We start from the raw sequence: 64,286 nt of genomic DNA on the forward strand, positions 1-64,286 counted from the left end.
CCTCTATATTATACTTCATGTTTGTGTCTAACGGAAATATTAAATTATTTCTTTCTCAGTGAATATTATTATTATCTTAGTCTTTGAGAGGGGCGGCATACAAATCCAATAAATAATAATAATAATAATAATAATAATAATAATAATTATTATTATTATTATTATTATTATTATTTAAAATGTGTTGCTGTTGCAGAATGCAGGTTCTCGGTGACTTATAACAGTTCGCTTACAGACCATTAAACATTGCAACGGACGTGGAAAAAAAATGACTTATGTCTGTTATTCACACTTATGACCATGACAGCATCCCAATGGTCAAAATGGCCAACGGTGGCCAGAAAGGTCGTAAACTGAAGCAGAACTCACTTCACAGATGTCTTGCTTAGCAACATAAATTTTTGACTTCCTAAGTCAAGAACTACCTGTATATAATCAGAGTAAACAAACTCCACTCACCCCTAGCAATGATGACGTAACCTAGTTGGGTCATGAAAAGGCTGCAAGAAAACAACCCAGCTCAAGAGAGCAGCAAAGGCTTCACCTGAGCTGCAAATATTTTCATTTAATGGCATTTGTCCTTTGTTTCCCACCAGAACTCCGTTGCATAACCAAATGGGCACCATTTCTTGCCGTTTTCCTAGCAGCGGTGGCCTTGAGCTTGTTCTCCATGCTGATGATTTGTCTTAACATCTGTAAGTATCTCTGCTTCTCTCAGCCTTCTCACCACACACTCCGGGACCCCTTCTTCTCTCAAGTGGATCCTCTGATGGTAGAATGGCCCGAGAACCTGCAGAAGGGTTGAGTAATTGACTGCGAGAGAGATCTCAGAGTCTTGGTAGACAACCAACAAAATATGAGCCAGCAATGTGCAGCGGCAGCAGCCAGAAAGGCCTATACAATCCTAAACTGCATCAACAGAGGGATACACTCTAAGACTAGGGAGGTAATACTACCACTCTATAAAGCCTTAGTTAGACTACACCTAGAGGACTGCATCCAGTTTTGGTCACCATACTACAAAACATACATTGAAACTCTAGAATAAGTTCAGAGAAGAGCAACCAGGATGATCAGAGGACTGGAAACTAAAACATACCAAGAGCGATTGCAGGAACTGGGCATGGGTAGTCTAGCAAAGAGAAGGACCAGGGGTGACAAGATAGCAGTCTTCCAATACTTGAGGGTCTGCCTCAGAGAGGAGGGGGGTCAGGCTGTCTTCCAGAAAGCCAGACGAGGAATAACGGATGGAAGCTGACCAAGGAGAGATTCAACCTGGAAATAAGGAGGAACTTTCTGATGGTGAGAGTGATCAACTAGTGGAACAGAAGTTGCCTGTGGAGATTGTGAATGCTCCAACACTTGAGACTTTCGAGAGGAGATTGGGCTGCCATTTGTCTGGGGTGATATAGGGTCTCCTGCTCAAGTAGGGGGGTTAGACTAGATGACCTACAAGGTCCCTTCCAACTCTAATAAACAAACTAACAAACAAACAAATAATTCCTCCCATAATCCTTGACTGCTAGAACTGGATGGCTGGGAATGTGGCGGGAGTGGGGGGTGGGTAGTGCTGTCAAACATCTCTGAAGAACGTCAATGCTAAACTTGATCAAGAAAAGTCCAGCTATTCCTCCATCCATGGACATAATTGTCGCAGCAGACAAGCTGGCTTGGAATACTTTCCGTGACTCTCCGTACAATATTGTTGTGTAAGGATGATTCCCCTACACAGTGTTGGATACCTAATGGCCATGTCCAGGACTAAGGAAGCAATGGAGCTCAACCAAAGAAAAGGCTGGACCCACAGACCAATGGGTAGGATTCACAAGGCTGTTAGAAAGGAGAACATAAGAACCTAAGAAGAGCCATGCTGAATCAGGCCAAAGCCCATCGAGTCCAGCATTCTGTGTCCCACAGTGGCCCATCAATTGTCCATGGGGATCTTGAGCAGAAACAGAAGACAAGACCCTCCCTTTCCCTCAACCCCCAACAAATGGGACCCAAGGGAACCCTGCCTGCCTCAACCCACATAGAGGCGGCATATGGACATCCATTTCAATAACCACCTATGATACACTTGGCATCCATGAATCTGTCCAATCCTGCCTTGAAGCTCTCCAGGCTGACAGCTGTCATGACCTTTTCTGGAAGTAAATTCCATAAACCAAGGACCCTCCAGGTGAAGAAATATTTCCCTTTATTTGTCCTCACTTTCTTACCTTTAGGGAGGGCCCCCTCGTCCTAGTATTGTGTGATAGAGAAAATGGTTTTTCCCTATCCACCTTTTCTATCCCATGCATGGTTTTATACACTTCGATCAAGTCACCCCTTAAACGCCTCTTTCAAGGCTGAAGTGACTGAGGCAACCTGGTTTCATAAGGGAGGAGAAGGGGGAGGAGAAGTGTTAAGGAGTTTGCAGAGTGACCCCTGAGATCAAGGATGCACATAAGCAAAGGAAACATGGAATTCTAGCAGATATCCAGCAGATACAGTAGTCAGGAGATATGAGTAACAGTTCAGTCATACAAACCAGATACATTAAAGCGTATAGAATAGTATTTACTGTAGCAAATATCGTAGTCAAGTTAAAAAATTCAGTCATACACAGTCAAATCAGTCAATAACTCTCAATACATATAACAATACTACAAGTACATAAACTATCATCAAAAACACAGTTCTTACTACAGCAGTCACAATAAATCAGCACAAAAATGAGCAGAAGAACACACATATACACAGAGAATCAGGCTTCTGGCTCCCTCTTATGGTCATCTGCAATACTACCTCTTAAAGCCAGAGTGTTTCAATACATAGAAGCATCCAATGTTAGCTTGTTTATATATTGCCAAACCCACACTGTTAATGTGCGTATTACTAACAGGAAGAAGGAGGAGAAGAAGAAAATGGTGGTAGTAGTAGGAGTAGTAATAGTAGTAGTCGTCATCTGTACTAGAAGGATGAAATAGTAGCTAAATCAGAGGCGGTAACTTTAGAACAATATCTCTATTTAAAGGCTTCACATGGGTGGACTCTAATTCCCAGAATCCCTTCAGATTTGGCCTTCTGGACTGAGCTTCACAAGTTGGTGGAGTGCCCTCTGTCCACCACTGTCCTTCTGCACATAGTCTCCAGTTTCTTTCTCCTTCGTTTCAGACATCAAGAAGGCCGATACATTAAATGACCAAACTTTGCAGATGAGGATGCAGGAGAACAGGTTGAACGATGCTATCAAACTGTTAGCAGGAGATCAGGGTAAGTGCCTGCTCCGTGCTGGCTTCTCCTGGCCCCCAAAATAGAATAGAACAAGAGCTAGGGTCGTAAATTCCTCCTCCTCCTCCTCCTCCTCCTCCTCCTCCTCCTCCTCCTCCTCCACCATCACCTTTTCCTCCTCTTCCTCTTCCTACTTGTCTTCCTCCTCCTCCTGTTCTTCTTCTTCTTCTTCCTCGTCCTCTTCCTTGTCCTCCTCTTCCTCCTTATCCTCCTCCTTTTCTTCCTCCACCATCACCTTTTCCTCCTCCTCCTCCTCCCCTTCCTCCTCCTCCTTGTCTTCATCCTCCTCCTGTTCTTCTTCTTCCTCATCCTCTTCCTTGTCCTCCTCTTCCTCCTTATCCTCCTCCTCCTCCTTTCAGCAACCCCAGTCCTTTCTAGCATTGATGACGCTACCTAGTTAGGTAAAGAAAGGTCTGCAGCAAACAGCCAAGCTCAGGCTGCACCAAGGAGCCCAGAGTGAGGATCTTGACCCAAAGCCCCTCCTACAAGGTGGGTAATGGCTGCAGCATCAAGATTAGAAGAGAGATCTTAGGTTGAGTGGTGGAGAAATCGTCGTTTGAGGCAGACGTCTCCATCCTCCCCGTTGGAGACATCTCCACCTCCTCAGCCATTCCTTCTGGACATCAACTCAAGCCTTCCTCCACCCAGTTCTGAACAGGGGGGGCGCAAAGAGAGAAGAACTGGACGAGTGAGCCGGGGGGGAGGGGTTTGCTATGCTTTCTCTCCCTCCCCTCGACCTCCCAGATCCACCCCTCTGTCTAGGTCAGCACTGCAAAATCTGCAGCAACTACACCTGGCTGCAACGGGGAGAGAACTGCTACCGACTGACGGATTTGTTGATGCCCTGGGGAAGGTGCATGGGGAAGTGCCAGAAGCGGGGAGGCGGACTACTCAAGGCTGAGACGCAAGGGGAGATGGTGAGCATTCTTTCCCTGGCAGCCATTGGGGGGGGGAGTAGGTGGGGGGGGGTGGATGGGGAAGAGGCTGTTGGTTGGAATCCCATCTTCCTCTTCCTCCCCCAGCTCTTCTCCCATCTCCATCTATCCATTCATCCGTCCTTCCATCCATCCATCCATCATCCATCATCCATCTATTTTTATCTATCTATCATCCGTCATCTATCTCCATCCATCCATCCATCCATCCATCATCTATCCATCTCTGTCTCTCTATGGTATGTATTCTATTCTATTCCCTCCTCTGTCTATCTCTATATCTCTCTTTCTATATCTATAATCTCTCATCTATTTGTCCACCCATCCATTATCCATCCATCCATCTATCCACCCACCCATCCATCCATTCATTATCTATCCATCTATCCATCTATCCATCCCATCAACATTGCTGAAGTGACGTCTATCCTTGAGGGTCCAGGTGTTGGGGCTGCTTCCTCTGAATATCCCTGAGTAGCCGCCATTTCCTGCTCTTTGGCCAGAATCAAACCGGGCATTTTCCTCGTAGGAATTCCTGCTCCAGGAGTCGCGCAAATGGGTTCGTGTAATTGATCATGTCCACGTCCCACAGAAGGTCTGGATCGGTTTGCTCTTCAACTTGTCTCAGACAACCTGGTGTTGGGCAGACGGAGAAATCTTGCACATGCAGATGTGAGGGTCACCTTTTCCCCCAGGGCTGAGGGGCTGCAGGTTGTTAAGGAGTGTGCAGAGTGACCCCTGAGTTATCAAGGATGCCCATGCGCAAGGGAAAACATGGAAGTCTAGCAGATATCCAGCAGCTAGTCAGGAGATATGGGTAACGGTTCAGTCATGCAAACCAGATACATTAAAGCATATACAATAGTATTTGTTTTAGCAAATATTGTAGTGAAGTTAAACAATCGAGTCATGCACAATTAAATCAATCAATAACTATCAATACGTACACAATACTACAAGTACATAAACTATCATCGAACACAAAGTTCTTACTACAGCAGTCACAATGAATCAGCACAAGAATGAACAGAAAAACACGGACTGAGCAGAGAAAGAGAATCACGCTTCCGGCTCCCTCTAATGGCCATCTGCAACACTAACTCTTAAAGCTATAACGCATTCATTGTTAGCTTGTTTATCTATTGCCAAAGCCAACCGTTATGTACATGATACTAACACAGGAAACAAAAGGCAGAGTTGTCTGTCTGAGGAACTCTGAGATTTGAAGTCCACTGGTCTTAAAGTTGCCAGGGTTGGAGACCCCTGCTTTAAAACATCTTTTTAAATGTTACTGAATCTTTTTTAAAACTTGGAGAAGTGCTGCTCCACCCTCACCCCAGAATGGACACAAAAGCCCTCCTTTAAACAACGACCCACGATAGGTGGTGGGAAAGCACCTGGGAGGGAGGCCCCTACTTACGACAGTTTGTTTAGTGACCCTTTGAAGTTAGAACAGGACTGAAAAAAGCAGTGGCTTTTATTCTGACCATTTTTCACAATTGCAACTGATGCAGCCGTTCCCTGCGATCTCGCAATTGAAATTTCGGACGCTCGGCCACGGACTCACATTTACAATGGTTGCAATATCCCAGGATCACGTGACGCCCTTCTGAGCAGCACAGTCAATAGGGAAACACAATTTGCTTTACAACCGGGTTACTAACTTATCATCTGTGGTGATTCGCTTAACAACGGTGGCAAGCAAGGTCCTAAAACGGGGTAAAACTCAGTTAAGTCAAAAGGTCACAAAAAGAGTTCATGTCTCTCTCTCTCTCTTACACACACACATACACACACAGAGGGATGCTGAGGCAGTCATAAATACAAACCGCTTATCAAGCGTTTGAATTTGAACCATATGACCATGCGGGAGGCTGCTGTTATCTCTTGGCAGATCCATCCATGTAAGCGCGCCATGTCCCGGAGAATGCTGCGTGGCGATTCACAACGGAAAGGCCATCACCAACCCCTGCAGTGAGGAGAACAGATGTCTGTGCAAGAAAGTTGTGCTTTGAGACCACCCACGGACGCCCCAAACTGTCCTTCCCCCACCTCTTTTTTTGCAATAAAGGTTCCCCTCATCCAGTAACTCATTGTGGCCTCGGGAAATACTTCCGTGGATGGAACTGCCCAAAGATATCTCTTCTCCTTCTTCAGAGGAGATTCATCAAATGTTTCCATTACTTTCATTTTCTTTTGTGTGTGTGTATTCAGTGAAGGGCCTGCTATCGGAACGCCTTGGGAGCACGCGTTCTGTTCTGTCGGGCTCTCTGGAAGAATCCTCCCAAAAATGTCCAGACACAATTTCAGACACACACACGTTTGAAAATTCAAAACAATGTTCTTTATACCGAAAAATGCAAATAAACCAAGCCCTCTTTTGGTATAGCCAAGAGCCCTCGTCTCCAAAAAAACTGGTAATTGGTACAAGTCCCTTATCAGTTCTGTGATACTTAGCTTGCAGCTGTGAGGCAATTCACAGTCCTTCTTTTTTCACAAAGTGAAACACACTTTGCTCTGGTTTAGTTTCAAAGCGGGGAAAAATCAGCACACAAAAAGTCAAAGTCAGTAAAGCAGGCACGAAACACAACGATCAGATAATCCTCCACAATGGCCAAACCCACAGGCTGCTCTTTATAGCAGCCTCACTAATGACCACAACCCCACCCAACCACAGGTGGCCTCATTTTCTTTGATAATAATCTTTCAGTTGTTGTTGCCTATGCATCGCTCTCCGCATGCGTGGCTGTATCATTAACTCTTGTTCTGAATCCAAGGAGGAGAGAGATAATTGATCTCCTTCTGAGCTGTCTGCCCCACTCTCCTCCTCCCTGTCACTCATGTCTTCTTGGTCAGAGGAGCCTTCATCATCAGATTCCACCGGGGGCAAAACAGGCCTGCAGCATGTGGATGTCTCCCCCACATCCACAGTCCTTGGGGCAGGAGCTGGGCCAGAGCTCACCACAACACATTCCTGGTGCGATTCTGTTTCTGCACATGCGCAGACACTGAATCTTGCGCGAGGATGAGATTTTTGCCTTTTTTGCTTCCGTGCATGTGAAAAAAAATGATGAAAATCAGTGGGAAAAAAGGTGAATCTAAACCTCCGTCATCCACCCGTTCTGAACTCCGCATCTCCGCTACTCGCAGCTTGCCTGCCCAGCCCTGGCGCTCACAACTCGCCCAGCCCCGGCGTTCGCTCAATGTTGGGCCCCCATCGCAGCAGCGTTCCTGCCCTTCACATTCCGGTAGCGTCTGACAGCGAGCCCTTCGCCCTTTGAGGGAAACGGAATGAGGACGCTCCTCTCTAACCTTCCCACCACGCCAGTCCATGATCTACTGACCATGGGAACTGCTCGTTCTCTCCCGCTGGCTTCCTGCTACGATGGTGACACCAGCTTCCCCCATGAACATTCTCCACGAGAACTATGTGCTTTGTCTCCTAGGATTTCCAACATTGTCAGAGAGCCATGTTAATTAATAACTTATGGTTTAACTTACGTCCAAACCTATGACTCATCATGTCAACGTGCTCTCTTACTGTCCTTGTGCCTCCCCCTCACTGTCTATCATACTCCCCTCGGGTAAACACACCCCGTTTATTAAGATGTCCACACCCCGTTTATTAAAATATCTAAAAGTTAATTGTAAATGAGTGTGCCAAACTACATTTCTTAGTAAGCATTTCACCATAACTCATCCCTTTACCCTTCTACCAGAACAAGGGGTTATATGAGGCAAAAGAACTTTATTTATTTTTTCTTACAACTCTTCCCTTTCCCCTAAGGAATTGTGGTTCTTAGGCATTGACTCGGTCCTGGAGAACATGATGCACATTTCTCTATTAGTTAAGACATCTTTTGTCACTGCTACCTTTCCTTTCTTGCAACAATATTCGGGAAAAAGGGCTTTATTTTTTTCCCTACAGCTGTCAAGCTGACCATGCCCACCCTGAGATCAACCCCAGCCGTGATGTGGCCATCAATGGAATTGACTTTGACACCCCTGACCTAAGTAGCAAGGGTGAAATGTGACCAGTGGATGCAAGTTACATAAGAACCTAAGAACCTAAGAAGAGCCCTGCTGAATCAGGCCAAAGCCCCTCGAGTCCAGCATTCTGTGTCCCACAGTGGCCCCCCAATTGCCCATGGGGATCTTGAGCAGAAAGAGAAGGCAAGACCCTCCCTTTCCCTTGACCCCCAACAAATGGGACCCAAGGGAATCCTGCCTGCCTCAACCAACATAGAGGCGGCACTTGGACATCTGTTTCAATCACCACCTATGATACACTTGGCATCCCTGAATCTGTCTCATCCTGCCTTGAAGCTCTCCCGGCTGACAGCTGTCACGACCTCTTCTGGAAGGGAATCCCATCAACCAAGGACCCTCTGGGTGAAGAAATATTTCCCTTTATTTGTCCTCACTTTCTTCCCTATGAGCTTTAGGGAGGGGCCCCTCGTCCTGGTATAATTTGGATAGAGAAAAGAATTGTTCTCTATCCGCCTTTTCTATCCCATGCAGGATTTTATACCCTTCAATCAAGTCCCCCCTTAAACACCATCTTTCAAGGCTGAAGAGACCAAGGCGTTGCAACCTGGTTTCATAAGGGAGGGGCTCCATTTCCTTGCTCATACTTCTTGCCCCTTTTTTGCCCCTTTTCCAGTTCCATCCTATCCTCCTTGAGGTGCAGTGACCAGGACTGTACACAGGACTCCAAGTGTGGCATCACCATCGATTTGTACGGAGACAATACAACACTTGCCGACCTATTTTCGATTCCCTTCCTAATCATGGCAAGCGTGGAATTTGCTTTCTTTACTGCTGCTGTGCATTGGGTTGACATCTTCAACCCAGTGCGCAGCAGCAGTTTTTTGGAGATGTGGTAGTGACAGCAGCGCAAGTCTTCGCCTGCATTCCCGGACATCACCATTTTCTTGTTTTTAACCCTCTGCACATGGGCAAAGCATTCTGTGCATGCACAGAGGGTGAAAAAACATGTGCAGGATCATAGCGCGGATTAAAAAGTGCACTTCCGAATTGGCAGAGGAGTTAAGTGGGTTTCACTGCGGCTCTGACGGCCTTGTCCAGTCTGTGCCACCAGGTGTATGGCAGCCTTCTGAAGGGGGCCGCCTCTTTTCTCGTCCTTCGGTAAAAGGGGCTTTAATCTAAGGCTGCAGCCTTGGGGGGACTTTTGGGGGAGCTGCTGCCAAGATCCTTCCACTCACTGGCCCAGGGGGGCCTGCTCTCTCCCCCCCTGTGACCCGGTCGTGGCCAACTCTCCAGTAGGAAGAAGTATTTTCGCCACCTTGGAGGTGGGGGTGAAGGGTTCCATGTCCCCCAGAATGAGGGCCTTCTGTAAGGTTTCTCGGTGGGTCTGGCTCAGCCGGGGGGTCTCATAATGGATTCGGATCCACGGGGTTCCTGGAAGGAAAAGGGAAAGAGAGCAATGAATCCCAACTCTCTCTTAAGCACTGGCGGTGTTACCTAGCTGGGTCATGAAATGTCTGAAAGAAAACACCCAAGGAACTCATAATACTCCTCCTCCTCCTCCTCCTCCTTCACCCGCCCCCTTCAGGAACTGATGATGTTACCTAGCTGGGTCATGAAATGTCTGCAAGGCAATGCAGAGAGCACCAAGGAGTCCATAGTCTTCCTCCCACCCCCTTCCAATTGGGTCATGGGAGAAAACAGCCAGGCTCAGAGTGCATCAAAGACCCCACTGTCCTCTTCCTCCTCTTCCTCCTCCTTCTTTTCTTCTTCTTCCTCCTCCTCTTCCTTTCCCTTCTTCTTCTTTTCTTCTTCTTCCTTGTCCTTCTCCTTTTTTCTTCTTCTTCTTCCTCCTCCTCCTTTTCTTCCTTTCTTCTTCTTCCTCTTTTTCTTCTGCTTCTCCTCCTCCTCTTTCTCTTCCTATTCTTCCCCTTTTTCTTTTTCTTCTTCCTTTTCCTCCTCCTCCTCCTCTTCCTCCTCCCACCTCCTTCAGGGACTATTGATGTTACCTAGTTGGGTCATGAAATGCCTGCAGAACAACCAACCTTCCCATAAACCACCAACAATTGCCTAGTGTTCCTTCCCTGCTTCCTCTCCCTTCCCCTCCCCTCCTCTTCCTCTGGCTTGTGGGAGGGCGCTGCATCCTGGGACCCCTTTCTAGGGGGAGCTCTGCCTTTTAGATGGGCCTCAAAGGCCTCCCTGGCCTTGGCGCCCTGGATCCGCCTCCCTCACCTTTGGCCACTCGCTTCCCTGTGGAGACCAGCAGTTCCGCGCCCACCCGAGGGTTGATCCTCTGACCCTCCTGGGTCCGTCCGGCTCCCAAGGCATGCAGCACCTGCGCGATGGGCAGAGCCTGGATCTGCTTCACGGTCCCTGCAGGGAGAGAAGACAGGCTGAGCGAGTGGACCCTCCACTCTGGCAGGGGGAGGGACACCCCCCCCCCCCTTCCCTGGTTCCTGAAAGCGACTCGGTCTTTTGCACAGCTCCTGTCTTGCGATGGAGAATATCTGAACCTGTTATGTCCCCTGTTGTTATGGACTTTCTTTCTTTCTTTTTTTCCTTCCTTCCTTCCTTCTTTCTTTCCTGCCTTTCTTCATCCCTCCCTCCCTTCCCTTCCCTTCCTCCTTTTTCTCTATTCTTTCTTTCTTTCTTTCTTTCTTTTTTCCTCCTTTTTTCTTTCTTTTGATCTATTATTATTATTATTATTATTATTATTATTATTATTAATTAGATTTGTATGCCGCCCCTCTCCGGAGACTCGGAGCAGTTTCCTTCCTTCCTTCCTTCCTTCCTTCCTTCCTTCCTTCCTTCCTTCCTTCCTTCCCTCCCTCCCTCCCTCCCTCCTTCCCCTTTAATGCTTTGTAAGTAGCTTAAGATATGCCCAAGACTCCTTTCCCCTCCTCTTTCCCCCCACTACAACAACCCTGTGAGGTGTGTGGGGCTGAGACAGAATGCCTGGCCCAAAGTCACCCAGCCGTCTTTCCTATCGAAGGCAGGACTAGAACTCGCCATCTCCTGGTGTCCTTCTGACGAGCAAAGTCAATGGGGAAGCCAGATTTACTTAACCATTTTGATGCAGTGATTCGTTTAACAACAACTGAGGCCAGAAAGGTTGTAAAATGGAACAAAACTCACTTAACAACTGGCCCCACTATAGTCATATGTCACGGACTTCCTGCGTTTCTAAGCACCTGCCACCAATCTTTTCCTCCAGGCTGCAGCCCTGGCCAGAAGCATCTGCAGGTGGGCACCATCAGGAAGGGGGGGGGGAGGAGAGAGATTTGCAGCGCCCCCCACCCCAGCATACCCTCTCCTGGAGCCCGCAGCTCTTCCTGGTTGCCAGCCGCTTTCAGGACTTGCAAACGCTGCTCCTCCGTCCCTTCACACAGCAGGCGGCACACCTCGGCCTCCACGCCTTGAGCCCCCAGCATGGCCTGGAATGTGCGCAGGGCAGCACCGTTGTCCAGGACTTGGCTGATCTGAGTGGCCCCCGCAGGCACGGAGGCTGCTCGCCCTCTCTGCCACAGCAAGATGCCTCCTGGAGAGAGAGAGAGAGAAAAGTCAGCCAAGGTGGCAGATGGAACCAGGGTGGCGCAGTGGTTAGAGTGCAGCACTAGTTCAGGATAGTTCAGCTAACTGCTAGCTGTAGTTCAGTAGTTCAAATCTCACCACTGGCCAAAAGTCGACTCAACCTTTCATCCTTCTGAGGTGGGTCAAGTGAGGAGCCAGATTGTTGGGGGCAAGAGGCTGATTCTGTAAACTGCTTAGAGAGGGCTGGGGGTTGGACCCGATGAGCCTCGAGGTCCCTTCCAACTCTTCTATGATTCTATGATTCTATGATTCTATGATTCTATGATTCTATGATTCTATGATTCTATGATTCTATGATTCTATGATTCTATGATTCTATGATTCTATGATTCTATGATTCTATGATTCTATGATTCTATGATTCTATAATTAAAAGCAGTATGAAGCGATATATAAGTCTAAGTGCTATTGTCCTTCCTTCCTTCCTTCCTTCCTTCCTTCCTTCCTTCCTTCCTTCCTTGGTGGCACAATGGTTAGAATGCAATATTACAGGCTGAATCTGTCCATCGAGGTACCATCACTGAGACACACCTAGTGTGGTGACCAGCTCACGGAGGTCCCCGGGGCCACCTCCTTCCAGGCACTGCAAGGCTTCAAGGACTTCCAAGGAATTGCCCACTCGGACACCCACGGGCTCATCCATCTGGCTTAGAATTGCCACTGTTTTCATCCCGAGATGGTTTCCGGTGGACACCTGTGGAAGATGGAAAGAACAGGCGGGAAAGGTGAGGTTTCTCCACCTTTACTTGGTGCAAGTCATCCCAAATCTTTATGAAAGGGAGTTACCAGTTCAAAGTTATGCCTGTTGGGCAACAGAGAGCACTTCATGCAAGTTATAAATGAGGTGTTACAGGATCATTTATATAAGGGGGTGCTTGTATATCTTGATGATATATTAACCCTAGACTAGAGGAACACATCTCATTGATCCATCAGGTTTGGTGAAAACTCGTAGACACTAAGCTCTATGTAGAAATATCAAAGTGTGTTAAGGAGTGTGCAGAACCCTTGAGTTATCAAGGACATGCAAAGAGGAAAATGTGGGATTCCAGCAGATATCCAGGAGATATGAGTAATTATTCAGTCATACAGGACAGATACATTAAAGTGTATAAAATATTGTTTACTTTGGAAATAGCTCAGTCAAGTCTTTCTCTCTCTTTCTCTTCTTCTCTCTTCCTCTCTCTTCCTCTCTCTCTCTCTGCCTCTTTCTCTCTCTCTTTCTCTCTCTCTTTCTGTCTCCTTCTCTCTCCATTTCCCTCTCTTTCCCTCTCTCTCTTTCCCTCTTTCTCTCTCTTTTCTCTCTCTCTTTCCCTATTTCTCTCTCTTCCTCCCTCTCCTTCTCTCTCTCTCCCAGCTCCATTCCCTCTTCCCCCTTGGAACTCTCAGCTTGCTGACCCCAACTCCCATGACTTCTCCTCTGATTTGGCTGCTGGAGGGAGGGGCTGGTGGCCGACAGACCACAACACTTCTGTTCCAAGGGTTGAGTTTTCATCTCCAAGGACAACACTGGGGGAGAAGGAAATCCATCCCTCTGTGATGCTAACCATCATTGTCATCCGTCCCCCAACCTTCCAAAGAAGCTGGATGGGGCAACTTCGGTCTCACCAGGTTTCGAGCAAGCTGCTCAGCACTCTCCAGCGTATGGTACAAGGCGGCACTGCCAAATTTGACATCCAGCACCAGAGCAGAAAGATTCTCCACCACCTTCTTACTCAAGATGGAACCTAAGAGCCAAGAAAGAAGCTGCTGAGCCCATGGTGCACAGCTCTTCCCCAGAAGCTCATAGAAACACAGAAGGCTGAAGACAGGAAAAAAACCCTCAGTCTGTCTTTTATTTAATATATATTATATTATATTATATTATATTATATTATATTATATTATATTATATTATATTATATTATATTATATTATATTATATTATATTATATTATATTATATTATATTATATTATATTATATTATATTATATTATATTATATTATATTATATTATATTATATTATATTATATTATATTATATTATATTATATTATATTATATTATATTATATTATATTATATTATATTATATTATATTATATTATTATATTATTATTATATTATATTATATTATATTTCTATGCCACCCTCTCCGAAAAGGATTCTGGGCAGCTAATAATAGTCAAAAATACGAAAACAACACAATATAACAGCAATAACAACATAATACTCTGTGATTTAATTTCTTATTTTTAAATTAACATTTTTATATTTTATTTTATATTTTTGGCAGATGATAGATAAGGGAGTGGTACTGTGGCCTCGAGATGAAGTTCTGGCCTTACAGTCAAGAGGCTGTGAGTTCGATCCTAGGTAGAGGCAGATATTTTTCTCTCTGGGCACAATGAGAATATTTACCCTGTGAGCCGCCCTGAGTCTTCGGAGAAGGGCAGCATACAAGTGTAATAATAAATAATAATAATAATAATAATAATAATAATAATAATAATAATAATAATAATAATAATAATAATAAACAAAATTCCTCACTGCCGGTGGGAAAATTTTGGTGATTTTCTGCTTATGCGCACAAGAGAATGCAGAGCTCCGTGGGAAGCAGACTGGTAGCGGCCGTAAGTAGGAAGCCCTGCCTGATTTCACCCCTGAGAAAACCCAACCTTTTAATGCATCCGGGCTAAGAGCTGCCCCTTGACTGGTGTACTATAGGGTTCCTGCTTGGGCAGGGGGTTGAACTCGATGGCCTTCATGGTCCCTTTCAACTCTAACAATAAATAAAATAAATAAATATAAATAAATAAATCCTGCCAGGAATTCAGTGCCGGTCCTGAGACCATCCAGGGTCTGAAGACTTACTGACGATGAGGGGCAGGCTGTCGACTGTGGCTGTCACGTCTCTCAGGGCGTAGAGAACCTTGTCGGCAGGGACCAGCTGTTGGCTTTGCTCCACAATGCAGCAACCAACTTTTCCCAGGATCTCTTTCATCTGCAGGAGAACAAAGCCCATCGTTGGACATCCAAGAAGCAGGATTCTGGCCTGGTTCTTCCTTCCTTGCCCAGGCAAGCCTTGAGTTCGGGGAGAACCTCAGCCCAAGTTCTCACAATGCCTTAAACACAAACACACCGGTCCCCTTGGGATCTGATCAAAGGGAACTCGTCAGTATTGGACGGCCACTTACCGCACTACCCAGACGGTCCTTGGTGGCCAGGGCAGGCGCCCATGGCCCTGACACATGCATGCATGCGCCCCATGCAAGATTTGGCATCTGTGCATGCACAGCAAGCCAAATCTCACGAGATTCTGGCTATTTTTGCCTATATTTTTGTTTCCGCGCATGCACAGAAGCAAAACCCGGCAAAAATAGGTGAAATCTTGTGAGTGTGAGACTTTGGCTATTTTTCGCCAGTATTTTTGATTCCGTGCATACGCAGAAGCAAACAACCAGAGACTTTTGCTGGGAATCTGTCCGTCGGCCTATTCCCGGCCCGAAATCTATCAGTCATGCCATTCCCAAGCCATTTCCACCGGCCGGACAGCATCTTCCTACATGGCGGGAGGAGCCCATGACTGGGACTCGTAGAAGAAAATGTTTGTAGCTCAGGGTTGGACGGTGGGTTCCTTGGTGCTCTATGAGCTGGGTGGTTTCCTTGAAGATGTTTTGTGACCCAAGTAGGGAACATCATCAGTGTCAGAGGGAAGGGGGTTGTGAGAAAAAGAGGTGGAGGATGAATACAATGTTGATTGTGAGAGGTCCTTGGTGCTCTCTGAGTTTGGATGTCTGCTTGCAAGACGTTTCTTGACCCAACTAGGGAACATCATCAGTGCTAGAAGGGAGGAGGGTTGTGGAAAAGTGGAGGAGGTACGAGGAGGAAGAGGAGGAGAAGGAGGACTGTATGGTCATTGTTGATCTCAGAATTTGGCTTGCTTGCTTGCAAATATTGACCCAACTAGGGTAAATGATCAGTGCCAGTAGGTAGGGAGGGTTGAGTTGAGGAGGAGGAGGACACTGGGGTCCTTGATTATTTTCTTGTAGACATTTCCTGATCCAACTATGGAAAACAAGGGATTTGCTCTCTGTACAAGTTGGAACTGCCAATAAAAAAGCAACACCCCCAACCACAACTGACAGGACAAGCTACATTCTGATACTTTTCTCTAGTTGGGTCATGAAACACGTCGGTCTTCTCACCTGCTCTGGGCTCTGGGAAACACGAAAGCCTGGCACCGATTCCAGTTTGTCCAGCGTGCCTCCGGTATGGCCCAGTCCTCGGCCACTGATCATGGGCACCTGCTCAGGAGAAAGAAGCACCAAGGGTTAGAAATTCTGTTTATCTATAACACCACAGAACAAACAAACAGCACAGTCACCATGTGCTTTACTACTTAACTACCTTTAACTATAACTTTAACTACCTTCACTCATGCCCTCACCACCTCGAGGTTCGATTATTGCAACGCTCTCTACATGGGGCTACCTTTGAAAAGTGTTCGGAAACTTCAGATCATGCAGAATGCAGCCGTGAGAGCCATCATGGGGCTTCCTAGATTCGCCCATGTTTCTGCAACACTCCACGGCCTGCACTGGCTGCCAATCGGTTTCCGGTCATAATTCAAAGTGTTGGTAATGACCTTTAAAGCCCTACATGGCATTGGGCCAGAATACATCCGGAACCGCCTTCTACCGCACGAATCCCAGCGGCCGATAAGGTCCTACAGAGTTGGCCTTCTCCGGGTCCCGTCGACCAAACAATGTCATTTGGCGGGCCCCAGGGGAAAAGCCTTCTCTGTGGCGGCCCCGGCTCTCTGGAACCAACTCCCCCCAGAGATTAGAACGACCCCAACCTTCTTTTCTCTCACAAATTACTTAAGACCCACTTTTGTCACCAGGCATGGGGGAGTTAAATTATCCAGGCTATTACAAGTTATGCATGGTATGTTTGTGTGTATGTTTGGTTTTTTATAATAAGGGTTTTTTAGTTGTTTTTATTAATTGGATTGTTCATGTTGTTTTACCACTGTTGTTAGCTGCCCCGAGTCTGCGGAGAGGGGCGGCATACAAATCCAATTAATAATAATAATAATAATAATAATAATAATAATAATAATAATAATAATAATATAGCAAGAAAGAGGAAACTCTACCTAGAACAGAAGAGCAGACCAGTGATGGCGAAATTTGTTTCCTTGGGTGCCAAAAGAATGTGGGTGCACACTATTGTGCATGAACAGAAGCAAAAAATCACCGAAAAGTCACTGAAATCTCCAGCGCCTGCGCATCCTCTCATGAGATGTTGCTTCCTGCGCATGTACAGAAGCCAAATCTTGCTCCGCCGTGCATACCCGCCCGCCAATTACCCAGAGCTGGGTGTGCATCTCTATTTTTGCTACCGGAACACCCCCGCCCCCAATACTGCTTCTGGCCCTCCTGACGCACCTTGCAGCCACAGGCCGCCAATGCGGGGGCCAGGGGCAGGCTGACTTTGTCCCCCACGCCCCCCGTGGAGTGCTTGTCCACCAGCAGTCCTCGCCACTGTGCCGGCCACTCCAGAGTGGTCCCTGAAGCTGCGATTTCCTGGGTCAGCACCAGCGTCTCGGACTGCTCCATCCCTCTCAAACGGATGGCCATCAGCATGGCCCCTGGAAGGAGAGAGGAGAGAGGTGGGTGGGGTCCCAGATGGAAAAAGAGGGCGAGGGCAGGTGGGAGAGGTCTCACAGCTGCGAGACCAAGTCATGGTTTAACTGTGGCTAAGGCCGCCAAACGGGAAAGCATTGTTTGTAAAGTTAAATGACTTTGGACTTCTAAAGATAGGAAATGGACTTAAGTTAAATGATTTACAGAATTGTTCACAGAATTGGTCAAACCTAGATGAGCCTTGGATGACTGTAACACATCGTGGCACCCGTTTATTGATAAGGGTATGTCTGTAAATCAATTCTTAGGGGCGGGGTTGGGGGGGTTCTCAGATTCCTTCTCCCTCTTAATATCTCCGTGTATGCTTTTTCCTTGTGTGCATTTAATTTGATTAATTTTAGCAATTATTTAATACACATTTCATGCTTTAATCAAAAATATTTAATTTAATTCTATTGCATTATTTTGCTAAAATGCTTAATTTAAAATATTTAATTTTTTCATTTAAAATTGTAACTATTTGATTCAAGAACATTTAATTATGTCCTTAATTTGTTTAATTTGAAAACGTTTAGGCGTGTCCTTTAAACATAGTCAATGGTTTCAATGAATATTTAAAATAATTAGTAGTTGATTATTTTTAATCAAATGACAGATTATTTTTAATCAGAAATATTCAATGGTTGAGTCATATGGGATTGGGCAGCATATAAGTCAATTAAATTAAATTAAATTTAAAAATTCATTCTTTCATTTAAAGCACTTTTCGTGTTTCATTCATTTCATTCATTCATTCCGCCCCGAGTCTTCAGAGAGGGGCGGCATACAAATCTAATAAATTGAATTGAATTGAATTCTATCATAATTTTTAAAAATTACTTGATTTCAATTCTTTTTGTTCTTTCTTTTAAAATATTCAGTTACTTCATTTTAAAAGATAACTTTTTCGATTGAAATTTTTCATCTCTTTAATTTTAAAGAAAAAAGGAGAAAAGCCATCATTTGCAAACCCACAGTTGTATTATAATTTTTTTTAAAAAAAATATGGTATTTGATTTAATTTTTAAAAATACTTTATTTTTCAATAATCAATTATTTTATTTTAAAATATTTAACTCTTGCGCATGCGCAGAAGCATAAAAGCACCAAAAAAAGCTGAAATCTCATGTGCCCACCCGTCCTTTTGCGAGCTTTTGCTTCCTACGCATATGCTACCGGAATTCTGCGCCCCCATCAAGGTAGGAACCCAATACTGGTCCCACCCCGTCTGCCAGGCAGGCTCACCGATTTGCCCCTCCCGGGACCTGCCACTGCCAAGAGTTTGCACGAAGTAGCGGATTTCCTCCGGTCGAAGCGTCTCACCATCCCGTTTCTTCCGGATAATTCCTGGGATGCTGATTTGACCACCTTCCTCAGGTTCTGTGTTGCTGGGCCCTGCCGAGTCAAAGCAGGGGGACACGGTGAAGATGGGGTGGGGGCAATGATTTGGCAGGAAAGGGGCCTTTTCCCCTCCTCGCCTCCCCTTCTAGAAAGCATCATGATCCCTCTGTGTATCTCTCTCCCTCGTACGCTCTCTCTTTCTTTCTCTTTCTCTCTCTCTCTTTCTCTCTCTCTCTCTTTTTCTCTCTTTCTGTGTCTATCTCTCTCTTTCTCTGTGTGTATCTCTCTCTCTCTCTTTCTCTTTCTCTTTCTCTCTGTGTGTGTATATATCTTTCTCTCTTTCTCTCTGTGTATCTCTCTCTTTCACTCTCTCTTTCTCTCTGTGTATCTCTCTCTCTTTCTCTCTCTTTCTCTGTGTGTACCTCTCTCTTTCTTTTTTCTCTCTCTCTTTCTCTCTTTCTCTGTGTGTATCTCTCTCTCTCTCTTGTTCTCTCTCTCCTTCTCTCTCTTTCTCTGTGTGGTATCTCTCTCTTTCTCTCTCTCTTTCTCTGTATCTCTCTCTTTCTTTCTCTCTCTCTCTTTCTCCATGTGTATCTCTCTCTCTCTTTCTCTCTCTTTCCCTCTTTCTTTCTCTCTCTTTCTCTGTCTCTCTTTCTCCCTGTGTATCTCTCTCTCTCTCTTTCTCTGTGTGTATCTCTCTCTTGTTCTCTCTCCTTCTCTCTCTTTCTCTGTATGTATCTCTCTCTCTCTTTCTCTGTGTGTATCTCTCTCTCTTTCTCTCTTTCTCTTTCTCCGTGTGTGTATCTCTCTCTCTCTCTTGTTCTTTCTCTCCTTCTCTCTCTTTCTGTGTGTATATCTCTATTTCTCTTTCTCTCTCTTTCTCTGTATCTCTCTCTTTCTTTCTCTCTCTTTCTCCGTGTGTATCTCTCTCTCTTTCTCTCTCTCTCTTTCTCTGTGTGTATCTCTCTGTCTTTCTCTCTCTTTCCCTCTTTCTTTCTTTCTCTTTCTCTGTCTCTCTCTCTCTCTTTCTCTGTCTCTCTCTTTCTCTCTCTCTCCGTCTTTCTCTGTGTGTATTAGCAGAGGGGGAAACTGCACTCTGCACATGGGCAGAACAGCGGCAGCCAAGCAGTCCTAAAAGATCATGTTCTATCTCCACCTGGGTGCCTTGGCTTGAATAGACCAAGACCCCTCCTGCCCCCGAATATACAAATGGCCCTATCCCCCCCACAACCCATGGAGGCCGTGACCTCCCTAATTATGCACCCCTCCTTGAAAATTCGGGACGGTGGGATAGAGGATTACCTGGAGGCCTCAGATCTGTTGTGGAAGACATCACCTGTGGAAGGAACAACAACGCAATCGGTGCTGTTTGGCTCACACTCACACAACGCTGGTGTTAGGAATCTTTGTGAAGGCTTCACAAATCATCTGCTGTGAGGATAGTGATTGCACAACACTGGAAAAAATGAAACCAAACCCCGGGAAGATGACACTGCCGAAAAAATAACATCGTGTGCAGAAATGGACAGTCTTATTAAAAAAATAAAATAGAGATGAGGAAGAATTTATTAACTGCTGGGATGAATTTTATAATTGGATGGGGAAAAGGAGAAAAAAGAAAATAGAGCTAGTAAGTTGCAATAAACTTGGAAATTTGGATATAAAAGGGAATTTTAAAAAAAACTATACCTGATTAAGATCATTGCTAGTATTTGATGTATTATGTAAATATGACATGTAATGGGAAAGAAACACTTAGAATTGTAATGCAGGCACATCACAAATTGTCCAATTTTTTAATGTTTTGTCTGGTTGTATGTGTGTTTATAAATAAAATTTATTTTTACTCTTTTTTTTTTAAAAAAAGAATCTTTGTGAAGGCTTCCTGGCCTGAATCAGTGTTCCTTGGTGTCAGGACTAGCTCAGTCCCAATGAGTTCCACAGGCTACTCACAAGAAGCCTGGAGACTAAAACATACGACAAACAGCTGCAGGGTTTGGGTGTCAGCGTTCCAAGAAAAACCTCCAACGAAATTGTTCTGTCCCAGCGATGAAACTACCAAGTAACAGGTCCACACCCATGGATTTGGCAAGGTTTAAGCATGACATTCTAAGGGTTTTAGTAGCGGGGATGTTTAAATGTTTTAAAAATGCATCAGAAAGCAAAAAATAAGCCCGTTTCAGTCTTAGCCGTTCATTAGAGTCTCAAACAATAAATCACTCCCCAAATGCGTCAACTTGATCTCCAATTTCTCATTACCATGACTCACTCTGAGTTGGCAGGAAGCCCAGAAACAGATATTCCACTTCTCAAAGTGTAATTAAACATAATTAATCCAAAAGCTCAACCTGATCATCCATCTATCACAGCTGAAAGTTGATTTCTGCACCCGCTCATCAAGAGACCCACCCTCAAATACCCAAAAGGCCTGGCCAAGTGTTCCAGAGATCTATTCACCCAGAGACCTCCTCTTGTTCAGCCACTCGTGTCTGCTGACAGCCCTGCGTACCCTGGCATGGAGAAGAGGCTCCTCCTCTTCTCCCGAGTCACTCAAGGGCACCTCTGGAGGTGCAGCAGGCCCTGGTGGGCTCTCAGCCTCTGACCCCATTATCCTCTCTGACCTCCTCACTATCAGATTTGGATGCCAAGTACGCAGGCCTAGGATCCCACCCCACCCCAGTCTCTTGATCCTGGGAATCCATGATCAGCTGAGTAGGACACGGATGAACCACAACAGATACAGAGGGTCCTGAAGCAGCTGCAGAAAGAGGGCGGGTCTGGATAAGAAATTAGTCATCTGTTTTCTTTGCTTTCTTCCTATGCAAAGTGGAGCTTGAAGCTGATGACTAACAAATGTGCCAATGACTATTTCTGTCATTTTCTGGCAATGGCAAAGGAGGAAGTGGTTGATCAGTGTCTCCCTCTGAGTTTCTGATTCTTGTGTTGCTGAATTTCTCAGAGAGAGAGAGAGGAAAAGAGAGACAGAGGGAGAGAAGGAGGGAGGGCAGGAGGAGAGAAAGGAAGGAAGGAAGGAAGGAAAGAAAGAAAGAAGGAAAGGAAGGAAGGAAGGAAGGAAATATTATGCCTAACCCTGTCACATTTTATTTTATTTTATTTATTTATTTTGTCCAATACACAACAATACCCAATGAAGGTTATAGAGGTTATGCTCGAGTAAAATATATTAGAGAAAGAATAGAAGTGAAAATTTAGGAATAGAATATATCAATTAGAGAATAGAAGGATGTTATGAGAGTAGTATAAGAAGAATAGAAGAATAGTAGATACGATATAGGATAGACAATAGGACAGGGGAGGGGAGGCACACTAGTGCACTTATTCACACCCCTTGATTTTCTTATTTTGTAGGGGGGGTTATGAGAGAAAGGAGGGGAAAGGAAAGTGGAAGAGAGTGAAAGGAGGGGAAAGGAAAGGAAACAGAAAGGAAAGAGAAAGAAAAGGAAGGAAGCAAAGAAGGAAGGAAGGAAAGAAAAGGAAGAATCCATAACAACAGGGGACCCAAGGGGCCCAGATGTTCTCCATCACAAGACGTTCTGAAGCAAACAGGAGTTGTGGAAAAGAGAGAGAGGGAGGGAGGGAGGGAGATCTTTTTTTCATGGGCTCCAAAGTTCCCTGCTTGCAAGTTTAACTCCGTTTCTTTTCCCTTGTTCTGAGCTGCTCCCTTTCTATTTGTGAGGACAATTAACCAGAGGAACTGCTCGCCTGCAGAAGTTGTGCTTACTTCAACACTGGAAGTTTTAAAGAAGCGACTGAAAGACCATTTGTCCAGAATGGTATAAGATCTCTTGCTTGAGCAGAAAGAGAGAGAGAGAGAGAGAGAAGAAGAAAGAAAGAGAGAAAGAGGGGGAGAAAGAGAGAAAGAGAAACACATAAAGACAAAGAGATAAAGGGAGAGAAAGAGAGATACACAAAAAATAGGAAAGAGAAAAAAGAGAGAAAGAGAGAGAGAGAGAGAAGAAAGAGAGAAAGAGGGGGAGAAAGAGAGAAAGAAAGAAAGGGAGAGAAAGAGAGAAAGAGAAACACATAAAGAGAACGAGATAAAGGGAGAGAAAGAGATACACAAAAAATAGGAAAGAGAAAAAAAAAAGAGAGAGAGAGAGGAGAGAAGCAGGTGGGTGAAGGTCTCTGAGGAGAGGAGACCCCCCCCCCTCCCTGGCAGAAAAAAGACATCTGTCACTCTCTCCAGCTAACATCCCTGAAGCAACTGGGCCACACCTGGAGAACTCACCTGCCAGCTGCGAGGTCTTCCGTGGGGTGGATGGCCCAGCAGATGCCCGTCTGGAAGCCCCCCCCTGGCACGTCCTGGTCTCCTTCAAGGGGGCAGAGGCAGAGAAGGCTCTGAGGCCGGCCTTGGTAGACGCTGAGGAAGAATTCAAGCAGGAGACAGAGAAGAGCAGAGGGGGCCCGGGGGGGGGGCGTTATTCCCAGAGGCCAAGACTCTGCCTGCCGTTCCCCGAGCAGGGGGAAATTCAGAAGTAACGTCTAGGAATTTGTGTGTTTGTCCAACGGCTTCTTTGCCGGCCTCCTCCCTTCCCGGTCAGCCGGAGCAAAACTTGCCTGGGGCGTTTGGCAAGAACTGGAAATGTTGCAATGGGCTTCCTGCCACACATTTGTTAATCTTTGACTTGGTGGGAAGTTTAAAATCATGCATGGAGGTTTTTCTTTTTTTAAAACATTTTTATCCGTTTCCCTCCTGCGACAATCTATCCAAGCAGTTTGGGATCGAGATTTCCTGGCTGTGGCGAGGTGGGTGGGTGGGATGCCCAGGTTCGCCTGATGCACCAGTTGCGACCCTATTTGGACAGGGAGTCTCTGCTCACGGTCACTCATGCCCTCATCACCGTGAGGTTCGACTACTGCAATGCTCTCTACATGGGGCTACCTTTGAAGAGTGTTCGGAAACTTCAGATCGTGCAGAATGTGACCGTGAGAGCTATTGTGGGGCTCCCTAGATCTATTTTATTTATTTATTTATTTGATTTGTATGCCGCCCCTCTTTGTGGACTAACAACAGTGACAAAAACAGAATGTAAAAATCTGCCCACGTCTCTTCAACACTCTGCGTCCTGCACTGGTTGCTGATCAGTTTCCAGACACAATTCAAAGTTTTGATAATGAGCTATAAAGCCCTACATGGCATCAGACCAGAATACCTACGGGACCGCCTTCTGCCGCATGAATCCCAGCGGCCGATTAGGTCCCACAGAGTCGGCCTGTGGGATTGACGGCAGAAAAAGACCTCATGGTCCATCTAATCTGCCCTTATACTATTTCCTCTATTTATCTTAGGATGGATCTATGTTTATCTCCCAGGCATGCTTAAATTCAGTGACTGTGGATTGAGAACCACGCCTGCTGGAAGTTTGTTCCAAGCATCTACCACTCTTTCAGTCAAATATTTTGTCACATGGCTTCTGATCTTTTCCCCAAATTAACCAGATTGTGCCCCTTGCTCCTGTGTTCACTTTCCTATTAAAAACACTTCCCTCCTGGACCTTATTTAACCCTTTCATATACTTAAATGTTTCCATCATGTCCCCTCTTTCCCTTCGGTCCTCCAGACTATACAGATGGAGTTCATGAAGTCTTTCCTGATACGTTTTATGCTTAAGACCTTCTACCATTTTTGTAGCCCGTCTTTGGGCCCGTTCAATTTTATCAATATCATTTTGTAGGTGAGAACTGGACACAGTATTCCAAATGGGGTCTCACTCTATGCAGCGGGATCACAATCTCCCTCTTCCTGCTTGTTGTACCTCTAGCTATGCAGCCAAGCATTCGACTTGCTTTCCCAACTCCCTGACTGCACTGTTCACCCAATACAAAATCTAATGATTAAAAACTATAGCTAAAAACCCACTATCATTAAATAATCAAAATTGCACAATCATCACCATACATAAATTCCAGGATGCACACAGAATCTTGTGTAAAGATGCTTGTGTGAGTGAGATTTGCAGGAGTCCCAGCGACTGATGAGGTCCACAGAGTCGACCTTCTCCAGCCCTAACCAGGTACTAACAATGTTCCCAGCTCTGACAGCTTACAAGCTCTTTCATGGTTACTCTCTGCAAAGAACGTTTTCCAAGTCCTGCCTTTGCTTGGGCTATTGCTATTTTGCAACCTTCTAACAAACCAAAGTCAATGGGGAAAAACAGATTCACTTAACAACCCTGTGACTAACTTAACTGCAGTGATTCTCTTACTAACTTATCAACTGTGGTGATTGACTTAACAACCGTGGCAAGGAAGGTCGTATAATGAGGCAAAATCACTTAATAACCATTTCGCCAAGATAAAATATAAATTTTGGGCTTAGTTGGCGACACAAACCAAGGATTACCTGGATTATCACCTTATAGTAAAAGTAGGGAGGGCCTGCTTGAGTTTCCTAACCTGGCCTACCTCGAAGGGCTGGCAATCTACCCCGTGGCAACAATTGTGTGCAATTTCAGCAGGAGAAATGGTGCAACCTGGAGACATTTTTGCAAACCAATCACAAACGTTTCCCTCCACCCTCCCTCCCTTTCCCCCCCGAGTCTTTTTAGTCCCAGGTAAAGATGCACAAACGAGACATTTGTTTTTATCTACATCTTTATTTGATTGATTGATTTGCCGCCTATCTCGCCACGGGGCCACTTCAGGTGGCTTGCGACGATGAAAAGGACGACAGGCAAAGAACGCAGGCAGAAGAGGCGGCCAATAACAAGAGCCACAAAACAAGCCACGGAAACATAACAGGAATTGATAACAATACATCAGTGTGATGGGTGGAGAGCAGAAAACTGGGGGAGGGGGAGGTTGGGGGGGGAGGGAGGGAGGTGGACTCTGCCATCAATTCAGCAGCCCCCTCCCCTAGGGAACCACCCTATCGGCATCTCGGGTCAAACCGGAAAAGTCAGGTCTTCATCAGGGGCGGATTCCCGATTGTGCCACCATCAGTGGGCAGCGCACGAAGTTTTGATTCTACTGCGGAAGCAAAAACAAATTGCCGAAATCTCTCCCACCCATGCAAGAATTTGATTCCTGTACATGTGCAGAAGCAAAATCTCGCTGAGACCCCCGTGTGCCCCCACAGCAGAAGCAAAACTGCACGTGCAGATCAATTTTCGCTACAGGTACGCAGTCCTTATCCGTACCGGTAGTACCCCAATTATTATTATTATTATTAGATTTGTATGCCGCCCCTCTCTGAAGACTCGGGGTGGCTCACAACACTGGTCTTCAGGCTCCAGTGGAAGGAGGGTGGGGGCGGATGTCATCTGAGAGCGGGGGGGGTGTGTGTCTCCAAACATGGCAACTTTAAGACGGCCGGACTTCAACTCCCAGAATTCCTCAGCCAGCGGAGTCCCCACCTGTGGCTATTTTGAGATTTGAGCCACACGGGGCGCAGTGGTTAGAGTGCAGTACTGCAGGCTACTTCTGTTGACTGCCGATTGCCAGCAATTTAGCAGTTCAAGTCTCACCAGCTCCAGGTTGACTCAGCCTTCCCTCCTTCCGAGGTGGGTCAAATGAGGACCCAGATTGTTGGGGGCAGGAGGCTGATTTTGTAAACCGCTTAGAGAGGGCTGGAAAAGCACTAGGAAGCGGAATATAGCGCTGTTGCTGTTCGTGGACTTCAACTCCCAGAATTCCTCAGTCAGTGGGGTTCCTCCAAACTTGACAACTTTCAACATTTGTAGACTCCCACTCCCCAAATTCCCCAGCCAGCCATGTTCTCTGAGCTTGGTTGTTTTCTTGTAGACATTTCGTTGCCCAACTAGGGAACAACATGAAGGCTTGGAGACGGGGTGGCACAGTGGTTAGAGAGCAGCAATGCAGGCTACTTCAGCTAAGTTCTAGCTGTAGTTCAGCAGTTCAAAGCTCGCCACTGGCTCGAAGGTTGACTCAGCCTTCCGTCCTTCCCAGGTGGGTCAAATGAGGACCCAGATAATTGGGGACAAGAGGCTGATTCTGTCAATCACTTAGAGAGGGCTGTAAAAGCACAACAAAGTGGTATATAAGTCTAAAATGCTATTGTTATTCCTTCCTTCCTTCCTTCCTTCCCCCTCTCCCTCCTTCCTTCTTTGGTGGGTCAAATGAGGACCCAGATTGTTGGGGGCAAGAGGCTGATTTTGTAAACCGCTTAGAGAGGGCTGGAAAAGCACTGTGAATCGGTAGATGAGTCTAAATGCCATAATGCTATTAGAAGCCTTTTAATCCAATTCTTCTATCTCTGATGATGTTACCTGGTTGGGTCATGTACCGAAAGTAAGTACGATGAGAGAGTATCAAGGATCCCATAGTCCTCCTCCTCCTCCCTCCTCCTTCTAGCCCTGATATTGTTACCTAGCATGGGTCATGAAACATCTGCAAACAAGCAACCAAGCTCAGAGAGGACCCCACAGTTCAACCCCGAACTACAAATATTCTCTTCCCTTGGCTTCCCAAGTACCTTCAATTTGCACCCAAAGTTTGCTCGGCGCAATGTTACATCTGGCCATTCTAAGCCCCATAGACCAGGGCCATAGCCACTTGGAGACAGGGACTTCAAATCCCAGAATTCCTCAGCCAGATCTCCAAACATGGCCACTTTTAAGACTTGTGGACTTCAAATCCCAGAATTCCTCAGCCGGGGAGTCTCCAAACGTGACCATTTTTAAAGACTAGTGGAGATCAAATCCCGGTCCACAAGCCTTAAAGTAGCCAAGTTTGGACATCCCTTCTGTAGACCAACACTTGGCTCATGGTTTGTGGAGGATGCTGGGGCAAAATGGCCCCAGATCGGTGTGTGTTTGTGTGTCCACAACCAAAGGGTAAAGGACAACGCACAACAGATGTTTGCTGCTCCCCAACAACTGCAGAAAACTCTACCTCCAGCTGAGCTGAGCTGGTTAAGTGCGCCAGTGGTCGGCAAAACGCAACAGGCGAAGTTTGGCCGTGCGTGGCCAGGGGTGCAATTTGTGTCAGTTATGCCGGCCATGCAATCTGAACGGGGAATGGTCTGCTTGAAGAATCTGTAAAACGGGTGCAAAACAAATCAAAGAGAGTATTTTGGGGGCCATTGAAACTACGGGGAGCTTCGATTCCACCACAGGGGCTGCTATCTTAACTTTTCTTTCACCCTGTTTGGGGAGAACCCTGGCAGAATCCTCGTTGATGGGTCTTTTGAACCCGGGTTCATGCCAGGGGTCCCCCAAAAAATGGTGAGTTTCCAAATGCCCGCCGGGTACAGCAATCTGGCCTAACGGTTGGAGCAACGAGACACCGCTGGATGCTGCAGCCTCCCCCCAATTTCCCAGGAGAACTGGGGGCCCCTGAGTCCCCCCCCCTCCCAGCCCAGTCGGAGGACCCTCCCAAGCCTCTCGTGCATCTGCCCAGCAATATCCCCCCCTTCTCTGCCCCACACGGGAATCTCCCCCCCCCAAAGCATCGACTAGAGACCCAGACTTGGCAAAGAACGGCTTCTTGTCCAGCCCGCCCAGCCGTGACTTAATCTGCCACGTCCACAATCAGAGGAGCCACGTAGTCGGAGTGGCGGATCCCGAACGTCAAGCCATGGAGCGGATTGTGCTGTGGGATTTGAGGACCGGGGGGGGGGGGGGGGGAGGAGAGAGAAGGAAAGGGGGGAGGAGAGAAAGCAGCGTTATTCCTGGGGGGAGAGGATACCTGGATACTGCACGGGTCAAAAAGAGGGCCGTGGAAATATTGAGTGACCCCTCGCAGCCTGGACACAAACTGCTTCAACTCCCACCCTCAAAACGTTGCTACAGAGCCCTGCACACCAAGACAACTAGACACAAGGACAGTTTTTTCCCCAAACGCCCTCACTCTGCTAAACAAATAATTCCCTCAACACGGTCAGACTTTCTACTAAATCTGCACTGCTATTACTACTAATTTTTTCTCATCATTCCTATCACCCATTTCCTCCCACTTATGACTGTCACTTGTTGCTTATTTCCTTAAGATATTCTATTCTATTCTATTCTCCTCTGCTCTCCTCTACTCTATTTTTACAACCATGAGCAGAAGACTCTATTAGGGTCATAACTCGAGGACTCCCTCGAGAAAATGAAATTATTACGATTAAGCAGGTGATTGACCTACTTTACAACCATCATGAGTTGCGGCCCTGAGACGAACAATTCCATTTTGGTCGTAACACGAGGACCCCCTCCCCCCCTCTTTATTGGCAGATGAAGGATGGAGATGTGTGAAACTAAGCAGATGCCTGGCCTGCTTTATGTCCAGCATAAGTTATGCCCGTGAGGAGCAGAACTCAAAAACTCCCAATATTGGCCCAGGTCAAGGAAACGGGTAATAACAATAGTAACAACAACAACAACAACAACAACAACGACAGAGTTAGAAGGGACCTTGGAGGTCCTCAAGTCCAATCCTCTGCTTGGGCAGGAGATCCTACATTACCTCAACAGATGGTTATCCAACATCTGCTTAAAAACTTCCAGTGTTGGGGCATTCACAACTTCTGGTGGCAAACTATTCCTCTGATCAATTGTTCTAACTGTCAGGAATTTTCTCCTTAGTTCTAAGTTGCTTCTCTCCTTGTTTAGTTTCCACCCATTGCTTCTTGTTCTACCCTCAGGTGCTTTGGAGAATAGCTTGTTCCCTCTCCTTTGTGGAAACCCCTGAGATATTGGAAGGCTGCTATCGTGTCTCCCCTGGTCCTTCTTTTCATCAAACTAGCCCTGCCCAGTCCCCTAATCTCCTTTGTTGCTCTTCTCTGCACTTTTTCTAGAGTCTGATGATAGGGGATTAAAATTAACGGGGGGGGGACTGATTTATGACTATCATCAGGAGTTCCCCCACCTATGAGAGGCGGGGTCCATCGTGGTCGTAACTCGAGGACCTTTGGCAGAGGCCATGGAAGCCAAAAGCAAGGGCTGAGTTGGGGGGCAGACCTCCCCCCCCACGTCCCATGACCCCTCCCCCCGGCAGGCCCCTACCTTCTCTGGACTGTAGGCCCCAGGGCCCGGAATGACCGTCGTGTCCCCCGGAAGCATGTTCCGTGCGAGGATGCTGTAATGCGGGGGCCGGTTCTTGTAGACGCCGGGGTCCACCACGCGATAATTGCAAGGCCCCGGAGTCTGCGGGGGTGGGGGGGAGAGGGGGAGGTTGAGCATCACAAACCATCTGCACACACACACACACACACACACAACTGTGAGGGGAAGAGAAGAAGAGAAGTAGGAAGAAATGGAAGGGAAAAGAATGGAAGGAGAGATAAGAGGAAGAGAAGGGAAGAGAAGGATGGAGAGATGGAAGGAAGAAGAATGGAAGGAGAGATAAGAGGAAGAGAAGGGAAGAGAGGAGGAGAGGAGAGGAGGAGGGAGAGATGGAAGGAAGTTGAATGGAAGGAGAGAAAGGGGAGAGGGCACGTTCGGGGTCTCCTTACCCGGCTGAGGTCCTCGTAGAAGCTGCCGATGGTGCTGCGTCCAAACATGGAGTAATTGGGGGCTGAGGTCTTGCCGATCACCCTGGGGCCCATCATTGGAGGGAGGCCATAGGCAGCTGGCCCTGGGGGGGGGGAGCAAGCAAGGTCAGTCAGAGTTTGGGATGGGGGAGGAAATGTGGGGAGTTTCTTGCCAAACAACGGAGAGCAGTACAACACAAAGCAACAGAAGGCAAAGCAACTTGAAGCAAAGGAAAGCAACCCAGTTCAAGGCAAAGTAAACAACGCAGCCAATGCAAAACAAAAGCAAAAGCAAAAAGCCAAAGCAAAACAAAAGCAAAATAGCAAAACAAGCAAAAGCAAAGCAAAAGCAAAGCAAAAGCAAAGCAAAAGCAAAGCAAAAGCAAAAGGAAAAAGCAAAACAAAAGCAAAGCAAAAGCAAAAGCAAAGCAAAACAATAGCAAAGCAAAAGCAAAAGCAAAACAAAAGCAAAACAAAAGCAAAACAATAGCAAAACAAAAGCAAAAGCAAAACAAAAGCAAAACAAAAGCAAAACAATAGCAAAACAAGCAAAAGCAAAACAAAAGCAAAAGCAAAACAAAAGCAAAAGCAAAACAAAAGCAAAAGCAAAACAAAAGCAAAACAATAGCAAAGCAAAAGCAAAAAGCAAAAGCAAAAAGCAAAAGCAATAGCAAAGCAAAAGCAAAAAGCAAAAGCAATAGCAAAACAAAAGCAAAAGCAAAACAAAAGCAAAACAAAAGCAAAACAATAGTAAAGCAAAAGCAAAAAGCAAAAGCAAAACAAAAGCAAAACAATAGCAAAGCAAAAGCAAAAAGCAAAAGCAAAACAAAAGCAAAAGCAAAAAGCAAAAAGCAAAAGCAAAACAAAAGCAAAACAATAGCAAAGCAAAAGCAAAACAAGCAAAAGCAAAACAATAGCAAAACAAAAGCAAAACAAAAGCAAAGCAAAGCAAAAGCAAAACAAGCAAAAAAAAAAGCAAAAGCAAAAACTAAAAGCAAAAGCAAATGCAATGCAGAGCAGAGCAACACAACACAACACAAAGCAAAGCAACACGACGCAATGCAGCAAAGCAAGCCATCTCACCTGGCGTCTGTTCATTTTGGAAGTCCTTCGTCCGTGAAGCCATGGAGTAATTCGGGGGACACGGATAAGCCACTTTCCCAGCTTTCTCCGGAGAGTAGCGACCTGCGAACGAAAGAAAAGGTGGAATTCTCTTCGGTCCAAGAAGTGGGGTCAGCTCAGGAGGTCGTCAGAGAACGGGAGGGGGGTGTGTCAAAAATCCCGCTGCCCTTCTCCAAATCATGCAAGTGGGAACGCCCACAGAACCGGTTGTAAAAAAATTTGAATCCCACCACTCTACGACCGCAACTGAGCCCAACATTTATGTTGTTACGTGAAACATGTTAGGAATATCCTATCCACAAGAAGGGCAGTAGAGAAGAAGCTGGTAACTACAGGCCAGTTAGCTTGACATCAGTTGTCGTTAAAATGATGGAGACTCTACTCAAAAAGAGGATAAATCAGCACCTAAAAAACAGTAACTTATTGGACCCAAATCAGCATGGCTTTACTGAAGGCAAATCATGTCAGACTAATCTCATTGATTTCTTTGACTATGTCACAAAGGTGTTGGATGAAGGTGGTGCCGTGGATATTGCCTACCTGGACTTCAGCAAAGCCTTTGATACGGTTCCACATAAAGAGCTGATAGATAAATTAGTGAAGATTGGACTTAATCCCTGGATAGTTCAATGGATTTGCAGCTGGCTGAAGCATAGACACCAGAGGGTTGTTTTGAATGGCGAGTATTCTGAGCAGAGTCAGGTTACAAGTGGTGTGCCACAAGGGTCTGTTCTGGGTCCTATTCTTTTTAATATGTTTGTGAGTGACATAGGGGAAGGTCTGGTAGGGAAGGTTTGCCTATTTGCCGATGACTCTAAAGTGTGCAATAGGGTTGATATTCCTGGAGGCGTCGGCAATATGGTAAATGATTTAGCTTTACTAGATAAATGGTCAAAGCAATGGAAACTGCAGTTTAATGTTTCCAAATGTAAAATAATGCACTTGGGGAAAAGGAATCCTCAATCTGACTATTGTATTGGCAGTTCTGTGTTAGCAAATACTTCAAAAGAAAAGGATTTAGGCGTAGTGATTTCTGACAGTCTCAAAATGGGTGAACAGTGCAATCAGGCGGTAGGGAAAGCAAGTAGGATGCTTGGCTGCATAGCTAGAGGTATAACAAGCAGGAAGAGGGAGATCATGATCCCGCTATATAGAATGCTGGTGAGACCACATTTGGAATACTGTGTTCAGTTCTGGAGACCTCACCTACAAAAAGATATTGACAAAATTGAACGGGTCCAAAGACGGGCTACAAGAATGGTGGAAGGTCTTAAGCATAAAACGTATCAGGAAAGACTTAATGAACTCAATCTGTATAGTCTGGAGGACAGAAGGAAAAGGGGGGACATGATCGAAACATTTAAATATATTAAAGGGTTAAATAAGGTCCAGGAGGGAAGTGTTTTTAATAGGAAAGTGAACACAAGAACAAGGGGACACAATCTGAGGTTAGTTGGGGGTAAGATCAAAAGCAACATGAGAAAATATTATTTTACTGAAAGAGTAGTGGATCCTTGGAACAAACTTCCAGCAGACGTGGTAGATAAATCCACAGTAACTGAATTTAAACATGCCTGGGATAAACATAGATCCATCCTAAGATAAAATACAGAAAATAGTATAAGGGCAGACGAGATGGACCATGAGGTCTTTTTCTGCCGTCAGACTTCTATGTTTCTATGTTTCTATGAATAGCAAACCTGCGTGATATTTCATTGTAGTACCATATAAGGTGAAATGTAATGCTAATGCTGACTCATGGGGTGTGTGAACTGCAATGTGATTGGGCCAGGGCATTATAAGATGCCAATCAACTTCACCATTACTTGTTTTTCTTCTTGGGTTGGCCATTGGTGGTCATTTGTTAATGGTGGTTACCTGGCTGGAGCTGTTTGAGCATGAGTTAGATATTGAGTAGAACTGAGATAGTGATACAAAAAAACCTAATTACATGCAATCACCACCACGAGAATAACGGACGCCCAAAGTTGGAAAAGACAAGACACTCAGAAAATCAAATGATTGATTTTTTTAGCTGTGCGGAGATGGACGAGATGTCAAGAGATATTAAAGGTATACAAACAGATGAAGTAGCCAAACCGAGGGATAAATGGATCCAGAAAAGAATAACACAAAGAGAGGAGAAGAGACATAAAACTTCCCAGACAGCTTCAGAGAAAAGATATAAACCGAAACGTGGACTCCAGGAAGGACGTCTTTGTGACGTCAAAGCTCCGCCCATGGAATTCCCTATTGGGATTCCCCACCTCCTTTCCAGCCTCATGACCGGCCCGACAGCTCCGCGGCTCTTTTGAAAAGCTAACAGCTGGGCGGCGGAGCTTCTCAACGTCCTCCTGAACCCGAACGCCAAACCCGAACTTCCGGGTTCAGCGTTCAGGAGGCCGCCGAGAAGACCCCCGGCTGTTTCAAAAGACGACAGTCGGGCGGTGGGGCTTCTCGGCGGCCTCCCGAACGCCAAACCTGGAAGTTCGGCAAAGTTCAGGTTTGGCGTTCGGGTTCGGGAGGACACCAAGAAGCCCGCCGGCTGTTTCAAAAGGTGACAGCCGGGCGGCGGGGCTTCTCGGTGGCTACCCGAACACGAACTTTTGCCGAACTTCCGGGTTCGGCATTGGGAGAATGCTGAGAAGCGCCCGGCTGTTTCAAAAGGTGACAGCCGGGCAGCAGTGGTGTTTTGGGTTTTTTTTCCTTGCACGCATTAATTCATTTTACATTGTTTCCTATGGGAAACAATGTTTCGTCTTACGAACTTTTCACCTTATGAACCTCCTCCGGGAACCAATTAGGTTCGTAATACGAGGTATTACTGTATAAGGAAATAGAAATGGGCTATGATCTGCAATGTATAATGAGATATTGCTTCTTTTTTATTGTATTCGAAAACATAAACTTTTTTAAAAAAAAACTGGATAGGTTGAGTATCTACTAGAAATCACCTGGATATAGCTGATGTAAAGTGCCTGTGTATATAGAAGACTGAAGATGTTTTTCACGGAAGAGTAAACTACAGTTTTATACAAATGTGTCTTCATTTATTTATCTGGTTCATTAAATTGCCACAGTATATTCTGATATCCCATCTAGTCCTCCTACATTACTCTGCATATATATATATATACATGTTCTGTCAGGCTCTCTGGTCGACTCCTCCCAAAAATTCACAGGTACAAATTTTAGACACACACACGTTTGAAAATTCAAAACAATGTTCTTTATAAGGAAAATTCCCTTAAACCAAGCCCTCTTTTGGTATAGCCAAGAGCACTCATCTCCAAACAAACTGGTAATTGGTACAAGTCCCTTATCAGTTCTGTGATACTTAGCTTGCAGCTGTGAGGCAATTCACAGTCCTTCTTCTTTCACAAAGTGAAACACACTTTGCCCTGGTTTAGTTTCAAAGTGGGGAAAAATCAGCACACAAAAGGTCAAAGTCAGTAAAGCAGTCACAAAACACAAGGATCAGATAATCCTCCACAATGGCCAAACCCACAGGCTGCTCTTTATAGCAGCCTCACTAATGACCACAGCCCCACCCAACCACAGGTGGCCTCATTTTCTTTGATAATAATCTTTCAGTTGTTGTTGCCTATGCATCGCTTTCTGCATGTGTGGCTGTATCATTAACTCTTGTTCTGAATCCAAGGAGGAGCTAGAGAATTGATCTCCTTCTGAGCTGTCTGCCCCACTCTCCTCCTCCCTGTCACTCATGTCTTCTTGGTCAGAGGAGCCTTCATCAGCAGATTCCACCGGGGGCAAAACAGGCCTGCAGCATGTGGATGTCTCCCCCACATCCACAGTCCTTGGGGAAGGAGCTGGGCCAGAGCTAACCACAACATATACATATATCCGGACAAAGCATTTGTTAGTTTGGTTCATTTTACAACTTCTCTTGCTTTCTTGGTTAAGCAAATCACCACCGTTGTTCACTTAGGAAGCTGCTCGCTAAGCGAACCTGATTTCCCTGTGGACTTGGCTTGTCAGAAGGTCACATGATCCCTGCCCTTCCCAGGACACTGTGACCGCCATAAATGTGAATTTGTCACCAAGCATCTGAATATAAATCTCAGGACCATGGGGGATGTTGCAATGGTCATAAATGTGAAACATGGACGTAACTTTTTTTAAAATTGGCATTGTACAAGACCTTGAAGATGACCCACACTCTGTACAAGACCTTGGAATACTCATATGAAATGACCTAAGTGCCAAAGCCCCCTGCAACAATATCCCCCCAAAGGCCTCAAGAGTTGTTAACCTAATCCTATGTAGCTTCTGCTCCGGTAATCTCACACTACTAACCAGAGCATACAAAACCTTCGCCAGACCAATCCTTGAATACAGCTCATCTGTCTGGAACCCACACTGCATTTCGGACATAAACACTCTAGAAAATGTCCAGAGATACTTTACGAGAAGAGCCCTCCACTCACAACAGAATCCCCTACGCAACTAGACTTACAATCCTGGGCTTAGAATGCTTAGAACTATGTTGCCTTAAACAAGACCTAAGCATAGCCCATAAAATCACCTACTGCAACAGCTGAAGGACTACTTCAGCTTCAACCCCAACAACACATGAGCACACAACAGATACAAATTTAAAGTAAACTGCTCCAAACGTGACTTCAGGAAATACGACTTTAGTAACTGAGTAGTTGATGCATGGAACTCACTACCAGACTCTGTAGTATCGTCACCTAAGCCCCAAAACTTTACCCTTAGACTGTCCATGGCTGACCTCTCCTGATTCCTAAGAGGTCAGTAAGGGGTCTGCATAAGTGCACCAGCGTGCCTTCTGTCCTAATGTTTCTCTTTTACTAGTATCATGTATATGAATATTATTATATCTTTGTATGCCACCAATACATACTTGACAAAACAAATAAATAAAAGAAATTTTTTTAAAAAATGGAGGGTTACTAAGCAAACCGTGGTAAGGTGGCCTAGGATGTTTTGGGCATCCCAATAGCAAGACGATAAAAGATATTGACAAAATTGAACGGGTAAAAGACGGGCTACAAAAATGGTGGAAGGTCTTAAGCATAAAACGTATCAGGACAGACTCCATGAACTCAGTCTATAGAGTCTGGAGGACAGAAGGGAAAGGGGGGACACGATCGAAACATCATTTAACTATGTTAAAGGGTTCAATAAGGTTTAGGAGGGAAGTGTTTTTATTTATTTATTACTTATTAGATTTGTTTTTAATAGGAAAGTGAACCCAAGAACAAGGGGACACAATCTGAGGTTAGTTGGGGGAAAAGATCAGAAGCAACATGGGAAAATATTATTTGACTGAAATAGTAGATCCTTGGAACAAACTTCCAGCAGACGTGGTTGGTAAATCCACAGTCACTGAATTTAAACATGCCTGGGATAAACATAGATCCATCCTAAGATAAAATACAGAAAATAGTATAAGGGCAGACTAGATGGACCGTCAATCTTCTATGTTTCTATGTAACACTGACCTGGTCCCGGCGTCCGAAAGCTGACCCCGCTCTTGGGGCGCCCGTAGATGGAGAAGGCGGGGCTTCCGTCCTTGCCTCTCATCGTCATGTTGGTGGGGACCATGTAGCCCGGTCCGGGAGACGAGCTCTCCAGCATCTGGAAACGCCGGCTGCCCATGCTGAAGGCCGGAGCCCGGAACCGAGAGGGATCGTGCTGATGGTAGCCTGGGCAGAGGAAGAGGAGGAGGAGGAGGGCGTGAGTGGAGGATGGGACCTACGGGGAAGAAGGAGAAGGGCCCCGTGGCTGTTTGTTTGTTTGTTTGTTTGTTCGTTCATTCGTTCGTTCATTCGTTCATTCATTCATTCATTGCAATGCTCTCTACCTGGGGTGACCTTTGAAGAGTGTTTGGAAACTCCAGATCGTGCAGAACGCGGCCGCGAGAGCTATCGTGGGGCTCCCTAGATTCGCCCATGTCTCCTCAACACTCTGCGGCCTGCACTGGCTGCCCATTAGTTTCCGGTCACAATTCAAAGTGTTGGTAATGACCTATAAAGCCCTACATGGCATTGGACCAGAATACCTCCAGAACCGCCTCCTGCCACACGAATGCCAGTGGCTGATTAGGTCCCATAGAGGTGGCCTTTTCCGGGTCTCGTCAACTAAACAATGTCGTCTGGTGGGCCCCAGGGGAAGAGCCTTCTCTGCGGCGGCCCCGGCCCTCTGGAATCAACTGCCCCCAGAGATCAGGACTACCTCCACCCTCCTTGCCTTTTGTAAGCTACTCAAAACCCACCTATGTTGCCAGGCATGGGGAAAATAAGTCACCCCTGGGTTTATATTGTTTATGTATGATATGATTGTGTTGCATGGTTTTAATAATGGGTTTTTAGATGTCTTTTAAATATATTGGATTTGTCACATTGTTGTTATTGTTGTGAGGCACTCTGAGTCTCCGGAGAGGGGCAGCATACAAATCTAATAAATTATTATTATTATTATTATTATTATTATTATTATTACTATTATTATTATTATCATCATCATCATCATCATCATCTTCTTCTTCTATGCCGCCCAATCCCAAAGGACTTTGTTTGTTTGTTTATTGATTGATTGATTGATTGCATTTATATGCCGCTCACTCCAAAACAGACTCTGAGTGGCTAACAGTTATAAATACAATACAAGCAAAAAAACCAGTAAAAACATCACTAAAATCACGTATATAATAAAAAAAACCATACATACTAAACAATCAATCTTAATTCCAGGCCTGCTGGAAAAGCCAGGTTTTAACAGCTTTCTGGAAAACCATTAAGGAGGAGATAATGCGAATCTCTGGAGGCAGTTGATTCCACAGGGTCAGAGCCACCACAGAGAAGGCTCTTCCCTGAGGTCCTGCCAACCGATATTGTTTGGCAGATGAGACCTGGAGGTTGCTGACTCCGCGGGACCTCACTGGCCACAGAGAAGGATGAGAGAGGAAGCGGTCCCGTTACCAAGCTCTCCTTCCCCCGGGCTAAGGAAAGGTGTGGGGCAGGGAAGGCTGCACTCTTTGGCTCTGCTAGTGCCCCACCGATGCTGTTGAGCACACGCGTGACCGTTGGCGCGAGATTTTGCTTCTGCGCATGCAGAACCCCCGGAATGCTTTCTTTTAGGAATTCTAAGGCAAAATTTAAATAAAAATCATATATACTTAGTAATTCATATCACTGCAGCGTCTAGATTAGCTTTTGCACAATGGTGGAAAAATGAACATATACCACACAGGACTGTTTAATACTAGAGAAAAACTCCCACTGTGCCGAAATGACCAAATTAACCCTAGAACTAAGAAACAATGATGAATCTCAATGTTACAACTGCTGGGACCCCTTTTACCCTTGGTTAGAAAAAAAAGAACAATCCGCCCAACAAGTGTAAAAAAACTTTTATATGCAAATAGATAATTATCTGGTGTCAAAGCTAATTCTATAAATGAGATATAGATATATGTAAAAATTAAGCTCATTTACTTAAACCTTTTCTTTCTTTCTTTCACATTCTCTCTTCTGTTTCATTTAGATTATTAATTATAATTAACTAAATTATTTTATAATTTAGATTATTAAGCTATAGTGTAACTGGCTATAGAGAATATATATAGTTCATACTCTCAATACAGATCGGAGAGGGGCGGCATACAAATCTAATAAATAGAATTGAACTGAATTGAAATTTTTATTGATGTTTGTATATCCTTTGTCTTTTTTTCCTCTTTTTCTCTTTATTTCTGCATGTGTTTTGTATTGTCACTTGTATTGTCATTGCATTTATTTATCTAAATAAAATGTATTTTTAATTTTAAAAAAAAGAAATGGTTATTGAAACAGAGGTCCAAGTGCCACCTCTATGGGGGTTGAGGCAGGCAGGGTTCCCTTAGGTCCCATTGGTTGGGGGTCCAGGGAAAGGGGGGGTGTTGGCCTTCTCACCTTTATAATTTTTAAAAACCAGGCTCCCCTCTTCCGCCCTCTTCCAGGATCAAAAGGAAACACCCCCCCCCCCCGAGTGGCTTATGCATGGGGCCTGCTAGATACTCACCCACATTAGTCGGGAGTCCATACTTGGGCCCGGGGCTGCTGTAGAGGGCAGCAATTGGTCCTCTCGGCCGGTGGGGTCTCCACGTTCCTACCCAGATGTCTGTGGACATCTTCGCTGGGTGGCGCTAACTCCTCCGTAGATCTGTAACAGGAGGAAGAAGAGAGAAGGATGTTGACCAACTAAGGTTTTTGCAATGCTCTCCTGCAAGACTGTTTGTCCAACCCAGCCATGGACTTGTGGACTTCAACTCCCAGAATCCCTCAGCCAGCCATGAATGATAGAGTTGGAGGAGGCCAGAAGGGTCATCCAGAAGGGGTCTCCAACCTTGGCCACTTTTAAGACTTGTGGACTAGTGTTGGCCTACTGTTTCTCAGCCTTGGCCCCTTTAAGATATCTGGACTTCAATTCCCAGAATTCCCCAGCCAATAGAATTTTTTTTGGGGGGTGGGGGATTTCTTTCTTGCTGAAAAAAAAAAAGTCACACTTGTACTGTTCCCGGGTCACCCTGACCCGGACCGAAACCTCTTCACTTGAAGTGCTTATGTTTGGTCAATTTGAAAACCTTTTTCATAGTCTGAACATTTCTGCACACAATGATATGAAATTTGAACTGAAAATTATGCATATTGCTTTATTTTGATTATAAAAGGCAGACCCCCCCCTTTATTTGTGAACATTTTTTCAATTTATAGATAGTTTAGCTTGCAAAATGTGTTCAATTTTACTAAAGTTGGTGTGGGATTGGTAGTTTGGACATTTCTGAATATAAGAAAAATATAAATGAACTGAAAGAAATGATTCTTATTGGTTTATAAAAATCAGAAATCAGACCCCCCCCCCCCCTTGGCTGCTTGCAACCATTTTCACTTTATATTTTTTTAGGCTCCAAATCTCTAAGGAATTTCCCCAAAAAAGTTTTGATATACTAAATTGAACAATCCTGATCATAAGAAAAATAGAAATGAACTGGAAAAAATGATTCTTATTTGTTTATTTTGACCACAAAAGCTCCACCACCACCCCTCGGCCTTGCTGTGTGCCATTATTTTCACTTTTCACAAAAACAGGGGGGGGGGGGCGCACATTTTATCAGCAAAATAAACCAATAGGCATTAAGTTTTTCATTTCAATGTGTGCAGAACTGTTCAAACTTGTTTCCAAGTGAAAAAAGTATTCAAATTGACCAAACATAAGCGCTTCAAACGAAGAGTTTTCGCTCCGGGTCAGGGTGAACTGGGAACAGAACATTGGGGAGTTCTATTGAACAGAACAGCAGCATTGCAGGCTCCTTCAGCTAACTGCTAAAAAGTAGTTCAGCAGTTTGAATCTCACCACCGGCTCCAAGTTGACTCAGCCTTCCCTCCTTCAGAGGTGGGCCAAGGAGGAGGACCCAGATGGGTGGGGACAAGAGGCTGAGTCTGTAAAACCACTTAGACAGGGCTGTCAAAGCACTAGGAAGTGCTATATAAATCTAAATGATATTCTTATCTTATCTTCCTTCCTTTCTTCCTTTCTTCCTTCCGAGGGGGGGGGGGGGGGTCAAATGAGGACCCAGATTGTTGGGGGTAAGAGGCCGATTCTGTCAACCACTTAGAGGGCTGGAAAAGCACTGGGAAGTGGTCTATAAGTCTATGGGCTATTGCTATCTTCCTTTTGCCTTCCTTCCTTCCCTCTTTATATCCTTCCCTCCTTCCTTCCTTCCCTCCCTCCACATTATATCCTTCCTTCCTTCCTTCCCTCCCTCCCTCCCTCTACCTTCCTTCCTTCCTTCCCTCCCTCCCTCCACCTTATATCCTTCCCTCCTTCCTTCCCTCCCTCCCTCTACCTTCCTTCCTTCCTTCCTTCTCTCCCTCCATCTTATATCCTTCCTTCCTTCCTTCCTTCCTCCCTCCCTCCCCTCGAGGGGGATCCTGGCGGGGAACGGGAGGTGGGGATCTCTGGGGGCGGGGGGGGGGGCGTCCGCAGTCCAAACCCAGTTGGGGCGAAGTTGGCCAAGGGATCTGAGTTGGGATCTCGGGGTCCGTCGGGGCAGATCCCAAGTCTGTGGGGCCGGAGGGGGGAGAATCCCACCGCCCCCTCCCCACGCTCGAGGGTCCGGCGGGGGCGGCAGGGATCCTCACTTGTGGGGCGCAGGGGAACCTCTCTGCCCCCCCCCAAGAGAAGCCAGCTCCCCCCCGAAATGGGTGGCTGGGGGGTCGGGGCAGCGAGGCTTGGGGCAAAGTTGGGGGTCGTGCGGAGGCGGCGCGGGGGAGTCGGGGACTGAGGGGACCTACCCACTTGGTTGCGGACCGCAGGGAGAGCAGGCGCAAGGCGGACCGTAGAGGCGCCCGCGGGAGCAGCGCAGCACTGAGCCCGGCAGCGGGACGGCCGCCTCCTGCCCTCTCCCCCCCCCCCCCATTGTGTACAGCGTTGCCCGGCAACTGGACCCACGGCCCCCCTCCTCCCGGGCGGATCCCTCTCCCTCCCCCTGGGCCTCTTGCCCCCCCTCCTTAAGCCCGCCCCCTGCCCCCCCCCCCGCCTGGCGAGCCCCCCCCCCCCTCCCGGAGCTTTGGGGCCAAGGCTCTGCACACACCCAGAGGAGGCGCCCTTTCCTCTGCGTCTCCCCACTTGGCCAACTGGAGGACTTCAATTCCCAGAGTTCCTCGGCAAAGCAGAGCTGCACAGCCGCGAGTTCCAACGGAGAACTTTGGACTCAACGTTCCAACTCAAAGGTTCCAACGGAGAAGTTTGGGGGCTGGCGGGGCTTTCACGGCTCGGCTCCCCGTTGCAACTTGAAGGCTTGTGGACTTCAACTCCCAGAGTTCCTCAACCGCCCAGTCTGGGAGTTGAAGTCCACAAGTCTTCAAGGGGCCAAGGTTGGAGACCCCTAAGGGGCGTCCATAAGTGCCCTGTTGTGCCTTTCCTCCCCTGTCCAATTGTCTCTCCTTTCTCTCACTTATCCTATATATTCTCTTCCTTTCATATATCCTCTCCTCTAAGCTCACTCTACCCCTATATATATTACTACATGTCTATTTTTCTTCCTATGTATTTGTGTATTGGACAAATGAATAAATAACATAAATAAATAAATAACTTAGATGGCCCTTCTGGCCTCCTCCAACTCTATCATTCGTGGCTGGCTGAGGGATTCTGGGAGTTGAAGTCCACAAGTCTTAAAGGGGCCAAGGTTTTGAGATCCCTGACTTAGATGACCCTCCCTCCCTCCCTTTCCTTCCATATTTGGTCATTTCATTTGCCAGTCACCCCGATTAACGTCTCACCTCCCTGGACTCAATTGTTTGACTTATTATCAAAATCACCCTTCGTATTATTATTCTGAAGTGCATTTCAAGAGCAAAGATTCGCCACAATAAACACTCAGAAACAAAGATTAGTCCTCAATAAAACATTAACACACATAATTGTATCTTGTGAGCCGCCTTGAGTCTTCAGAAAAGGGTGGCATACAAACCTTCTTCTTCTTCTTCTTCTTCTTCTTCTTCTTCTTCTTCTTCTTATTATTATTATTATTATTATTATTATTATTATTATTATGTCAATGCAACACAGCAAACGAGATCACTGTGCTGGATTTCGTATTTCATCCCCAGTCGGGCGCTTCCCAAGCACCTAGGACTGCGTGATGTAGTGGTGAATTATGTTTGCCGATCCCAGTCAAGCGGCCTTTTGCAATTGACAGATGGAGATTTTGTCAATTCCGATGGTTTTCAAATGTCCGCTGAGATCCTTTGGCCCTGCGCCCAGCGTGCCAAGCACTTATTATTATTATTATTATTATTATTATTATTATTATTATTATTATTATTATTATTATACTATACAATAAAATACAACACAACACAACACAATACAATATAATAAGAGCCGAGGTGCCACAGCAGGTAGAGTTCAGTACTGCAGGGCGCTGAAGCTGACCCTAGATCTGTAGGTCAGCAGTTCAAATCTCATCACCGGCTCAAGGTTGACTCAGCCTTCCACCCTTCCGAGGTGGGTCAAATGAGGACGCTGATTGCAGGGGCCATAGGCTGGCTCTGTTAAAAAGTGCTATTGCTAACATGATGTAAGCCGCCCTGAGTCTAAGGAGAAGGGCGGCATAAAAATAGAATGAATGAATGAATGAATGAATGAATGAATGAATGAATGAAACAAACGAACGAACTAACTAACTAACTAACAAACATTCTTAAAAGTGCTATCCCCATAAATGTGGTCCAGCATCCTATTGTACAAGGCCCTCCCACTGCATCACCTATCACTTACTTATAATTAATCTATTATTATATTGCTATACTATAATAGTTACTTATCAATACTTCTATATGTATGCTATAAATATATTTATTTATTTATTGGATTTATATACCGCCAAGGACTCGGGGCGGCTGTTACAATGTATGTTGCAATGTTTTCACTGTCAGAAATACAAAGAAGTTACTCCAGTATTAATTTATTTGAAGTATGATGAATTCAAAAGGAAAATAGCGATTGAATGGGGAAAGAAAGAAAGAAAGAAAGGCATCTCAACAGAAGAAGGCAGAAAGCAAGAGAAGGCAGAGGCCAGAATGAAACCTTAGAAACGATTACATCAGACATTTCTTAGCACAGACTCAAAGAGAAAAAGAGAAAAATGAAATAAAGAAAGAGGCCCAGTTTCACGTTGTTCTTTAGGACAAGGGAAGAGAACAAAACAAGTGGGGCAGAGGGCCCTTAATAGCCCCCTCTTCTTGGCTTTCAGTTCTTTAATCCCGTTTTCCTTCCCCTACCTAAAGCACTGTTGCTTTCACCGAATGCTTTCGTGCTTTCAAGACTTACAATCCTGGGTCTTGAAAGCTTAGAACTAAGACGCCTTAAACACGATCTAAGCATTGCCCACAAGATCATAGGCTGCAACGTCCTGCCTGTCAACAACTACTTCAGCTTCAACCGCAATAACACAAGAGCACGCAACAGATTCAAACTTAATATCAACTGCTCCAAACTTGACTGTAAAAAATATGACTTCAGTAACCAAGTTGTTGAAGCGTGGAACTCATTACCGGACTCCGTGGTGTCAACCCCCAACATTTTTCCCTTAGACTCTCCACGGTTGACTTCTCCAGATTCCTTAGAGGTCAGTAAGGGGTGAGCATAAGTGCACTAGTGTGCCTTCCGTCCCCTGTCCAATTGTCTCTCCTATATTTTATATATCTTTTCTATAAGATATATTTTATATATCTTTTCTATAAGATATATATCTTTTCTCCCAATCATATATCCTTCCCTCTATTCTTCATTGACGTATTGAGTCTTCGGAGAGGGGCGGCATACAAATCTAAGTAATAAATAAATAAATAATAAATAAATAAATTCTATTCTCATATCTTTTCTTCTATCCCTTCCCTGATATTTACTACTACACGTTTTATTCTCTTTAACTTTCAATTTGTATTGGAAAAAATAAATAAATAAAATAAATAAATAAATTAGAATTATAAATTATTCTATTATGCCTTGTCACTGTACTTCTGTTCTTCTGATGATCTTTCATCACTCGACCAAAGTCTTTCTCACTTTATTTCCAATAAGCTGCTGCAACAATCCTTCCTCCTCCTCCTCCTCCTCCTCGCAGGCTCGTCCAACATTTTAACCACCAGTCAAAGGTTCAACAATTGGTCTCTTCCCACCTTTTTGGGATTTTTTTCTCCACCATACACAAATTCATATATATGTATGTATGTATGTATGTATGTATGTATGTATGTATGTATGTACTATAATATATCCACACACCATCCAATATAACAGGAATCATATGCAAAAACATATTTCTTGACATTTAATCAAAAATTCCCTTCTTCTTTTGTTGCCCCCGTCTATTTTTTCTATCCTTCTCTTTCGAACTCCCCCCCAACTTTAATCAACCCCTCCTCCTATCTACTTGCACCTTCATTCCTCCTCTACCTCTCTCTCCTTCTCTTCCTTTCTATTTCCACCCTCTTAAACCTTTCCAGAGTATCCCCCCTCTCACATTTACAGACTGGTATACTATAATTCCCTTCTCTTTTTTCCTTGCCACCCCCAGTCTATTTTATTCATCATTCTCTCGCAAACTGCCCTCTTTCTTTCTTTCATCACTCCTCCTCTCTCTCCTTTTCTTCCTCCCTTTCTACTTCCTCTTTCACCCTCTTTAAACCTTTCCAGAGTATCTCCCCTCTCACATTTGCAGACTAAATAACATTCTTTCCAGAAAGTCAAGGCCACTTTGCCGGCAGCTGCGAGGAAGTGACGGGGAGGCATCTTCACTTTTCGATGGTTCCTGATTGGGTCGTGCGATGGATATGTGGGTGCTGGACAGGGACTTGAACTTTCATTTGGATGGAGAAAACCCGGAAGCTTTCGGATTCGGATTTTCCCAAATGTCGCCAACATGGCATCTCTAATAAATTGGGACTTTGAGAAACTTCTGCCCTCGGAGTCTTATTTCACTGGAGTTTTTTCTTGGAACGCTAACATATTAATTGACAGCATTGTTCTGAGTCCAGTTTCTTGACGTATGACTTACACTGAAATAAAACTGTAGAATATTTTTTTCTTTCTATTATTTCCTCATTTGAGTTTCACATTCTTCCATTTATGGCAGTTTTACATAATCTTCAAGTATTTTAAGGACATGACCGCGCTGGATTTTTCTTCTTACCAAAACCTCTTTGTCTGAAATTTTCTCCGTTCTAGTCAAATATGGTGTTTAAATATATACACACTGTGTATTTTGTGCGAATGTAGATAACAGGTAGTCCTTGATTCAATGATGACAATGGAACCTAAAATTTGGATTGTTAAATGGGAGAATTTTACTATTTATTTAGGTTGCTCCCTTGTGGGATGCCTCAGGGGTTGGTCCTCTCCCCCCTGCTATTTAATATCTACATGAAACCACTGGGTGAGATCATCCAAGGGCATGGGGTGAGGTATCATCAATATGCAGATGATACCCAGCTTTACATCTCCACCCCTTGTCCAGTCAAGCATTGGAAGTGATGTGCCGGTGTCTGGAGGCTGTTAGGGTCTGGATGGGTGTCAACAGACTCTAACTCAAACCTGATAAGTTGAAGTGGCTGTGGGTTTTGCCTCCCAAGGACAATTCCATCTGTCCGTCCATTACCCTGGGAGTGGAATTACTGACCCCCTCAGAGAGGGTTTGCAACTTGGGCGTCCTCCTCGATCCACTGCTAACATTAGAAAACCATCTCTCAGCTGTGGCGAGGGGGAGGTTTGCCCAGGTTCACCTGGTGCACCAGTTGCGGCCCTGTTTGGACCGGGAGTCCCTGCTCACAGTCACTCATGCCCTCATCACCTCAAGGTTTGACTACTGTAACGCTCTCTACATGGGGCTACCTTTGAAGAGTGTTCGGAAACTTCAGATCGTGCAGAATGCAGCTGCGAGAGCAATCATGGGCTTCCCCAGGTATTCCCATGTTACACCAACACTCCGCAGTCTGCATTGGTTGCCGATCAGTTTCTGGTCACAATTCAAAGTGTTGGTTATGACCTGTAAAGCCCTTCATGGCATCAGGCCAGAATATCTCTGAGACCGCCTTCTGCCGCACAAATCCCAGCGACCGCTTAGGTCCCACAGAGTTGGCCTTCTCCGGGTCCCGTTGACTAAACAATGTCGTCTGGCAGGACCCAGGGGAAGAGCCTTCTCTGTGGTGGCCCCAACCCTCTGGAACCAGCTCCCCCCGGAGATTAGAACTGCCCCCCACCCTCCTTGTCTTTCATAAACTTCTTAAAACCCACCTCTGCTGCCAGGCATGGGGGAACTGAGACTTCTCCCCCAGGCCTATGCAGTTTATGAATGGTATGTTTGAGTATATGTTTTCCTTTTAATAAGTGGTTTTTTTAATGACTTTTAATTATTAGATTTGTCATATATTGTTTATTATTGTTGTGAGCTGCCCCGAGTCTATGGAGAGGGGTGGCATACAAATCTAATAAATTAAATTGAATTGAATTGAATTTATTTATTGATTGATTGATTGATTGATTGATTGTGTTTGTCAATTTGTCAGAAATGTGTAGGGTCACTTGCTTGGGTGAGGGTGGGGCACAGAAGGGCCGCACTTCTACCAGATCAGTCCTGGAGGCTGGCACGAACACACACATGGGTGGTGGTGAGCATGCGCACCCCCCGCACGAGATTTTGCTTCCGCGCATGTGCTGAATCCTGCACTGTGATTGTGCATGATCGTGCATTCCCAGCCTCGGGACTGGTGGCTCATCACTGTTTAACATAATTGGCAAAGAGAACGCAGTTGCTTATAATATGATCCCAAAGATTGTTTATGTAGAGCTGGCTGGGGAATTCTGGGAGTTGAAGTCCGCCCATCTTCAAACGGCCAAGGTTGAGAAACACTGAGGTAGAGTATGTAGAGTATGAAGGCCTGAGGGATACCACTGTTGACAGGAGCAGGATTTGATATGGCACTTCCTATTTTGACCACTTCCTGTCTGTTAGACGGGAGCGCAGTTATGTAATCATGTAGTGGTCCAGAGATACCATAGGATTATAGTCTCAGAAGTGGTTTGTCGTGTACAACTGAATCAAAGGCTTTACAAAAGTCTATGCAAATTGCATCTATTGTTTTACCCTGATCGAGTTGAACTTTGATTGTTCAAGGTCGGCCTTCTCAGACATCTGGCAGCTGTGTTTTTTCAAATCCCATCAAGCATGGGATTTCTTTTATTTCCACCGGAGAATTATTTCCTGGATGCTTTTCTCAGGGGGCTGAGAGAAAATCTCAAATTTCTCTTTGTCCTGTGTGTGACCACCAGCTGGGTTCCTCAAAATTGCTGCCCCGCTGCCTATAAATAACTCAGTGTCAGGCCGATTAGACAGTCTTGAGAACAGACACAACCACAGCCGGTCATCCAGCAGGAGACAGCAGAGGTGAGAACCTGGACATCAATCTCATGGTTTTCCATCATCTTGTCATTGGGCCTTTTGCCTTTCTTGAAGTTGTCAAGACGGAAAATTGCAAGGAGAAGAAGCTGGAGAAGGAGAGAGGAAGGAAGAAAAAGGATAAGACAAAAACAAAGGAGTGGATAGCAGGAAGGAACAAAAGAAGGAAAAGAAAGAGAGAGAGAGAAAGAAAGAAAGAAAAGTAGGAAGGAAGGAAAGGGAAGGAAAAAATAAGAGAAGAGAAGAGAGAATGAATGAATGAATGAATGAATGAATGAATGAATTTATATGCCTCCCAACTCCAACTGGACTGGGCGGGGGGAGCAAAAGGGAAGGAGAGGAAAGTTGTTAAATCCCAACATTAGGAAGTCCAACACAACCATTTTAGGATCCTCCACAACCACCAAAGATGGATTTTTCCTCTAAGCTTGTGGTGGGCGAAGGGGCTGAAGGGCAACTCAGATCTTCTCCTGCCCATCCTGGGCTCTCCACGTCCAGTCCCACCTGGGTGGGGGGTCCTTGTGCTGTGTCTCCTTTTTGCCTTCTGTTGGGCCTGGTGCTGCTGTGACCATCTCGCTTCTTGCGCTTGTGTTTTTTGTGTGTTTTAGGAGAACAAGAGGATGGGAGACCAAACCTTCTGGGCATTCTGCCTCTTGGCCTGCGTGACGGTGACCTCCTTGGTGGAAGGTGAGTGCCACCTGCCAGAAGAGGAGGTTGAGCCCGCCCAGTGGACACCGGAGGAGTTGAGGGACAGGGGTTGGAAGGAAGAGGGAGCCCAGCTTACCTGCCCTCTTCCTTGGTTGCCCCCTCCGTGTCGTCTGAAGGAGGCCCAGCCAAGGCCATTGGGGGGGGCAAAGCTTCCAGTGCCCTTCCCCCCTTTAGCTTGGGTTCTGGAGTTGCCTGTCCTCAGATGTGTCTAACTTTGTCAACTGGAAAAAAACCCCTTTCTGACTATATGGATGAAGTGGAACTGGGCTCCATGAGGAGGGAGGGACCAGGGATGCCTTTCCTTCTTCCACAACAGTTGTTCTAACCATGGTTCCGTGTTACCCAGGCTTCCAAGATCGAGCCAAGTGTCCTGAAGAGGCCATTTATTATCGGCTGAGATGCTACCAACCAGTTTATAGGGCCCTCACCTGGGCCGAGGCAGAGGTCAGTGTGATGCACAAAGTTTTGTCATCCCCGCCAGGGGGACCAGAATTATTTTTAACTGGCTCTCATAGCAGAATCCTGCAAGGATCCTTAGGATCCCCCCTCCTTATCCTTCAGTGAATTGGGAAGGTTTCCGTCTGAACTGTTTCCAATTATCATCCTATTTCTCAGGATATTTTAAAGGTCCCACTCCAGTGGTGAAAGCTGAAATTTTTCCCTTCCAGTTCAGTGGGTGTGGCTTGGTGGTCATGTGACTGGGTGGTCATGGCTTGGTGGGCAGGGTCATGTGACCAGGTGAGCTCCAAAACCAACTTTCACACCTCACACAGAAACACTATAATCCAATTTATATATCTTTACTTGTTAAATCCACTTTCGGACCCTCACCGCAGATACAGCTGCTTCCTTCCACTTCTGGTAACTTTATTTTTTACTCCAAGCCCAAAATAAACAGTCCCAAATATCTAGTTGGCCACTTCACTCACCAGTACAGCTTAAAATTCCATCTCCAGCTGTCCAGCAAAGTTCTTAGCGTTCTCTTCCCAGGTGTTCCCTCGCTGCTTCAATCCTTGCGTTGCGGAGCTCAAACATGGCAGCCTGGCCGATTTTGCACCGCTGCTGGTGGAGGTCAAGCTGGTTCGTTTGGGGGGGGTATGCTGACCCCAAACCAGACCCTCAGCAGCCACCCCATCTTCACCTCCCCTCCAGGAAGAACCTGGCCCGGTTCTATGGGAATCAGGACCGCCGGGCGGTGGGGATTTGGAGCACCCCCACAAGCGAAGGGGAACTCCGTGCTGCCAGGCCATTGACCCCCACCCCTCTCCCCATAGCCACATAGCTGACCTGCCCACAATGCAGAAGCATCTGGACTTTACACAAAAGGGTCCCTACACAAACAGGAACCTCACAGAGCCACAAAGAGTTTTAAAAACCCAACTGTTACACCTTGCGCAAAAATAACACAAAACTGACTCCTACACAACTGACTCTTACACAATGCAGAAACAGCTCGGCTTCACATAAAATGGCCCTTACAGAATAAGTAATTTTTAAAAATACTTTTAAAAAGTTTTTTTTTAAAGGCTCATCAGCTGTGACAATCAGCTGTGACAAGTGATGGTAAAAAATGATTGTTTTTAAAAAAAACTTTTTAAAAGCATTTTTACTATCGATTCGGAGAACCAGAAGTATTTGTTACTAACAGTTTGGCAAACCAGCCCAAACCAGTAGCATTTCTCCTCAACGTTGTTGCCTGTTTCCATCAAGGTCATCTTCCTTACTCTACATGTTTTGGAGTGAGACTCTCCAACTCATCCTCTGGTTTTGCTAAAACCTGTGTTGTAAAAAACAGCAGAGTTGAACAGGGACAAGAATTTGACTAGAAGGGGTCCTGAAGCATGAGATAGCTAGCAGAGGCTTGAGGGGCTTGAGGGGCTTCAGCAACTGCCCAGCTGGCATTAAGCTGTAACTGAATTGAAACATGCCTGGGATAAACATAGATCCATCCTAAGATAAAACACAAGAAATAGTATAAGGGCAGACTAGATGGATCATGAGGTCTCTTTCTGCCGTCAATCTTCTATGTTTTTGTTCTGCCGGCGTGTTTCAACCGCCCGTAATTACAGGGTAACTAGTCCAGGAAGACACACACCACACGATAAAAGGAAAACCCAAAAGTTTTTATAAACAGAAAAACAGAAACAGCTCCCTTTTTAAATGTCAAAGGGATTTTCTGGTACACACAGGGCACAGGTTAAATGCAATCCAATTGCTCACCCAATAACTGGGAAATTGAGTCCAATTCTAAAGTCCAGAGAGTCCACACATAATCTTGAACAGCATAAAAACTACGATCTTGACGAAACAACAAATCAGATAAACTGCCATGAGGCTAACACACCAGGCTGCACTTTTAGCTGTAGCACTAATTACAGCAGCCTCACCCAACCACAGGTGGCCTCATTTTCTCTTGTAATAACCCTTCAGTTGTTGTCTCCTATGAATCATTCTACGCATGCGTGGATGTGTCATTAATTCTTGTTCAGAATCCAGGGATGATACAGATGACTGATCTCCTCCTGGGCTGTCTGCCAAACTCCCCTCTTCCCTGTCACTCACGCTTCCTTGGTCAGAGGAGCCTTCGTTGGCAGATTCTACTGAGAGCAAAACAGGCCTGCGCCATGTGGATGTCTCCTCCACCTCCACCTCCACATTCCATGGGGCAGGAGCTGGGCCAGAGCTAACCACAATATGTTTCTATGTTTCTTATTTCAAGGCTGGCACATATTGGGCTGTGTACTGCATTTTGGATTTGTGTAGTATCTTATTTACCCCAGAGTCATCCAGAGTCACTCCAAGGTCCCTTCCAACTTTTCTCTTTGTTATTTGCTACTCCTTCATTCTACTACTCTTGTTGGGTTTTTCCTGTCATTCTCTTATTCTGCAATTCTTTCCCTTCCTGTCTGCAGATTGAGTGCCAACAACTGAGGAGTGGAGGCCACCTGGCCACTTTTCGGACTGCTGCTGAGGAAAGAATTGTCTCCTCCCACTTTGGGCGCTTCAGCGCTGCCTCAGATGCCTGGATTGGGATGCACGCGGTGCGAACACCCATGGTAGGCAAGTCTTTGGACCCTGATCCAGGCGGGAGGTTGCTATTTATTTGTCTTTGATTCTCAAAACCTTTTTTGCTCATCTGTCACATAAAAAACCCTCCGTATTTTTTGGAGATGCACCTTAGATTTTGGGGAGGAAAATGTGGGAAAGAATCTGCTTACCAGATATTCATTAATTAATTAATTTATTTATTAATTGGATTTGTATGCTGCCCCTCTTTGAGGACTCGGGGTGGCTCACAACATGTCAAAGAAAACATAACACTACATCTGAATCCAATTAATATACAGTGTTCCCTCGATTTTTGCGGGGGATGCGTTCTGAGACCACCCGCGAAAGTTGAATTTCCGCGAAGTAGAGATGCGGAAGTAAATACACCATTTTTGGCTATGAGCAGTATCACAAGCCTCCCCTTAACACTTTAAACCCCTAAATTACCATTTCCCATTCCCTTAACAACCATTTACTCCCCATTATTACTGGTACTCACCATTGAATAAGACACTTAGTGATCCTGATATTTATAAACATAATTATTTATTAACAATAATTATTTTTTTGTTATTTATTTGCAAAAATTATTAGTTTGGTGATGACGTATGACATCATCGGGCAGGAAAAACCATGGTATAGAAAAAACCCCCCGCAAAGTATTTTTTAATTAATATTTTTTGAAAAACCGTGGTATAGGCTATTCGCGAAGTTCGAACCCGCGAAAATCGAGGGAACACTGTAATTAAAAAACCTAACAGTTCTAATGTAATTAAAAGCATTCATTACCTATTCACTAGCGCCCTTCAGCACATTACTTTATTCCCTGGTAAGGACTTTAAAAAACCTTATTTGGAGAGAGTAACAATGATAAAGCTTGCAGGCCAGTAAGAGCTGGGAACATCATTAGCACCTGGAAATAAATATTTGGAACAAGTAGAGCAATGGAACAAACCCTGCAAAGACTTAGAGCTTGGAAAACATTCTTCACAGAGAGTAACAATGAAAGAGCCTGCAAGGTAACAGCTGGGAAGATCGTTAGCATCTAGTTAGGGCTGGGAAAAAAAGCTACATTCAGAGTATAAGATGCATCTAAATTATCCGTCTCTTTTAGGGAGGAAAAGGGTGCGTCTTATACTCTGAAAAATATGGTAAATGCTGAAATAAATAAATAAATACTCACTGAATTTCCTTTTTCCGCCTCAATAGAAACTCATCTGGGAATGGATTGATGGGACCTCCTACAACCCCGGAAGCCCCCTCTGGGACAACAGAGCCCCCAACACCTCAGTTTCCAGTGCCCAATGCATCTCGATCACCAACATCCATAGTCCAGAAAGTGAGTCTCGGTCCCTCTACAGAAAAAGGGGTGGAGGGGGGAATATGACGAGGGAAGATGACCTTTCCTTACAACCAGGACTGTGATGGCGAACCTATGGCATGGGTGCCCCAGATGACCCATGAAAGGACACGGGAGGCTTTGCGCTATGTCAGATATGCCAGCTGATTTTCAGCCTCCTGGAGGGAGGGGAAGGGTCTTTTTGCCCTCCCCAGGCTTCCGGAAAGCCTCCGAAGTCTGTGCATGATGAAAAACAGACCCAATGGGCCTACCAAAATTTCAAATACTAACTTCCGGGAGGCCTGTTGTGCTGTTTTTCATACTCACCAGGCTTCAGGAAATGGCCCAAAGGGCCTACCAGAGGTCCGGAAGTTTCGATGAGTGTTGGGGGGGGGGATGCAAACATGCGCAGGGGGGAATTTGTTGAAAATACACCTGGCATTAAACAGCAGTAGGCTCCTGACACCCCAAGTCACCAGTTGTACGAACTGACCCAGAGGGGCCAGAACAGCTAATTGCTTTGAAACAGCGTGTCCTAGTTCCCCGTGAGCAGCCTACCCCTCGGTTCCCACTGTAGCTACCTCTCCCAGTTGCAACCGTAATATTCCGGTTCTCCCCCCCTAGAGATCACCTCCCCAGCCCCATCAGCCCTCTTTTTTTTCGCTGGCAGGTCACATATCTCACTCTTACCAAACTGGGGGTCCTAACCGGGCCCCCACCTGATTCTGTTTGCACACTCAGCATGGGGGATTCCATCTCTTTCCCCCGGCTCTCTCATTCTTTCAAATACAATCCCTCCAACCACTCATTCTATCCGAATCATCCACATCCTCACACATACACCCAGGCACCCCTCCCCCCACGAGATAAGATATCAATATAAAAACTACAGCGAGTTAATGCAGGGACATGTAGACAAACCAGCCAGAGTTTGTTTTTGTATTTGTATTTATTAGATTTGTATGCCGCCCCTCTCCGAAGACTCGGGGCGGCTAACAACAATATAAAAGACAATGTAAACAAATATAATATTAAAACAATCTAAAAAAACCCAATTTAAAGAACCACTCATACATACAAGCATACCATGTATAAATTCTATAAGCCTAGGGAGAGGGAGAATTTTTTTTTCAATTCCCCCATGCCTGATGACACAGGTGGGTTTTAAGGAGCTTGCGACAGGCAAGGAGGCTGGGGGCAACTCTGATATCTGGGGGGAGCTTAGTCGACGGGACCTGGAGAAGGCCAACTCTGTGGGACCTAACCGGTCACTGGGATTCGTGCGGCAGAAGGCGGTCCTGGAGATAGTCTGGTCCGATGCCATGAAGGGCTTTATAGGTCATAACCAACACTTTGAATTGTGACCGGAAATTGATCGGCAACCAATGCAGACTGCGGAGTGTTGATATAACATGGGCATACCTGGGGAAGCCCATGATTGCTCTCGCAATCATGTTCTTTCCCTTTGGTGTCTTTGCCACAACAGACGGTGACCCCCAAGGTCCCCTGAACCTCCAGGACCCTCCGCAGCCAACTACCGCTCCCGGTCGCAGTGATGGCCAACCCGCAGCTCCCTGCGGCGCGATAACAAGCGCCAAGAGAGTCAGTGGCACAGACGCCAATGGTAAGTCCCCCAGCAAAGATGCGCCCACTCCTCAAAAACAGTCCTCTGCAGGAGAACTATATACTCAGTATAGACTATACTCCATCTGTGTAGTCTGGAGGACAGAAGGGAAAGGGGGGACATGATCGAAACATTTAAAGATGTGAAAGGGTTAAATAAGGTTCAGGAGGGAAGAGTTTTTAATAGGAAAGTGAACCCAAGAATAGGGGGCACAATCTGAAGTTAGTTGGGGGAAAGATCAGAAGCAACATGAGAAAATATGATTTTACTGAAAGAATAGTAGATCCTTGGAACAAACTTCCTGCAGACGTGGTTGGTAAATCCACAGTCACTGAATTTAAACCTGCGTGGGATAAACATAGTTCCATCCTAAGATAAAATACAGGAAATAGAATAAGGGCAGATGAGATGGACCATGGGGTCTTTTTCTGCCATCAATCTTCTATGTTTCTATGAACGCCGGTGGAGCTCCACAATAAAGTGCCACTAAAGTCGATGTTCTCCTGCAGGAAAGAGACAAGCTGCAGGTTGCCGCCACACAAAACGTGGGACATAAGACAATAAGTTGCTATCCCCTCGTCTTTAAGATGCCACCCTGCATACCGGTAGCAAAAATGGGTGACCGGTAGGTGATCTTGCGCATCTGAGCAAGATTTGGCTTCTGCGCATGTCCAGGGAGCAAAATCCCATGAGAGGACATGCGAGAGAGTGAGATTTCGGTGATTTTCAGCGATGTTTTGCTGCCGCGCATGCAAGGAAGCAAAAAAAAAAATTGCTTAAATCTCACACGGCCATGTGTGCCCTCATGAGATTTCGCTTTCTGCACATGCACAGAAGCCAAATCTCACTCAGATGTACCCGCCAATCACCTGGAGTTGCATGCACATCGCACCGGTAGCGGCTGTAAGTAGGAACCCTGCTTGGTTTGCAGGTGTTCAATATGTGAGATGCTCAGTCAACTACTATAGTTTAATTGGTTGGATAGAGAAAATAAACCGGCTCCAATGAAGGGGAACAAGCAGGCTCGGATGGGAGAAACAAGCTCCAATGGGAAACAAGCTCTGATGGGAGAAACAGGCTCTGATGGGAGAAACAAGCTCCAATAGAAGAAACAAGTGCGCTCTGATGGGGGAGATCAGTAAGTCCTGATGAAGGGAAGCAAGCAGGCTCCGGTCTCCAATCTTCCAGATCTTCCTTCTCCCCCTGACACAACTTTTTCCTCCATTCCACCCTTTCTTTTTCCTTTCCTTCCTTCCTTGCTTCCTTCCTTCCTTGCTTCCTTCCTTGCTTCCTTGCTTGATTCCTTCCTCCTTCATCCCCTTTCCTTCGTTCCTTGTTCTCTCCTCCTCCTCTTCTTCCTCTCTCTCCCTGCCTCCCTCCTTCCTTCCCTTCTTCCCTTCTTTTCTTCCTCCCCTCTCTCCTCTTCCCTCCCTTCCTTTCTCCCTGCCTCCTCCCTTCCCTGCCTTCTTTCCTTCCCTCCTCCCACCTCCTTTTCTTGTTCTCTCTCCCCCTTCTTTATTTCCCTTCTTCCCTTCTTTTCATCCTCCCTTTCCTTCCCTCCCTCAATGGCATCTTTCAATCAACTAAAATGCTGACTTTCTCCACCCCAAGTCTAACAGCCTTTCTGGTCCTTCTTCCCTCCAGCCGCAGCCAGGTGGGCCCAACACACCTGTAGAACTCCCCTGCCCTTCATCTGCAAGTACAGAGCTTCCATATAAGTCTAACCCACCACAGAGGAGAGCAGAGGGCCTCTTCCTCATTGGGCAGCATCTAAGGCGGCTTCTGCAACACCTTCCTTCCACCTCCTGACCCTCCTGGACCGTCTTCCTCCCAACTGGACAACCAACCTCCTGGAGCAAAGTTCCTAACCCTCCTGTTGTGCTTCTTGCTAATTGTTGATGGTTGCTAACCTCAATGCTTTTAAGGTGTTTGTACCTGTGTTTCTATTCCACTGTAAACTGCCCAGAGTCACCTGGGACACCTGGCTGCATGCAAATTGGAAAAATCAATAAAGAGCAAACTGCTTCTTGGCTTTGCTGAAGTAAAATGGGGAAGGTCCTTTCTCTTTTGGTCAGGGTTGATTTCTTTGGCCCTTATTTGGCTGCCAAGAGAGTAGATGTGAACACAGCCACACAGCCTTCTCGGTGGGTGAGTGTGGCCCCCAGACCTTCACTTGCAAAGCATTTCAAAGACATCCGTCCAAAGACATAAAGATGGTCCTTTGATTTGGGGGGAGTCACAATACCTGCTCTATCAGGGTGATTGCATCCGTTTTCTTTTCTCTTCTGCAAAATCCGACCGATTCCTGTGTCCATCTGGGTGGGCAGGATTCTCACCTCGAAAACTGGTGTGTGTGTTTGTATGTTAACCTGCTATGCTTCAACCCAGCCCCACAATCCCACAAATATCAGCTGAGATTCGTGAGAATTTAATGCAAATAAAAACCAACCTATTCTGGATCCTCATTTGCATCTGATAGAATAACAGAATATGAGGAAAGAGACCTCGGAGGTCGTCTGGTCCAGTGGTCACCAACTGGTGGTTTGTGCACCACCGATGGTCTGTGAGAAAATGTTGATTGTCCTCAGTTGTAGTCTTTGATTCCTGAATCAATCAGTCAAATATCTGTTATCCATGGACTCTGTGGGAGCCCAAGGGAGCAGACATCTGGGTTCAGACATGCTGAAAACTACCACCAGGAACCAGAAGAGGGAGGTGCAAATGGAGAAGTCTCAAGAATTTTGTCTCAATTTGTTCATCAGAGTGGACAGGATCCTGTTGGTTCTTCTCCCAACGTGACTGTCATGAAAATGTGGACAAGCCAAAAACCACAAAGATCAAAGAGCCCCAAAGACCCCATAGCTCTCTCCTCCTCCTCCTCCTCCTCCTCCTCCTCCTCCTCCTCCTCCTCCTCCTCCTCCTCCTCCTCCTCCTCCTCTCTTCAGCCAGGTTGGCTGTGGGGAACCAAGTATGGGCAGAAGATCTGAAATGGGGAATTGCCCTTCAGTCCCCTCTCCCATCATAATTTACAGGGGGAAAAAAGAGTTTTGGTGGTTATGGATAATCCTAAAAGGGTTGAAAATGGCCTCCTGATGTTAGGATTTGATGTCTGTTCAAACACCCTTCCCTCCCTCCCTCCCTTCTCCTCTCTATGTCTCCTCCTCCTACTCTCTTTTCCTTCCTTCCCTCCCTCCACACTTCCTTCCTCTCATTTTTACTTTCTCATCTTCCTTCCTTCCTCCTCCTTCTCCTCTCTCTTCTCCTTCATTACTACCTTCCTTCCTTCCTCTCATTTTCACTTTCCTTCCTTCCTCCCTTCTCCTCCTTTTTCTTTCTCTATCTCCTTCTCCTCCCTCCCTCCCTTCCTTCTTTTTCTTCCTTTTCCTTTTTCTCTTTCTGTCTCCTTCTCCTCCCCTCTTTCTCTTCCGCCTCCTCCTCCCTTGTGTCCCCTTCTCCACTCCACAAAGCCCACTCCCTTGCAGCACTGATGATGTTCCTACATTATGAAACCTGTGCAAGAAAATCCCCAAACTCAGAAATCACCAGGGAAACACCCCCCCCCCCCCAGCAACCCTTAGCTGCAGAGATCCCATTTATCAGAAGCAGTGGCTGGATAGAAAGGTGGTTTGATCTCTGTCCGTAGCCCTGGATCCTGGGAAGTTGGGCACCATCAGCAGACTATTGGGGCATTTTTTTGGAGAAAGAAGCTAAAATGTCCAGACGGTGATCAAAACTTTGTGAGTCCCCAGTTCTTCCCTGGAGACTTTCTTTGTATCAGAGAGTATTTGGGGGGGGGGGGGGGCGAGAGGTGTGTTTGTTGCTTCCTTGGAGTGGAAGCTGGCTAAGGGCTCCTGACTCAAGACCCCTGCAGACAGAAGACCAAGCAAAGGGTGTTTGCATCAACCTCAGGGTCCAACGGCTTCAATGGGAATGGCTCCTGTGCTGGTCTGTTCCTTCACTTTGAACCTGCGTCAGCAGAGCAGAAGGTTCTTATGTTGACACATACAGGATTGTAAACGTGTGTGCGTGTGTTTGTGTGTGTGTGCATAAAGATAATGGGGATTTATGTAAAACATTTTGCAATGTAGATTGAGCAAAGTTTTGAGGGAATGACATTTAATGACCGAACCAATTCAGCCTTGGATGGTTTAAAGGATTTGCTTCCTTCTTCCTTCTCTTCTTCTTCTTCTTCCTGATTTCTGATTCTTCCTGATTTCCTTTCTTTTGTGCTTGTGGCATTTTGCATCAATGCTTTGTGGTGCTCCCTCTTTTGGAGGTTCCAGAGACCAGCTTCAAACTTCGCACACATTAAAAATAGAAGAAATACATTCATAAGATGAGCTGCTCCCTATGAAAGCAGTTAAAACCCAAGAAGTGACTTTGCTGAGCATCTCACACCCACAAAGCCTCTACTGGATCCAGACAACGTGTGGATCAGCTCTGAGAAATATCCCTACTTCTTTTTAACACAACCCACAATGCTTGGCTAGTTCTTCAGGGGCTGGGTGTGTCACGGAGGGGAAGCCAGGTTGGTGGGTTTATCTAGTGGCCAATCCAGGAAGTCAGAGGGCTCATTCAGTCCCAGATTGAAGGGGGAAGTCTTTGGGTTCATCAAAAGATGAGAAAAACATGGAGGCATGAAGTCAACTGGACAGGAGGGATGTTGGGAAGCCAGGTTGGAAAATTGGACTTCCCAGAAAGAGCAGCCGAAGGTGGCAAGCAGCACGAAGCGCAGAGGGTGGGCCAATCCCCAGTAACTGGGTTTAAACATGGTTGGGATCAAGACATGTCCATCATCTGGGGTAAAAAAGAAATAAGATAAAATGCAAACCTAAGCTGCAGACCCAAATGATCCACAAGGGCTTTTTCGGCTGTCAGTTTTCTATGTTTCTTTGCTAGGGAGTTTGCAGGTGAGACTCAGTTGCGTGGTTTGTGGTTCCGCATTTCTTGAAAACCCAGCCATTTAGATTGTGTGAGCAAAGCGTCCGTTTCCCTCCTCTTAACCCGGGTTTAGGTCTTGGCCTGTTGTGGGGAAGGAGCACAGGGCTCCCTGGGGAGGAGGCTGGGAGCTGTTCATCCCACCAGGTCCTGAAGGAAAGTGAGAGAAACCTCACTAAACAAAAGGAGAAAGTCAACCTGCTGACAGCAGCCCCCCAAGACCCAAATACCGCACGTGTGTGTGCGTGTGTGTGTGTGTGTGCTTGCCATGTGTCCAGGGTGCTGAGCAGCTGTTGGACTGGAGGACCCCAGGAACCATAGTTCCCTCTAAGCTGAGCAGTGAGCAATCGCTCACTTAAAAATCATCATCAACTCAGAGTTTTCCAAACCTGCCCAGAAGCCGAGAGGGGAAGAGTGAGAGGGAAGGAGAGAGAGAGGAAGAGAGAGAAACAGATAGAAAAAAGAGAGGAAGGAAAAGAGAAAGAAAAAGAATGGGAGTAAGGAAGAGAGAAAGAAAATCAAAATCTAGTTTGAAACTAGCTCAACAATTTAAGTGGCATTTTGATATTGATAGAGTTGCCCTATTATGAGCTCACTGTTATAGACACACAGTACAGTATTTTATTTTGAAATTCTCTGAGGCAAAACAGGGTGGGTTTTTTGTTTGTTTGTTTGTTTGTTCATTCGTTCGTTCGTTGGTTTGTTTATTTATTTATTCATTCATTCATTCATTCATTCATTCATTCATTCATTCATTTATTTATTTAATATTTCTGTGCCGCCCAGTCCCAAAGGGACTGCCACTCAGACACTATACTTTTCCGCCCAACCCCCCAAAAAAAATTAGAGGGAACACTGCTCAGGGGGTCTTGAGTTTTGGACCTCAACCGTCTCCTGGGTCCCCAAAATAAAGGAGGTGATAAAGGTGGGTCTTGAGTAATTTGCAAAAGACAAGGAGGGTGGGGGCAATTATAATCTCCAGGGGGAGTTGATTCCAGAGGGACGGGACCGCCACAGAGAAGGCTCTTCCCCTGGGGCCCGCCAAACGACATTGTTTGGTCGACGGGACCCAGATAAATCTTTTTCTCTATCACACAATACTAGGACGAGGGGCCCCTCCCTAAAGCTCACAGGTAAGAAAGTGAGCAACAGAAGCCATATAATTAGGTATAAAGATAGAATAAAAATCAACAGAGAAATTAAAGCAAGATCAGAAATGAAGGCTGAAGCCATGAATATAGAATGGTGGGAATATCTGCAGATCCAAGCGAGATTCACTAAAGATAAAAATACACTAGGTATTATTGAGAAAGAAAAACTGCTAGATAAAATACAACTGGGATCACATGAAAAACTAATAAAAAAAACTTTACTGCTGTTTGTTAATCAATAAAACAAATGTGTTCAAAACAAAAACAAACATAGAAAAATGGAATTTAAATTTTAAATCTGAGATAAAAACTAAAGAATGGCAACTATTGTGGAGTAGGAATTATAGATCGACTTTAGCAATACCCTATAAAGAAAACTGAATTAAAATGTTTTATAGGTGGCATACCACGCCCGCTAAATTAGCTAAAATTGACAAAAAAATTATCGTCCCACTGCTGGAAATGCAAAAAAGATTATGGATGGTATTACCACCTATGGTGGCAATGTGAAAAAGCTCAGTTCTTTTGGAAAAAAATAGGGAATGGGGTTAATAGATGTTAATTTAGACAAAACACACGAAAGCTTCCTACTAGGAATTATACAGCAACACTTTAATAAAAACTATATATACTTGATTATTCACATTACCACCGGGGCCAGACTAGCTTTTGCCCAAACATGGAACATCGAAGAAACTCCACAAGAAGAATTTGTTCTGGAAAAAATTATACAATGCGCAGAAATGACTAAATTGACATTAGAAATAAGAGGTAACGAGGAATCTCAATTTTATAATTGCTGGAACCTATTCTATTACTGGCTCAAAAAAAAAGGGAATAAAACCCACTAAGTAAACTGTAAAATACGGTACTATGTAAATATAAACACACCTGGTGAAAAGTCTACTGTATATATAAGATAAAGTTATGAATTAATAATTAAGACTATTACCTCTTTCTTTTCTACTTATTTTCTACTTTTCTATTTGTGATTGTATAAGTAATACAGATTTCAAAGTCAGCTATAAATTGGCTAAAGAGAATATACATAGTTTATATTACTATACAGACCTGTTGTGCACTCACCCACCTTCTATTATGTTTTTAACATTATGTATTGGGTTTTTTGCCTTTTGTATTGTCCTAAGTATTTATATTTGTAAATAAAATTTATTTTAAAAAAAGAAAGAAAGTGAGGACAAATCAAGGGAAATATTTCTTCACCCAGAGAGTCCTTGGTTGATGGAATTCCCTTCCAGAAGAGGTCGTGACAGCTGTCAGCCTGGAGGGCTTCAAGGCAGGATTGGACAGATTCAGGGATGCCAAGTATATCATAGGTGGTGATTGAAACGGATGTCCAAGAGCCACCTCTGTGTTGGTTGAGACAGGCAGGGTTCCCTTGAGTCCCATTTGTTGGAGGTCAAAGGAAAGGGAGAGTTTTGCCTTCTCTTTCTGCTCAAGATCCCCATGGACAATTGTGGGGCCACTGTGGGACACAGAATGCTGGACTCGATGGGCTTTGGCCCCATTCAGCCTGGCTCTTCTTAGGTTCTTAAGTTCTTATGACTGGGCACCTGACCATACCAGCTGCAGCCCAATACTGGTCCAGGCAGTGTGTCAGGTCCCAGCAAACACCTCCAATGAAATAAAACTCAGAGGCTAGAAATTCCAATTTATTAGAGATGTCATGTTGGAATCCAGAGCATGATACCATGGTCTTTCGAGACTGAAGGATGCCAACGCAATGCATGATGGGACCTCTGGGAAAACCCAAATCTGAGAGCTTCCAGGTTTTCCCCACCCAGCTGAAAGTTCACCTTTCCAAAGAAGCTGAGCTGGGCTTAAGGAAGACCTTCCCCATCTGGCAAGTTGTGATCCTAGCTGGAGGATCTCAAACAGGGTTGGGCCTAGTTAGGACTTGAAAGTCACCCCCACGTCATTGGGAGTGGAGCGCAATGCGAAGGAGACTTGATTGGTTGATGGATGGGTGGATGGATGGGTGGGTGGGTGGTGCCATCAGTTCGGTGTCGCCTCTTAGAGGCCTCTGTCAGTATGGACAGGGACTGCAGGTGAAATCACTGGATTGCAAAGAGCAGGAACTACACAAAAGAAACACGCTGGCTGGGGAATTCTGGGAGTTGGAGTCCACACATCTCTTCCTTCCTTCCTTCCTTCCTTCCTTCCTTCCTTCCTTCCTTCCTTCCTTCCTTCTTTCCTTCTTCCCTTCCTTCTCTCTCCCTCTCTCCTTCCTTCTCTCCCTTCTTCCTTCCTTCCTTCTCTCTCCCTCTCTCCTTCCTTCTCTCCCTTCTTCCTTCCTTCCTTCTTTCCTTCCTTCTCTCTCCCTCTCTCCTTCCTTCTCTCCCTTCTTCCTTCCTTCTTCCTCCCTGCCTTCCCTGCTTCCATATCTTTTTTCTTTCTTTCTTTCTTTCTTTCTTTCTTTCTTTCTTTCTTTCTTCCTTCCTTCTTTCTTCTTTCTTTCTTTCTTTCTTTCTTTCTTTCTTCCTCTCTCCCCTCCTCCTTTCCCTGCCACTTTGCAGGCCAATTTTGAAGAGTTAGTTTCTCCTGTCTCTGCTCCCATGGACTTGAGCTGTACACCTGTCAGTCAATTCCTTTTGCAAGGAAGTTGGTCCTTTCCCAGGGACTACCCCTGGTCACCTGCTGAGCCACACCTGAGTCTGGATGGGAACTCATGCTGGCTCAGGAATTCTGACAGCTGAAGTTCAAGTGTCATGAAAGGGCTATAGTGTCCACTTCTAGGAATGACAAGTTCTTGTTTGATTATTTCCATTTTAGAAATTTAATCTTTTGTCCGTTTCTGGGCTCCGTGGTAGCCCAACCTAAGCAAACTCTGTTCCATTCAGTGGTTCTATTTGTGATCCGATTGATGTACACTTGAAATTCGGTCTTTTGCCTCTCAGCTGATACAAAGGGTCAAGAACCACTTCATTTGGTCTTTGTGGTAAACTTTTATGAAATCCGAGCTGGGAAAACAGAAAGAGAACAAACCACTCAGGCGTTGTGAAAGGTCGGAAGGAGGGACAAGGTTTCGTTTAAATATTTGTCATTTCATTTGGCAGTCACTCTGATTAATGTCTCACCTCCCTGGACTCAATTGTTTGACTTATTATCA

The 64,286-nt window shown here is 45.5% G+C and overlaps 4 protein-coding genes across 8 annotated transcripts in view; 2 read left to right on the plus strand and 2 right to left on the minus strand.

Annotated features, from left to right (window-relative positions):
- The window catches only part of LOC139168825 (killer cell lectin-like receptor subfamily B member 1B allele B), a 23,794-nt gene extending 17,571 nt beyond the window's left edge, over positions 1-6,223 (plus strand). The window contains exons 5-9 of the mRNA XM_070754552.1: positions 597-695; positions 3,157-3,255; positions 4,036-4,190; positions 4,738-4,880; positions 6,103-6,223. Of these exons, the coding sequence (XP_070610653.1) occupies positions 597-695; positions 3,157-3,255; positions 4,036-4,190; positions 4,738-4,880; positions 6,103-6,223 (617 nt within the window). The remainder of the gene's footprint in view (positions 1-596; positions 696-3,156; positions 3,256-4,035; positions 4,191-4,737; positions 4,881-6,102) is intronic.
- A 1,713-nt stretch (positions 6,224-7,936) lies between these two features.
- On the minus strand, positions 7,937-23,421 carry TYMP (thymidine phosphorylase). Of its 3 annotated transcripts, XR_011559396.1 has the most exons (12): positions 23,049-23,421; positions 20,102-20,255; positions 18,704-18,853; positions 17,222-17,424; positions 15,977-16,075; positions 14,643-14,772; positions 13,395-13,513; positions 12,318-12,480; positions 11,503-11,733; positions 10,428-10,568; positions 9,189-9,629; positions 7,937-7,969 (listed from the first exon to the last, which is right to left on the minus strand). XR_011559396.1 is itself a non-coding variant. In XM_070754528.1 (11 exons), the coding sequence occupies exons 2-11, from the start codon at positions 20,130-20,132 to the stop codon at positions 9,430-9,432; spliced, it is 1,467 nt and encodes a 488-aa protein (XP_070610629.1). In that variant the 5' UTR covers positions 20,133-20,135; positions 23,049-23,421; the 3' UTR covers positions 7,937-9,429. The 3 variants fall into 3 exon arrangements, 2 of the variants coding, with proteins under 2 accessions (XP_070610629.1, XP_070610627.1); XM_070754528.1 differs by having other exon boundaries at positions 7,937-9,629; positions 20,102-20,135; XM_070754526.1 differs by having other exon boundaries at positions 7,937-9,629.
- A 1,975-nt stretch (positions 23,422-25,396) lies between these two features.
- On the minus strand, positions 25,397-41,803 carry CIMAP1B (ciliary microtubule associated protein 1B). 2 transcript variants are annotated; one of them, XM_070754531.1, is made up of 7 exons: positions 41,681-41,803; positions 39,408-39,548; positions 36,848-37,051; positions 31,320-31,421; positions 30,219-30,340; positions 29,770-29,910; positions 25,397-28,372 (listed from the first exon to the last, which is right to left on the minus strand). In XM_070754531.1, the coding sequence occupies exons 2-7, from the start codon at positions 39,514-39,516 to the stop codon at positions 28,292-28,294; spliced, it is 759 nt and encodes a 252-aa protein (XP_070610632.1). In that variant the 5' UTR covers positions 39,517-39,548; positions 41,681-41,803; the 3' UTR covers positions 25,397-28,291. The 2 variants fall into 2 exon arrangements, with proteins under 2 accessions (XP_070610632.1, XP_070610633.1); XM_070754532.1 differs by having other exon boundaries at positions 36,848-37,100; positions 41,681-41,791.
- Positions 41,804-48,300: 6,497 nt separating this feature from the next.
- Positions 48,301-57,114, plus strand: LOC139168811 (regenerating islet-derived protein 4-like). Of its 2 annotated transcripts, XM_070754533.1 has the most exons (7): positions 48,301-48,336; positions 48,957-49,035; positions 49,403-49,500; positions 51,969-52,112; positions 53,314-53,443; positions 54,930-55,067; positions 56,712-57,114. In XM_070754533.1, the coding sequence occupies exons 2-7, from the start codon at positions 48,969-48,971 to the stop codon at positions 56,783-56,785; spliced, it is 651 nt and encodes a 216-aa protein (XP_070610634.1). In that variant the 5' UTR covers positions 48,301-48,336; positions 48,957-48,968; the 3' UTR covers positions 56,786-57,114. The 2 variants fall into 2 exon arrangements, with proteins under 2 accessions (XP_070610634.1, XP_070610636.1); XM_070754535.1 differs by lacking the exon at positions 54,930-55,067.
- The last annotated feature ends 7,172 nt before the right edge of the window (positions 57,115-64,286 follow it).

Source organism: Erythrolamprus reginae, chromosome 6 (assembly GCF_031021105.1).
Source record: "Erythrolamprus reginae isolate rEryReg1 chromosome 6, rEryReg1.hap1, whole genome shotgun sequence".
In the NCBI taxonomy this organism is placed as follows: Eukaryota; Metazoa; Chordata; class Lepidosauria; order Squamata; family Dipsadidae; genus Erythrolamprus; species Erythrolamprus reginae.

Coding starts and splice junctions, on each gene's coding strand:
- TYMP (XM_070754528.1), bottom strand. CDS start 20,132: ATGTCTTCCACAACAGATCTGAGGCCTCCAG. Junction 17,425..18,703: donor GTCCCGGGAGGGGCAAATCG/GTGAGCCTGCCT, acceptor CTCTCCTTCCAG/GGGCCATGCTGATGGCCATC. Junction 16,076..17,221: donor TGGCGGCCTGTGGCTGCAAG/GTGCGTCAGGAG, acceptor TCTCCTGAGCAG/GTGCCCATGATCAGTGGCCG.
- CIMAP1B (XM_070754531.1), bottom strand. CDS start 39,516: ATGTCCACAGACATCTGGGTAGGAACGTGGAGACCCCACCGGCCGAGA. Junction 37,052..39,407: donor TGGACTCCCGACTAATGTGG/GTGAGTATCTAG, acceptor TCCTCTGCCCAG/GCTACCATCAGCACGATCCC. Junction 29,911..30,218: donor TCTACGAGGACCTCAGCCGG/GTAAGGAGACCC, acceptor CCACCCCCGCAG/ACTCCGGGGCCTTGCAATTA.
- LOC139168811 (XM_070754533.1), top strand. CDS start 48,969: ATGGGAGACCAAACCTTCTGGGCATTCTGCCTCTTGGCCTGCGTGACG. Junction 53,444..54,929: donor CAACATCCATAGTCCAGAAA/GTGAGTCTCGGT, acceptor TTGCCACAACAG/ACGGTGACCCCCAAGGTCCC. Junction 55,068..56,711: donor CAGTGGCACAGACGCCAATG/GTAAGTCCCCCA, acceptor TCTTCCCTCCAG/CCGCAGCCAGGTGGGCCCAA.